This window comes from Bufo bufo, chromosome 1 (genome assembly GCF_905171765.1).
Source record: "Bufo bufo chromosome 1, aBufBuf1.1, whole genome shotgun sequence".
Lineage (NCBI taxonomy): Eukaryota > Metazoa > Chordata > Amphibia > Anura > Bufonidae > Bufo > Bufo bufo.
The window spans coordinates 536,907,227-536,979,315 of NC_053389.1; positions in this window are offsets into that span (position 1 = coordinate 536,907,227).

The following is a 72,089-nucleotide window of genomic DNA, read 5'->3' on the forward strand; positions in this document are numbered from 1 at the left end:
GGCTTCACGTCACCCACCACTGGAACAGGCCACTGTCACACATTTAGGCCCCGGCACCCAGGCAGAGGAGAGAGGTCCCGTAACAGAGAATCTGGCCTTATGTCAGCGCAGAATCTGTATTCATGTCATAGCAGAGAATCAGGCTTCACGTCACCCACCACTGGAACAGGCCACTGTCACACATTTAGGCCCCGGCACCCAGACAGAGGAGAGCGGTCCCGTAACAGAGAATCTGGCCTTATGTCAGCGCAGAATCTGTCTTCATGTCATAGCAGAGAATCAGGCTTCACGTCACCCACCACTGGAACAGGCCACTGTCACACATTTAGGCCCAGGCACCCAGGCAGAGGAGAGAGGTCCCGTAACAGAGAATCTGGCCTTATGTCAACGCAGAATCTGTCTTCATGTCATAGCAGAGAATCAGGCTTCACGTCACCCACCACTGGAACAGGCCACTGTCACACATTTAGGCCCAGGCACCCAGGCAGAGGAGAGAGGTCCCGTAACAGAGAATCTGGCCTTATGTCAGCGCAGAATCTGTCTTCATGTCATAGCAGAGAATCAGGCTTCACGTCACCCACCACTGGAACAGGCCACTGTCACACATTTAGGCCCCGGCACCCAGACAGAGGAGAGCGGTCCCGTAACAGAGAATCTGGCCTTATGTCAGCGCAGAATCTGTCTTCATGTCATAGCAGAGAATCAGGCCTCACGTCAGCCACCACTGGAACAGGCCACTGTCACACATTTAGGCCCAGGCCCCCAGGCAGAGGAGAGAGGTCCCGTAACAGAGAATCTGGCCTTATGTCAGCGCAGAATCTGTATTCATGTCATAGCAGAGAATCAGGCTTCACGTCACCCACCACTGGAACAGGCCACTGTCACACATTTAGGCCCCGGCACCCAGACAGAGGAGAGCGGTCCCGTAACAGAGAATCTGGCCTTATGTCAGCGCAGAATCTGTCTTCATGTTATAGCAGAGAATCAGGCTTCACGTCACCCACCACTGGAACAAGCCACTGTCACACATTTAGGAGGAGAGGTTCATTCAACTTTGGGTTGCCCCGCAATATAATGGTAAAATGAAATTAAAAATAGTATTGAATGAGGAAGTGCCCTGGAGTAGAATAATATATTGTTAAGGGGAGGTAGTTAATATCTAATCTGCACAAGGGATGGACAGGTCCTGTGGGATCCATGCCTGGTTCATTTTTATGAACGTCAGCTTGTCCACATTGGCTGTAGACAGACGGCTGCGTTTGTTTGTAATGACGCCCCCTGCCGTGCTGAATACACGTTCAGACAAAACGCTGGCCGCCGGGCAGGCCAGCACCTCCAAGGCTTAAAAGGCTAGCTCTGGCCACGTGGACAATTTGGAGACCCAGAAGTTGAATGGGGCCGAACCATCAGTCAGTACGTGGAGGGGTGTGCACAGGTACTGTTCCACCATGTTAGTGAAATGTTGCCTCCTGCTAACACGTTCCGTATCAGGTGGTGGTGCAGTTAGCTGTGGCGTGGTGACAAAACTTTTCCACATCTCTGCCATGCTAACCCTGCCCTCAGAGGAGCTGGCCGTGACACAGCTGCGTTGGCGACCTCTTGCTCCTCCTCTGCCTTCGCCTTGGGCTTCCACTGGTTCCCCTGTGACATTTGGGAATGCTCTCAGTAGCGCGTCTACCAACTTGCGCTTGTACTCGCGCATCTTCCTATCACGCTCCAGTGTAGGAAGTAAGGTGGGCACATTGTCTTTGTACCGGGGATCCAGCAGGGTGGCAACCCAGTAGTCCGCACACGTTAAAATGTGGGCAACTCTGCTGTCGTTGCGCAGGCACTGCAGCATGTAGTTGCTCATGTGTGCCAGGCTGCCCAGAGGTAAGGACAAGCTGTCCTCTGTGGGAGGCGTATCGTCATCGTCCTGTGTTTCCCCCCAGCCACGCACCAGTGATGGGCCCGAGCTGCTTTGGGTGCCACCCCGCTGTGAACATGCTTCATCCTCATCCTCCTCCACCTCCTCCTCATCCTCGTCCTCCTCGTCCTCCAGTAGTGGGCCCTGTCTGGCCACATTTGTACCTGGCCTCTGGTGTTGCAAAAAACCTCCCTCTGAGTCACTTTGAAGAGACTGGCCTGAAAGTGCTAAAAATGACCCCTTTTCCTCCTCTTCCTCCTGGGCCACCTCCTCTTCCATCATCGCCCTAAGTGTTTTCTCAAGGAGACATAGAAGTGGTATTGTAACGCTGATAACGGCGTCATCGCCACTGGCCATGTTGGTGGAGTACTCGAAACAGCGCAACAGGGCACACAGGTCTCGCATGGAGGCCCAGTCATTGGTGGTGAAGTGTGTCTGATCCGCAGTGCGACTGACCCGTGCGTGCTGCAGCTGAAACTCCACTATGGCCTGCTGCTGCTCGCACAGTCTGTCCAGCATATGCAAGGTGGAGTTCCACCTGGTGGGCACGTCGCATATGAGGCGGTGAGCAGGAAGGCCGAAGTTACGCTGTAGCGCAGAAAGGCGAGCAGCGGCAGGGTGTGAACGCCGGAAGCGCGAACAGACGGCCCGCACTTTATGCAGCAGCTCTGACATGTTGGGGTAGTTGCGAATGAACTTCTGCACCACCAAATTCAGCACATGCGCCAGGCAAGGGATGTGCGTCAAACCGGCTAGTCCCAGAGCTGCAACGAGATTTCGCCCATTATCGCACACCACCAGGCCGGGCTTGAGGCTCACCGGCAGCAACCACTCGTCGGTCTGTTGTTCTATACCCCGCCACAACTCCTGTGCGGTGTGGGGCCTGTCCCCCAAACATATGAGTTTCAGAATGGCCTGCTGACGTTTACCCCGTGCTGTGCTGAAGTTGGTGGTGAAGGTGTGTGGCTGACTGGATGAGCAGGTGGAAGAAGAGGAGGAGGAAGCTGAGTAGGAGGAGGAGGAGACAGGAGGCAAAGAATGTTGCCCTGCGATCCTTGGCGGCGGAAGGACGTGCGCCAAACAGCTCTCCGCCTGGGGCCCAGCCGCCACTACATTTACCCAGTGTGCAGTTAGGGAGATATAGCGTCCCTGGCCGTGCTTACTGGTCCACGTATCTGTGGTTAGGTGGACCTTGCCACAGATGGCGTTGCGCAGTGCACACTTGATTTTATCGGACACTTGTTTGTGCAGGGAGGGCACGGCTCTCTTGGAGAAGTAGTGGCGGCTGGGAACAACATACTGTGGGACAGCAAGTGACATGAGCTGTTTGAAGCTGTGTGTGTCCACCAGCCTAAATGACAGCATTTCATAGGCCAGTAGTTTAGAAATGCTGGCATTCAGGGCCAGGGATCGAGGGTGGCTAGGTAGGAATTTACGCTTTCTCTCAAATGTTTGTGAGATGGAGAGCTGAACGCTGCCGTGTGACATGGTTGAGATGCTTGGTGACGCAGGTGGTGGTGTTGGTGGTACATCCCATGTTTGCTGGGCGGCAGGTGCCAACGTTCCTCCAGAGGCGGAGGAAGAGGCCGAGGCGGCGGCAGCAGCAGCAGAAGAGGCCGAGGCGGCAGCAGCAGAAGATGTAGCAGGGGGAGCCTGAGTGACTTCCTTGTTTTTAAGGTGTTTACTCCACTGCAGTTCATGCTTTGCATGCAGGTGCCTGGTCATGCAGGTTGTGCTAAGGTTCAGAACGTTAATGCCTCGCTTCAGGCTCTGATGGCACAGCGTGCAAACCACTCGGGTCTTGTCGTCAGCACATTGTTTGAAGAAGTGCCATGCCAGGGAACTCCTTGAAGCTGCCTTTGGGGTGCTCGGTCCCAGATGGCGGCGGTCAGTAGCAGGCGGAGTCTCTTGGCGGTGGGTGTTCTGATTTTGCCCACTGCTCCCTCTTTTGCTACGCTGTTGGCTCGGTCTCACCACTGCCTCTTCCTCCGAACTCTGAAAGTCAGTGGCACGACCTTCATTCCATGTGGGGTCTAGGACCTCATCGTCCCCTGCATCGTCTTCCACCCAGTCTTGACCCCTGACCTCCTGTTCAGTCTGCACACTGCAGAAAGACGCAGCAGTTGGCACTTGTGTTTCGTCATCATCAGAGACGTGCTGAGGTGGTATTCCCATGTCCTCATCATCAGGAAAAATAAGGGGTTGTGCGTTAGTGCATTCTATCTCTTCCACCCCTGGGGCAGGGCTAGGTGGATGCCCTTGGGAAACCCTGGCAGCAGAGTCTTCAAACAGCATAAGAGACTGCTGCATAACTTGAGGCTCAGACAGTTTCCCTGATATGCACGGGGGTGATGTGACAGACCGATGGGCTTGGTTTTCATGCGCCATCTGTGCGCTTTCTGCAGAAGACTGGGTGGGAGATAGTGTGAACGTGCTGGATCCACTGTCGGCCACCCAATTGACTAATGCCTGTACCTGCTCAGGCCTTACCATCCTTAGAACGGCATTGGGCCCCATCAAATATCGCTGTAAATTCTGCTGGCTACTGGGACCTGAGGTAGTTGGTTCACTAGGACGTGTGGCTGTGGCAGAATGGCCACGTCCTCTCCCAGCACCAGAGGGTCCACTAACACCATGTCCACGTCCGCGTCCCTTATTAGATGTTTTCCTCATTGTTCCCGTTCACCACAATTTTGAGAATGGCAAATTTGGGAATGCTTTTTCAACCCAGAACAAAAAGTCTGCTTTTACGGTCACTACAAATAACTTGACCAGCTAAAACTGTGCAGATTTGGTTGAATAGAGATGTGAGACCTGTTTTTTTTTGCGCTGTGTGACAGTTATAGGTTTAATCACAGAATGACACTTCTATCAGCACGCTAGCGTGTGTCTTAGGTTTTTCTGAATGACACTATCAATACCTTCAATGTAAGATTTTCTTTTTGGGATAGATTTCAAGTAGGCCTCAAATACCACAAACTAGTTATTTTGAGAATGGCAAATTTGGGAATGCTTTTTCAACCCAGAACAAAAAGTCTGCTTTTATGGTCACTACAAATAACTTGACCAGCTAAAACTGTGCAGATTTGGTTGAATAGAGATGTGAGACCTGGTTTTTTTTGCGCTGTGTGACAGTTATAGGTTTAATCACAGAATGACACTTCTATCAGCACGCTAGCGTGTGTCTTAGGTTTTTCTGAATGACACTATCAATACCTTCAATGTAAGATTTTCTTTTTGGGATAGATTTCAAGTAGGCCTCAAATACCACAAACTAGTTATTTTGAGAATGGCAAATTTGGGAATGCTTTTTCAACCCAGAACAAAAAGTCTGCTTTTACGGTCACTACAAATAACTTGACCAGCTAAAACTGTGCAGATTTGGTTGAATAGAGATGTGAGACCTGTTTTTTTTTGCGCTGTGTGACAGTTATAGGTTTAATCACAGAATGACACTTCTATCAGCACGCTAGCGTGTGTCTTAGGTTTTTCTGAATGATACTATCAATAACTTCAATGGAAGATTTTCTTTTTGGGATAGATTTCAAGTAGGCCTCAAATACCACAAACTAGTTATTTTGAGAATGGCAAATTTGGGAATGCTTTTTCAACCCAGAACAAAAAGTCTGCTTTTACGGTCACTACAAATAACTTGACCAGCTACAACAGTGCAGATTTGGTTGAATAGAGATGTGAGACCTGTTTTTTTTTGCGCTGTGTGACAGTTATAGGTTTAATCACAGAATCACACTTCTATCAGCACGCTAGCGTGTGTCTTAGGTTTTTCTGAATGACACTATCAATACCTTCAATGTAAGATTTTCTTTTTGGGATAGATTTCAAGTAGGCCTCAAATACCAGAAACTAGTTATTTTGAGAATGGCAAATTTGGGAATGCTTTTTTAACCCAGAAAAAAAAGTGTGCTTTTACGGTCAATACAAATAACTTGACCAGCTAAAACAGTACAGATTTGGTTGAATAGAAATGTCAGGTCTATTTTTTAGGCGCTGGGTGACAGGCTCAACTTGCCCCTGATGTAATATATGGCCAAAAAATAACCACACTGTTGATGGTTAAATGCACTTGGGTGACACAGGCTCAGCCTGCACCAGATGTAGTATATGGCCAAAAAATAATCAGACTGTTGATGGTTAAATGCACTTGGGTGACACAGGCTCAGCCTGCACCAGATGTAGTATATGGCCAAAAAATAATCAGACTGTTGATGGTTAAATGCACTTGGGTGACACAGGCTCAGCCTGCACCAGATGTAATATATGGCCAAAAAATAATCAGACTGTTGATGGTTAAATGCACTTGGGTGACACAGGCTCAGCCTGCAGCTGATGTAGGATATAGCACAAAATAACCACACTATCGATGGTTAAATACACTTGGGTGACACAGGCTCAGCCTGCAGCTGATGTAGTATATGGCCAAAAAATAATCAGACTGTTGATGTTTAAATGCACTTGGGTGACACAGGCTCAGCCTGCAGCTGATGTAGTATATGGCCAAAAAATAACCAGACTGTTGATGGTTAAATGCACTTCGGTGACACAGGCTCAGCCTGCAGCTGATGTAGGATATAGCACAAAATAACCACACTATCGATGGTTAAATACACTTGGTGATAGCTCGTGCTAGCGCACCACAAGTCACAAAATGGCCGCCGATCACCCCAGAAAAAAAGTGATCTAAAAACGCTCTGGGCAGCCTCAAAAAAGTGAGCAAGTCAATAATAGCACTTCAATGATCCACAGCTGCAGATCGATCACAGAATGAAGTCTTTTGGAGGAGTTAATCTGCCTAATCTCGCCCTAACGTCGCAGCTGCAACCTCTCCCTATACTGATCATAGCAGAGTGACGTGCGGCGCTACGTGACTCCAGCTTAAATAGAGGCTGGGTCACATGGTGCACTGGCCAATCACAGCCATGCCAATAGTAGGCATGGCTGTGATGGCCTCTTGGGCCAAGTAGTATGACGCTTGTTGATTGGCTGCTTTGCAGCCTTTCAAAAAGCGCCAAGAAAGCGCCGAACACCGAACCCGAACCCGGACTTTTACGAAAATGTTCGGGTTCGGGTCCGTGTCACGGACACCCCAAAATTCGGTACGAACCCGAACTATACAGTTCGGGTTCGCTCATCCCTACTTGTTAATAGTCGAGGTGATTATTTTTCTGCCATGAGCTATGATGTATTGTTGAGATTTCACACAGTGTGACCTTATCTTGTTTCATAAATTGCTTAGGCAATAGATTGAAACATTGGATAATGATGCTGAATCTACTAGTCTAGCTGACAGATATAATGGCCTTAAAGGGATTCTGTCACCTGGATTTTGCCTATAAAGCTGCGGACATGTGCTGCTAGATCGCCGCTAGCACGTCTGCAATATACATTCCCTTTAGCTGTGAGTGCTTTTATTAGGCAAAAAAACTTTTTTATATATACAATGCTGCCCATAATAATTCATACCCCTGGCAAATTTTGACTTAAAGTTACTTTTATTCAACCAGCAAGTAATTTTTAGACGGAAAATTACATAGGTGTCTCCCAAAAGATAATAAGACGATGTACAAGTAACATAGTAAGGCCTTATGCACACGACAGTTGTTTTTTGCGCCCGCTAAAAAAAAGGATGCGGCATACGTTTTTTTTTGGAGGATCCGTTTTTCCCCACAGATCCCTTTTAATAAATGCCTATCCTTGTCCGCAAATGTGAAAAAAGTAGGACATACACTATTTTTTTTGCTGAAGGGAAACACGGACAACGGACACGAAACACAAACGTATGAACTATCAGCCTTTTTTTGCTGACCCATTGAAATGAATGGGTCCCCATCCTATCCGCAAACTGAACGGAGGCCGAGAAAAACAACTGTCGTGTGCATGAGGCCTAACATAATACATAAGGCCGAAAAAAGACAATTGTCCATCCAGTTTGGCCTGTCATCCTGCAAGTTGTTTCAGAGGAAGGAAAAAAAAAACTGTGAGGTAGAAGCCAATTTTCCCCACTTTAGGGGAATAAAAAATTCCTTCCCGACTCCAATCAGGCAATCAGAATAACTCCCTGGATCAACGACCCCCGTCTAGTAGCTATAGCCTGTAATATTATTACGCTCCAGAAATACATCCAGGCCCCTCTTGAATTCCTTTATTGTACTCACCATCACCACCTCTTCAGGCAGAGAGTTCCATAGTCTCACTGCTCTTACCGTAAAGAATCCTCTTCTATGTTTGTGTACAAACCTTCTTTCCTCCAGACGCAGAGGATGTCCCCTCGTCACAGTCACAGTCCTGGGGATAAATAGATGATGGGATAGATCTCTGTACTGACCCCTGATATATTTATACATATTAATTAGATCTCCCCTCAGTTGTCTTTTTTCTAAAGTGAATAACCCCAATTTTGATAATCTTTCAGGGTACTGTAGTTGCCCCATTCCAGTTATTACTTTAGTTGCCCTCCTCTGGACCCTCTCCAGCTCTGCTATGTCTGCCTTGTTTACAGGAGCCTAGACCTGTACACAGTACTCCAAGTGTGGTCTGACTAGCGATTTGTAAAGTGGTAGGACTATGTTCTTATCACGGGCATCTATGCCCCTTTTGATACAACCCATTATCTTATTGGCCTTGGCAGCAGCTGCCTGACACTGCTTTTTGCAGCTTAGTTTGCTGTTTATTAAAATTCCTAGATCCTTTTCCATGTCAGTGTTACTGAGTGTTTTACCATTTAGTGTGTACGGGTGACTTGCATTATTCCTTCCCATGTGCATAACTTTACATTTGTCAGTGTTAAACCTCATCTGCCACTTATCTGCCCAAGCCTCCAATCTATCCAGATCCCTCTGTAGTAGTATACTGTCCTCTTCAGTGTTAATTACTTTACACAGTTTAGTGTCATCTGCAAAAATGTATACTTTACTATGCAATAGAGTTGAGCGAACCCGAACTGTAAAGTTCGGGTTCGTACCGAACTTTAGGTTTTTCGGCACCCGGACCCGAACCTGAACATTTACGTAAAAGTTCGGGTTCGGTGTTTGGTGATTTCTATTGCGCTTTTTGAAAGGCTGCAAAGCAGCCAATCAACAAACGTCATACTACTTGCCCCAAGAGGCCATCACAGCCATCGCTACTATTGGCATGGCTGTGATTGGCCAACTGCAGCATGTGACCCAGCCTCTATTTAAGCTGGAGTCACGTAGCGCAGCCCGTCACTCTGCTCGAATTAGTGTAGGGATAGGCTGCAGCTGCTGTGAGGGAGAGATCAGGGAGGAATCTTATGAAGAACTGCTTCTTTACTCAGCGATCTACAGCAAATGTGTTTTGTGGTTGCAGTGCACAATTATTTTAAGCCTGCCCTGAGCCAACTACTACTGAAAACTAACTTTTTTTCCTTCAGTTAGTCAATACATAATCGGAAGCCATTTTATGCTACGATAGTGCAACGGAACAGGATATCTGCATGTCTGCAAGTCCAGAAATACAGCTTTGAGACACTGGGGTTAAAAAAAAACCTCTGTTTCATATAGTGCACATCTAGGATTATCGCTGCATAAGTGACTGTTCAATTTAGGCCAGAAATACGGCTTTCTCATACTGGGGCATACTGGGGTGAAAACAAAAAAAAACTGTTTCATATAGTGCACATCTAGGATTATAGGTGCATAAGTGAGTGTCACATTTAGGCCAGAAATACGGCTTTGGCATACTGGGTGAAAAAAAAACTCTGTTTCATATAGTGCACATCTTGGATTATAGGTGCATAAGTGACTGTTAAATTTAGGCCAGAAATACGGCCTTCTCATACTGGGGCATACTGGGGTGAAAAAAAAAAACTCTTTCATATAGTGCACATCTAGGATTATAGGTGCATAAGTGAGTGTCACATTTAGGCCAGAAATACGGCTTTGGCATACTGGGTGAAAAAAAATCTCTGTTTCATATAGTGCACATCTAGGATTATAGGTGCATAAGTGAGTGTTACATTTAGGCCAGAAATACGACTTTGACATACTGGGTGAAAAAAAAACAACTCTGTTTCATATAGTGCACATCTAGGATTATCGCTGCATAAGTGAGTGTCACATTTAGGCCAGAAATACGGCTTTGGCATACTGGGGCATACTGGGTGAAAAAAAAACTCTGTTTCATATAGTGCACATCTAGGATTATAGGTGCATAAGTGAGTGTTACATTTAGGCCAGAAATACGGCTTTGGCATACTGGGTGAAAAAAAACCCCTCTGTTTCATATAGTGCACATCTCTAATTATAGGTGCATAAGTGAGTGTCACATTTAGGCCAGAAATACGGCTTTGGCATACTGGGGCATACTGGGTAAAAAGAAAACTGTTTCATATAGTGCACATCTAGGATTATAGGTGCATAAGTGAGTGTTACATTTAGGCCAGAAATACGGCTTTGGCATACTGGTTAAAAAAAAACCTCTGTTTCAAATAGTGCACATCTGTGATTATAGGTGCTTAAGTGAGTGTCACATTTAGGCCAGAAATACGGCATTGGCATACTGGGGCATTTCTAAACTACTGGCCTTTGAAATGCTGTCATTCAGGCTGGTGGAGACAGAAAGCTTCAAACAGCTCATGTCGCTTGCTGTCCCACAGTACGTCGTTCCCAGCCGCCACTACTTTTCCAGGAGAGCCGTGCCCTCCCTGCACAACCAAGTATCGGATAAAATCAAGTGTGCACTGCGCAACGCCATCTGTGGCAAGGTCCACCTAACCACAGATACGTGGACCAGTAAGCACGGCCAGGGATGCTATATCTCCCTAACTGCACACTGGGTAATTGTAGTGGCGGATGGGCCTGAGGCGGAGAGCTGTTTGGCGCACGTCCTTCCGCCGCCAAGGATCGCTGGGCATTATTCTTTGCCTCCTGTTGCCTCCTCTTCCTACTCGGCTTCCTCCTCCTCTTCTACCACCTCCTCATCCGGTCAGTGACAGACCTTCACTACCAACTTCAGCACAGCTAGGGGTAAACGTCAGCAGGCCATTCTGAAACTGATGTGTGGCGGGGTATAGAACAACAAACCGACGAGTGGTTGCTGCCAGTGAGCCTCAAGCCCGGCCTGTTGGTGTACGATAATGGGCGAAATCTCGTTGCAGCTCTGGGACTAGCCGGTTTGACGCACATCCCTTGCCTGGCGCATGTGCTGAATTTAGTGGTGCAGAAATTCATTCACAACTACCCCGACATGTCAGAGCTGCTGCATAAAGTGCGGGCCGTCTGTGGGCGCTTCCGGCGTTCTCATCCTGCCGCCGCTCGGCTGTCTGCTCTACAGCGTAACTTCGGCCTTCCCGCTCACCGACTCATATGCGACGTGCCCACCAGGTGGAACTCCACCTTGCACATGCTGGAGAGACTGTGCGAGCAGCAGCAGGCCATAGTGGAGTTTCAGCTGCAGCACGCATGGGTGAGTCGCACTGCGGAACAGCACCACTTTACCACCAATGACTGGGCCTCCATGCGAGACCTGTGTGCTCTGTTGCGCTGTTTCGACTACTCCACCAACATGGCCAGTGGCGATGACGCCGTTATCAGCGTTACAATACCACTTCTATGTCTCCTTGAGAAAACACTTAGGGCGATGATGGAAGAGGATGTGGCCCAGGACGAGGAGGAGGAAGAGGGGTCATTTCTAACACTTTCAGGCCAGTCTTTTAGGAGTGGCTCAGAGGGAGTTTTTTTGCAACAGCAGAGGCCAGGTACAAATTTGGCCAGCCAGGGCCCACTACTGGAGGAGGAGGAGGATGAGGAGGATGAAGATGAAGCATGTTCACAGCGGGGTGGCACCCAACGCAGCTCGGGCCCATCACTGGTGCGTGGCTGGGGGGATACGGAGGACGCAGACAATATACGTCTCCCACAGAAGACAGATTGTCCTTAATTCTGTGCAGCCTGGCACACATGAGCGACTACATGCTGCAGTGCCTGCGCAACGACAGCAGAATTGCCCACATTTTAACGTGTGCTGACTACTGGGTGGCCACCCTGCTGGATCCCCGTTACAAAAACAATGTGCCGTCCTTAATTCCCTCACTGGAGCGTGATCGGAAGATGCGTGACTACAGGCGCACGCTGGTAGACGCGCTCCTGAGAGCAATCCCGACTGAGGCCGGGGGACAAGTGGAAGCACAAGGCAAAGGCAGGGGAGGAGGGAGAGGTCGCCAAAGTCAGGGTTAGCATGGCCGACATGTGGAAAAGCTTTGTCACCTCGCCGCAACAACCGGCCCCAACTGCTCATATGGAGCGTGTTAGCAGGAGGCAGCATTTGAACAACATGGTGGAACAGTACCTGTGCACACCCTACACGTACTGACTGATGGTTCTGCCCCATTCAACTTCTGGGTCTTTAAATTGTCCACATGGCCAGAGCTTGCCCTGTATGCCTTGGAGGTGCTGGCCTGCCCTGCAGCCAGTGTACTCTCTGAACATGTATTTAGCACGGCAGGAGGCGTCATTACAGACAGACGCAGCCGCCTGTCCACAGCCAACGTGGACAAGCTCACATTTATTAAAATGAACCAGGTCTGGATCCCACAAGACTTGTCTGTACCTTGTGCAGAATAGACAGTTCTAACAGCCTCAACCATCCATCCTTGTACTCAAGTGCACTTATTCCTTTTTTTTTATGTCCCAATATTTTGGGGGATATCCCTATGTAAAAATGCAAAATAACACACATCTGTGTTGGCTACCTATTCCTCCTTCGCCACCGCTTCCACCTAGACCGCCACGTGAGCCTACACCGCCACATCCACCCATTCACCGCCTCCTCAACCTCTTCCTCCTACATCATTCCTAATTTTTTTTTTTAAGGTCTTTTATGTTTTTTAATAGATTTCCCTATCCACATTTGTTTGCAGAGCATTTGCCATGCTTTTAAGCATATTTTGCAGCCCTCTAGCTCTTTCCAGGGATATTTTAGAGTCATTTTAGTGGCCAAAAGTTCGGGTCCCCATTGACTTCAATGATGTTTGGGTTCAAGTTCGGGTCCCGAAACCGAACTTTTTTTTCAAGTTAGGCCGAACCTGCCGAGCCCGAACACCCAGGTGTCCGCTCAACTCTACTATGCAAGCCTTCTACAAGATCATTAATAAATATATTGAAGAGAATAGGGCCCAATACTGACCCCTGAGGTACCCCACTAGTGACAGTGACCCAATCTGAGTATGTACCGTTAATAACCACCCTCTGTTTTTCGATCATTGAACCAGTTACTTACAGACATACAGACGTCTCTCCCAGTCTGAGCATTCTCATTTTATATACTAACCTTTTATGTGGTACAGTGTCAAATGCTTTGGAGAAGTCCAGATATACGACATCCATTGATCGGCCGCTGTCAAGTCTAGAACTTTCCTCCTCATAGAAACTGATTAAATTAGTTTGGCATGACCGATCCCTCATGAAGCCATGCTGATATGGCGTTATTTGCTTATTTCTGTTGAGATGCTCTAAGATAGCATCTCTTAAAAAAACCTTTAAACAGTTTAACCACAACAGATGTTAAACTTACCAGCCTATAGTTTCCAGGCTCTTTTTTTTTTACCCTTATTGAATATTGGCACCACATTTGCTATGCGCCAATCCTGTGGGACATTCCCTGTCAGTATAGAGTCTGCAAATATCAGAAATAAGGGTCTGGCTATGAAATTATTTAATTCCCTTAGGATACGGGGGTGTAGGCCATCCACATTTGTCGCTGATGTATTTCTTCCTTGGTCAGACAGGACACTTTTAGTGGGGAATTTATTTTTACATTCTGAGTGTCATCTAACAGTTTATTTTCCTCAGTGAATACATTAGAGAAAAAAATATTTAACAGCTTTGCTTTCTCCTCGTCGCTCTCTGCGACTCCCCCCTCATTACTCTTTAAAGGTCCGACACCTTCAGATTTATACTTTTTAACATTTATATAATTGAAGAACATTTTAGGGTTAGTTTTACTCTCTTTGGCAATTAATCTCTCGTTTGTCTCTAGTTTGGCCGCTTTTATTTGTTTTTTACATGTTCTATTTTTTTCCTTATAGTTTTTCAGTGCTTCCGTGCTACCCTCCTGTTTTAGTGATTTATATGCTTTCTTTTTGTCATTTATTGCTTTCTTTTCAGTTCTATTTATCCACATTGGTTTCTTTTTGTTCCCTAACCTTTTATTCCCATACGGTATGTACCTCTCACAATGAGATTTTAGGATGCTTTTAAAGATATCCCATTTTGTGGCTGTATTTTTATTTTTGAGTACTTTGTCCCAGTTAGTTAGGCCTATGGCCTCTCTTAGTTGGCTAAATTTAGCTTTTTTGAAGTTTGGTATATTTATTCCTCCCTATAGAAATGCTCTTTTGAATGATAATTGGAAGGTTATTACTTTATGGTCGCTATTTCCCAGGTGTCCCCTAACCTGCACGTCTGTTGTTCTGTTAGGCCTATTGGTTAATACTAAGTCCAGTATGGCCGTCCCTCTAGTCGGGTCCTGAACCAGTTGGGAGAGGTAATTATCTTTGTTTCTTGCCAAGAACCTGTTTCTTTTATGAGATATACAAGTTTCAGTTTCCCAGTCTATATCTGGGTAGTTGAAGTCCCCCATAATAAACACATGACTCATTATGATTTGCCGCCTTGTCTATCTCGTTTAGTAGTAGATTTTCTGTGGACTCTGGTATATTAGGTGGTTTATAGTAAAACTCCTATTAGTAGTTTATTATTGTTTTTAGCTCCATGTATCTCTACCCACAGTGACTCCACATGTTCATGTCCCTCACTTATATCTTCACGGAGTGTTGACGGAGTGTTGGCTTTAGACAAGACTTTACATAAAGGCAAACCCCTCCCCCTCTCCGGTTTTGACAATCCTTTCTAAACAGACTATAACCTTGTACATTAACTGCCCAGTCATAGCTATCATCCAGCCATGTCTCCGTTATTCCCACTATGTCATAGTTCTCCTCACACATCACTAATTCCAGCTCCCCAGTTTTATTAGTCAGGCTTCTGGCATTAGTATACATACATTTGAGAGGTTTATGTATATTTTTTACCCTACACCTTTTCTTTCTGAACTGTTCTAGTCCCTCCTTCCATTCCTCCCCCAGTCCCACTACTTTGCCCCCGGTCTCTATCTGCACTATCTTCCCCTCCTATAATGTAATTTTCCTCCCCCCAGTCCCTAGTTTAAACACTCATCCAACCTTCTAGCCATCTTTCTCCCCAACACAGCTGCCCCTTCCCCATTGAAGTGCAGCCCGTCCCTACGATAGAGCCTGTAGCCGATAGAGAAGTCGGCCCAGTTCTCCAGGAACCCAAACCCCTCCTTCCTACACCAGTTCTTGAGTCACTTGTTAACCTCCCTAATCTTCCGCCGCCTTTCTTGTGTGGCCCGTGGTACAGGCAGTATTTCGGAAAATACTACCTTTGAGGTCCTTGCCCTAAGCTTTTGACCTAAATCCCTGAAATCATTTTTAAGGACTCTCCACCTACCTCTAACTTTGTCATTGGTTCTGATATGGACCATGACCGCTGGATCTTCTCCAGCACCTCCCAGTAATTTGTTAACCCGATCTGCGATGTGTCGAACTCGGTCTTTGTGACAGATTGCCCTATCTGTTCCCCTAATAATGGAGTCTCCCACTACCAGCACCTGTCTGGCCTGCCGTGCTCTCCAGGTTCCCTGCTTACTGGAGCTGACATTCCCCTGACTGGCAGAGGAAGTGTCCGACTGCAGCAGTGCCGTCCCTGGACTGACATCCCCCTCATCTGCCAAGCGTGCAAACTTGTTGGGGTGTGTCAGATCAGGGCTAGCCTCCCTGGCACTCTTCCCTCTACCCCTCTTTCTAACTGTTACCCAGCTAGCTACCTCACTTTCCTCCTCTCTGTCACCCTCCCCCTCATCTACCGGAAAGAGTGCTTGCTCGGTGAGAAGCAAACTCTTTTGCAAATTGTCAATGCCTCTCAGTGTTGCAACTTGCCCGTTTAGAGACTCGATTTGCGATTCCAAACAGGTAATTTTCTCACATCTTGAACAAAAACATACACCCTCGAACGGCTGTTCCAGGACTGCATACATCATGCAAGATCTGCACTGGACTGCGTTGTCAATTGTGCAACACATACTAAATGAGGATTACAACAGTAAAAAAGTAAAACAGTAAATATGATTTAGAATTAGACCCTGTTTGCTGTAGTTGAAGGACTAGCTAGAATCAAGCCGACAACACACAAGGAAATTATATCCAACCTTAGTTCCCTGCTCTTTGTCTTAAACTCCTTATCTTTAACTCCACTTAATAAGAAGCCCACTTAGTACAAGTGTCATTATTGTGGAAAAAAAAAATTCTCAGCTTTTATTTACATTTGAGCAAAAAATACAAGCTGTTCCGCACTGGAGGACGTGGTCGGAAGCCAAAAGTTACACCTGTGCTGGCCAGAAGGATAGTTAGAGAGGTGAAAAAGAATCCATGGATCACCACCAAGGCCATCCTGGTGAATCTGGGCACTGCTGGTGGCAATGTCTCAAGGCAGACAATCCAACGGACACTGCACAATGCAGAGCAAGGAGGACGCCACTTCTCCAGATAAGGCACACAAAAGCTCGCTTGGCCTTTGCAAAAGCTCATCTGTGTTATGGTCAGATGAAACAAAAATTGAATTGTTTGGTCACAATGATGTTTCCTTCATTTGGCGTAAAAAAGGAGAAGCCCCACCACACAAAAACAAAAGTTTTAGATTTTAGAAAAACAGACTTTTCAAAAATGAAATTAGTCATAAATGAGTCCTTATCAGACTGGAACGGATTACATGGAGTCCAGGAGAAATGGGACTACTTAAAAGGTGCATTATTGAAGGCAACAGAAAATTGCATTAGACTTGTCAGTAAAAGCAAAAAAAGGAGGAGACCACTGTGGTACTCAGCAGAAGTGGCCCAAATCATTAAAAATAAAAAGCTAGCATTTTGTAATTATAAAAAAACCCAGAGCAATGAAGATAAGGAAATCTACAAGATTAGGCAGAGAGAGGCCAAGCAAGTTCTAAGAACTTCTAAAGCGCAGGCAGAAGAAAAACTAGCTCAGTCTATGAAAAAAGGGGATAAGACATTCTTCAGATATATAAATGAAAAAAGGAAATTAAAACAAGGAATAACTAAATTAAAAACAAAGGACGGAAGGTATGTAGAAGAGAATAAAGGGCTAGCCGACTGCCTTAATGAATACTTCTGTTCAGTTTTTACAAAAGAAAAAGGAGAAGGACCTCCACTAGAAAGAATGACTAATAAATCGTTTGATGCATGTATCTTTACAGAGGAAGATGTTCTAAGTTTGCTGTCTAAGGTGAAGACAAATAAGTCACAGGGGCCTGATGAGATACACCCAAAATTATTAAAAGAGCTTAGTGGTGAGCTGGCAAAACCGCTAACAGATTTATTTAACCAATCATTAGTAACAGGAGTCGTCCCGGAAGATTGGAAATTGGCAAATGTCGTGCCCATTCACAAGAAAGGTAGTAGGGAGGAATCGAGCAACTATAGACCAGTGAGTCTGACATCAATAGTAGGCAAATTAATGGAAACCCTATTAAAGGATAGGATTGTGGAACATCTAAAATCCCATGGATTGCAAGATGAAAAACAACATGGGTTTACTTCAGGTAGATCATGTCAAACAAATCTTATAGATTTTTTTGACTGGGTGAATAAAATAATAGACGGTGGAGGTGCAGTAGACATCGCATATCTAGATTTTAGCAAGGCTTTTGACACTGTCCCACATAAAAGACTTATCAATAAACTGCAGTCATTGAGCATGGACTCCCATATTGTTGAGTGGATTAGGCAGTGGCTGAGTGACAGACAACAGAGGGTTGTAGTCAATGGAGAACATTCAAAACAAGGTCATGTTACCAGTGGGGTTCCACAGGGATCTGTACTGGGACCGATTTTGTTTAATATCTTCATAAGTGATATTGCAAAAGGCCTCGCTGGTAAGGTTTGTCTTTTTGCTGATGACACAAAGATATGAAACAGGGTTGATGTTCCTGGAGGGAAACGCCAAATGGAAAAGGATTTAGGAAAACTAGAAGAATGGTCAGAACTCTGGAAACTGAAATTTAATGTGGATAAGTGCAAGATAATGCACCTGGGGCGTAAAAACCCAAGGGCAGAATATAGAATATTTGACACAGTCCTGACCTCAGTATCTGAGGAAAGGGATTTAGGAGTAATTATTTCAGAAGACTTAAAGGTGGGAAGACAATGTAATAGAGCAGCACGAAATGCCAGCAGAATGCTTGGATGTATAGGGAGAGGTATAAGCAGTAGAAAGAGTGAAGTGCTTTTGCCGCTGTACAGAACACTGGTGAGACCTCACTTGGAGTATTGTGCGCAGTACTGGAGGCCATATCTCCAGAAGGATATAGATACTCTAGAGAGAGTTCAGAGAAGAGCTACTAAACTAGTACATGGATTGCAGGATAAAACTTACCAGGAAAGGTTAAAGGACCTTAATATGTATAGCTTGGAAGAAAGAAGAGACAGAGGGGATATGATAGAAACTTTTAAATACATAAAGGGAATCAACTCGGTAAAGGAAGAGAGCATATTTAAAAGAAGAAAAACTACCACAAGAGGACACAGTTTTAAATTAGAGGGGCAAAGGTTTAAAAGTAATATAAGGAAGTATTACTTTACTGAGAGAGTAGTGGATGCATGGAATAGCCTTCCTGCAGAAGTGGTAGCTGCAAATACAGTGAAGGGGTTTAAGCATGCATGGGATAGGCATAAGGCTATCCTTCATATAAGATAGGGCCGGGGGCTATCCATAGTATTCAGTATATTGGGCAGACTAGATGGGCCAAATGGTTCTTATCTGCCGACACATTCTATGTTTCTATGTTTCTAAGCCTTCAACCCAAAGAACACCATCCCCACTGTCAAACATGGTGGTGGGAACCTAATGCTTTGGGGGGGGGGGGGGTTTCAGCCAATGGACCAGGGAACCTAATCACAGTAAATGGCACCATGAAAAAAGAGCAATACATGAGGATTCTCAACGACAACATCAGGCAGTCTGCAGAGAAACTTGGCCTTGGGCACCAGTGGACATTTCGGCATGACAATGACCCAAAACACACAGCAAAAGTGGTGAAAAAATGGTTAGCAGACAACAACATTAACGTTTTGGAGTGGCCCAGCCAGAGTCCAGACTTGAATCAATTGAGAATCTGTGGAGGGAGCTAAAGATCAGGGTGATGGCATGAAGACCCTACAACCTGAAAGATTTGGAGCTCATTGCTAAAGATGAATGGGCAAAAATACCTGTGGAGACATGCAAAAAGCTGGTCTGCAATTATAGGAAGCGTTTGATTGCTGTAATAGCCAATAAAGGCTTTTCTATTGATTATTGAGAAGGGTATAAATAATTTTGGACTGGACACTTTTTGCTCAAATGTAAATAAAAGCTGAGAATTATTTTTTTCCACAATAATGACTTTTGTACATCGTCTTATTATCTTTGGACACCTATGTCATTTCCCGTCCAAAAAATACTTATACTTGCTATATGAATAAAAGTAACTTTAAGTCAAAATTTGCCTGGGGTATGAAAAATTATGGGCAGCACTGTATGTAAATGAGGCAAGTAAGGAACCCAAGGGGCTGTTACTAGCGTTTTTGGAGCTCAGCCACACCCACTGTGAAGGAGCCCAGCACCGCCCCGCATCCACTGGGCGTGGCTGGGCTCCAGAAACGTTAGTAACAGCCCCTTGGGCACCTTACTTGGTTTATTAACATATATATAAAATCGTTTTTTTTGCCTAAATAAAAGCATTTACAGCTATGGGGAATGTATATTGTGGAAGTGCTAGCGGCGATCTAGCAGCGCATGTCCGCAGCTCTATAGGCAAAATCCAGGTGACAGAATCACTTTAAGATAAGGCAAGCAGAATTGCGTTATGGATTCAGTTACCACGGACCATATCGCAATTTTATGACGGAATGCATAACGGGCCTTTAGAGGCATTCCATTATTCATTTTATCATAATAGAAGTCTATGGGCTGCAAAACCGATCAGTTCCGTTTCCGTTATGCAGGGGAGTCCTTTCCTGATCCTGAGTCCTCCCCTGCATAACGGAAACGGGACGGATCAGTTTTGCAGCCCATAGACTTCTATTATGATGGAATGAATAAGAGAATGCCTCTAAAGGCATTCCGTTATGCATTCCGTCATAGAATTGCATTATGGTCCGTGGTAACGGAATTCATAACGCAATTCACCTTTTACCAGTAAATGAAGAGTGAATGAATTTCATAACCTGAAATTCGCTCATCTCTAATATATATATATATATATACAGCACAGACCAAAAGTTTGGACACACCTTCTCATTCAAAGAGTTTTCTTTATTTTCATGACTATGAAGGCATCAAAACTATGAATTAACACATGTGGAATTATATACATAACAAACAAGTGTGAAACAACCGAAAATATGTCATATTCTAGGTTCTTCAAAGTAGCCACCTTTTGCTTTGATTACTGCTTTGCACACTCTTGGCATTCTCTTGATGAGCTTCAAGAGGTAGTCCCCTGAAATGGTCTTCCAACAGTCTTGAAGGAGTACCCAGAGATGCTTAGCACTTGTTGGCCCTTTTGCCTTCACTCTGCGGTCCAGCTCACCCCAAACCATCTCGATTGGGTTCAGGTCCGGTGACTGTGGAGGCCAGGTCATCTGGCGCAGCACCCCATCACTCTCCTTCATGGTCAAATGCCCTTACTTTCAAAGTTTTCCAAATTTTTCGGCTGACTGACTGACCTTCTGGACTGGAACAGTACAATGGAAGTGGCGAAAAAATGGGCAGCACTCCGGTCTTGTGAAAAGTTCAGTGATGTTTATTCACACTCAATCGCAATGCAGCATTTCAGCCCTCTCAATGGAGCCTTTGCCAAGCTAATGAACACAGTGCTCTCAACATATTTATATGGGTGAATCTCATTAGGGTAACATGATTGCTCATTAAAATATATCTTACAAATATCAGTGTAAAACAGGATTATACAAATCATTACAGTGTATCCATATGTATCCATACCATCATGGTGTAGACATAGTGTATACAACAATGTGAACACAACCTAAAATCACATATCAAATCAGCGTAGTGACATAAATACTGCTGATTATTATACAAAGTGCAGCTGTGCTAAGGTGTATGTCAATTGAAAAATTAGTAAAGAAATTAAAAGAGGGACAAACCCACGTCACGAAAATCCATTAGCGATCCAATGTTGGCGTCCCCTGGCGTCTATTGCGCAGGCGCCAGTGTATGCTGATAGAACGCGAGATCCTGTCGAGTCCCGCGCATGCGCACAAGATGCCCAATATTGGCGCTCGTATGCAATGCGCCGGGACTCAGCAGGACTCGCGAGAGCTCTCCATTTCTCGCGCATGCGCCCCGCGCGGTCATAATCAGCACAGCGGCATCAGACCATTGCGCATGTCTGCAGGAACGAAACCAACGTTGTTGTCACTATGTGACCATGGCAACCATATTAGTATGTGATCTTAAGGGTACAGTAACCGCCAGGCAGCGGGTGATGTCTATGGAGAAATGTGCACAAGGGGATTAATCCAGTGCACAAGCACCATTGTAACATATACTCACACAGATCAGACATAGGAGTTTAAACTACTGAGTAATATTCTAGAGAGCCTCCCTGGTTTGGACTTAATTGAGATCTGGGAAACCTAGAGCCCAAGTCAACACCTTTAATCCTTTGGCCATATACTATATCTATTAGCTTACAGGGCCGGACTGGGGATAAAAACCAGCCCCGGAAAAAGTTGCACACCAGCCCCCCAGCTTTGCGTCATTATTTACTTGTTTATAAAAGGGGAAAGCATTCATTTTAAAACTTGTGTGTAAACACAAATATGAACTTTGCCCCACGATAGCTCTTTTGTAGAACCCCCATTGTTTATATTATCACAGTAGACCAGCTTTTCCCTACCAGGATGCCTCCAGCTGTTGCAAAACTACAACTCTCAGCATGCCCAGACAGCGTTTGGCTGTCAGGGCATGCTGGGAAATGTAGTTTTGCAACAGCTGGAGGCATCCTGGTAGGGAGACACTACAGTAGACCATTATCCCATCCAATTGGGTCAGAACTAAGAATAATCAAAGAACTTTACTTTAAAGTAGAGGTGGGACGAATCCAATTTTTTTCAAATCCGAATCCGAAAAAGTTCTCGAATCCTACGAATCCTGTACATAAGAATTGTATGAACGGTGTAAGAAACAAAGTGATCCAAACTCAATATTCTTTTAATATGAAAAAATTAAGAGTCCCTTTTTAACAAAGTATTCGGATTTGGATTCAAACAAAATTGGAAATACAGGGTAATACAGAGCACATACCTCTTACATCCAGTGACGTCTCCTGTGATGTAAATGTTCTCTTTCCTCATCTTCTCCTTTCAGACCTTCAGACCATACCACCATTTTTTAGCTATTTTTCGTCTCTGCAGTTTGACAAACAAAATCTTAGTTTACTACTTTTCCATCATCCTCCCATCTTCTGGACAAATCATCCTACCACCCCCAATACTGTGTCGCTGTGCTCCCCAATACTATACTGCAGAAACAGATAAACCCCCTGATAATACTAGTACCACACAGAGCCCCCCATATAAAATACCCCTTCTTTGTGGTCTCAGTAGATGCCCCCATAGTGCCCCCCAATAATGTGCCAGTAAGTGTCCCCATAGATGCCCCCCATCATGTGCCAGCATCAAGTGCCTCTCTCCTCCCCCCACATGTCCCAGTATCATAGTGCCATCTCGCCCCCACCAAAGTGTCAGTATCATAGTGCCATCTCTCCCCCCAATGTGCCAGTATCATAGTGACATCTCCCCCCCAATGTGCCAGTATCAAGTGCCTCTTCCTTCTCAGCTCCCCATGTGACAGTATCATAGTGACAACCCCCCCATGTGCCAGTATCAAGTGCTAACCCCCCCCAATGTGCCAGTATCAAGTGCCTCCCCCATGTCGAAGTATCATAGTGCCATCTCGCCCCCCCAAAGTGCCAGTATCAAGTGCCTCTCTCCTCCCCCCATGTGCCAGTATCATAGTGCCATCTCCCCCCCAATGTGTCAGTATCAAGTGCCTCTCTCCTTCCCACCCACCCCCCACATGTGCCAGTATCATAGTGCCATCTCCCCCCTCCAAATGTGCCAGTATCAAGTGCCTCTCTCCTCCCCCCCATTTGCCAGTATCATAGTGACATCCCCACCCAATGTGCCAGTATCAAGTGCCTCTCTCCTTTCCACCCACAACCCCATGTGCCAGTATCATAGTGCCTGCCAAACCCCCCCATGTGCCAGTATCAAGTGCCTCTCTCCTCCTCCCCATGTCCCAGTATCATAGTGCCAACCCCCCCAATGTTCCAGTATCATAGTGCCATCTCCCCCCCAATGTGCCAGTATTAATTGCCTCTCTCCTTCCCCCCTACATGTGCCAGTATCATAGTGCCATCTCCCCCTCCCAATGTGCCAGTATCAAGTGCATCTTTCCTCCCCCCATGTGCCAGTATCATAGTGCCATCTCCCCCCCAATGTGCCAGTATCAAGTGCCTCTCTCCTTCCCACCCACACCCCCATGAGCCAGTATCATAGTGCCTTCTCCCCCCCAATGTGCCAGTATTAAGTGCCTCTCTCCTTCTCCCCCCACATGTGCCAGTATCATAGTGCCATCTTTCCCCTCCCAATGTGCCAGTACCAAGTGCCTCACTCCTTCCCACCCCCATGTGCCAGTATCATAGTGCAAACCCCCCATGTGCCAGTATCATAGTGCCAACCCCCCCCTCCCATGTGCCAGTATCAAGTGCCTCCTGCTCCCCCATGTGGCAGTAACAGTCCGGTATTAAAAAAAAACACCTCTACTTACCTCCATGTCAGCAATGCGATGCAGCCTCTTCCTGTGTCCCGCGCTGTATGTCCATATATGGAGTCAGTGCTTGTGTATTTCAGAAAAGTGTCTGCTGGGACTCGAACCCATGACCTTCTGTATCAGAGGCAACGCACTTAACCACACAGCTATAAGAGCTGCATAGCCACTGACTGAAAAAATATGAGACTTCTACTGTAGACTTGTTTATAGCTTTTATAGCTAGTGTACATCCATACACATGACAGCTGCCACAGAGCACTCAGCTTTGCTATATCTCTATATATGATAACTGCCCCAGCACATTCAGCTCTGCTACATATAAACACATGACAGCTGCCCCAGCACACTCAGCACTGCTACATATATACACATGACAGCTGCCCCAACGCACTCAGCTCTGCTATATCTCTATATATGATAGCTGCCCCAGGACACCCAGCTCTGCTACATCTATACACATGACAGCTGCCCCAGCACACTCAGCTCTGCTACATATATACATGTGACAGCTGCCCCAGCCCACTCAGCTCTGCTATATCTCTATATATCTATCTATTGTATAGTAATACTTAGAGCTATATAGCTGTAGCAGGATGAGTGTGCTGGGGCAGCTGTCATATAGAGATATAGCAGAGCTGAGTGTGCTGGGGCAGCTGTCATATAGAGATATAGCAGTGCTGAGTGTGTTGGGGTAGCTGTCTGCTACATATATTCACATGACAGCTGCCCCAGCACACTCAGCTTTGCTATATCTCTATATATCTATCTATTGTATAGTAATACTTAGAGATATATAGATGTAGCAGAGCTGGGTCTGCTGGGGCAGCTGTCATATATAGAGATATAGCAGTGCTGAGTGTGCTGGGGCAGCTGTCATATAGAGATATAGCAGAGCTGAGTGTGCTGGGGCAGCTGTCATATAGAGATATAGCAGTACTGGGTGTGTTGGGGTAGCTGTCATGTGTATGGATGTACACTGGCTACAACAGCGTCTACAGTCGAAGTCTCATATTTTGTCAGTCAGTGGCTATGCAGCTCTTATAGCTGTGTGGGTAAGTGCTTTGCCTCTGATACAGAAGGTCGTGGGTTTGAATCCCAGCAGACACATCTCTCCCTCTCCTGCTACAGCACAGGCAAAGTCCCAGTGTGCAAGTTGTGACACAGGCAGGGTGTCTATACAGTAGGTGAGAGAAGGTGCCGTTGTGACAGTATGTGGTGTTTGTGGCAGCCGCTACACCGGCTAAGGAGCCTCCTCGTTGTCGGCACAGCTGGCTGTGCGGCAGTGAAGGCTACCCGCCTAATGGGAATTTTCCCGGTAGGCCAGTCTGGGAAGTGCCTCTCTCTATAAGCCCTGTTAGCTTATATTCTTCCCATAATGCATCCTGGTGCCATCTCTTCTCCAAGTAAGCAATGCATACGTACCCAGCTATCCACATGATGTAAAACAAAATATAGTTTATCCAGACCATTCTTCAACTGCACCATGTGCCTTTTGTAGGTGCTCCCAGCAGTGCACAGCAGTCATCAAGGGCATCATAGTCCGTGGTTATGCAACTTCTATAGGCAGCAAACAGTGTGTCAGGAACTAGCGGATGTGAACCCACTGTGCCACATGATCAACCTCTTCTACGGACATTGTCTAAGTGAACATCTCATTCTTTACAGTACCCCTGGCGATGGGGATAGAATTTTTGAGGGGAACACCAGGTCGTGACCTCTTGAGGAGGATTCGCACACGAGGCAGCTGGTCCAGGCGAGCCAGAGGTACAATCGTACTCAACAGGCTGACTTGTAACCAGAAGCAACAGTGCAGGACCGAAGGATGAGGCAGAGGCGAAGTCAAACAAGCAATGGGTGAGGGCAAGCGGCACAGATACAGGTCAGGCAATAGGAGTCAGCAACAAGAGAATTGAGGCAAGCAGGTAAGGATCAAACAGGTAGAGGAGTCCAGAAACAAGCACAGATAACAGAAACCTTTACAGGACAGAAGGACCTTGATGCTCAGGCACCTGGAAAAGGGGACTGGACCATTGTTATAGGTGAAGGATGACTGGGATTGGTCAGCACGGTCACATGTGCTAAACCCATAAATCACAGGAAGAGATGCGTGCTGGCTCTTAAGGAAGTGCTACAGAGAACAGGCTGGAAAGCATGCTGTGCCCAGGGCTGGAAGGCAATTGCGGAGTGGATATCAGAAAGGATGGTGCCTGCAAGGACAGATCCCAGGACTGTGGCGGTAAATAGGGAAACACTGGCAGCAGATCACCGCTGAATACGGAGCCAGGGACTGCAGCAGTAAGCAGGAGAACATCGTTGGAGAGCAACTAATGTTACACAGTGTTCATTGTATTTTCTGACACAATTCTATCACAGCTAGCAGGTGTTGGCTACATTTCTTTCCCACATATGATGAAAACAGCACATAAAGTCACTTACTAATATAGTCTTATTGGTTGATGTGTGCTGAGGTCTTGAGTTCTATAGTGCTTTCCCCTTATTTGCTCCAGTCTTCCTCAATTTTCATGTCTCATCTTTCAGATGGCACAACACAGGAGCTGGAAAAGTATTTGTAATGCAAAAATGTAAAAAAATATATTTCACACATACAGTATGTAATGACCTGTATAATAAACCAAACACATTTCTTAAACTGCACAATGAACAAAATAAAAAACAAAACCCCATTTACAATGACAGAATTACTTTATTTCATGACCCTCCCTAAAATATAATAAAAATTCATCAATAATTTTATGTGATGCAAATGGTTCTATTAAAGATATGACTCTTCCTGCAAAAAACTGCCAACATATGGCTAAATCGACAGAAAAATAAAAAAAGTTATATCTCTTGAAATGTGCTACATTAAAACAAATTTTTCCATGAAATGAGCTATCATTGTGCAAAAGTAGTAAAGCTTAAAAAAAAAAATATACATAGTTGCCATCACCATAATAGTACTGACCGATCCAAAGACTAAAGGTAATATGTAATTTATACCACGTATTGAACAGCATAGATTTAAAATGAGGCATAAATAAGGCTTAAAAAAAACTATTAGTAAAAGTTAATATATATTCATTATCAGGCCATTAGAAAGGTACAGTCGAATCCATAAATATTGGGACATCTTCATAATTCTAACATTTTTGGTTCTATACACCACCACAATGTATTTGAAATGAAACAAACAATATGTACTTTAACTGCAGACTGTCAGCTTTAATTTAAGGGTATCTACATCCAAATAAGGTGAACGGTGTAGGAATTACAACAATTTGCACATGTGCCTCCCACTTGTTAAGGGAACAAAAGTAATGGGCCAGAATAATAATCATCAATCAAACTTTCATGTTTTAATCCTTGGTTGCAAATATTTTGCAGTCAATTACAGCTTGAAGTCTAGAACGCATAAACATCACCAGACGCTGGGTTTCATCCCTGGTGATACTCTGCCAGGCCTCTACTGCAACTGTCTTCAGTTCCTGCTTGTTCTTGGGGCATTTTCCTTCAGTTTTGTCTTCAGCAAGTGAAATGCATGCTCAATCGGATTCAGGTCAGGTGATTGACTTGGCCATTGCATAACATTCCACTTCTTTCCCTTAAAAAACTGTGTAATGTTCATCTCTTTCTAGACAAACATTCAGGAAATTGATGGTGTTGAGATGTATTTCAGAGGTAAAGAATAATCCAATATGGTTGGAATTAAGTGTGTCCATAAATTGTTGAAACTCACTGACTGTCCCTGACCAAAGAAGTAAAATATCGTCTATGAACCTGGACCAGAGTGTAATGAATCTGGTCCAGGGTAACATAGATTCAGAGAATACAACTGTGTCCTCCCACCAGCCCTGGAGCAGATTTGCATAAGTTGGTGCACAGGGGCTACCCATCGCGGTGCCCCTGAGCTGGTGGTAGAAGCGATCTTCAAATATGAAAATGGAGAAGTTGAAGGGTAAATTGGTTATGTTGGTACAGGTCCGTCGATCTAGAGTCTAAAAAATATTTGACTGCTGATAAGCCCTTGTTATGAGGAATTGAGGTGTAGAGGGCTTCTACGTCTATTGAGGCGAACCAGCTGTTAGGTTCTATGTTAACACCTTCAACTCTTTGCAGTAGGTCCGTCGTGTCCCGTAAGTATGAAGGGAGTGTGGACACAAAGGGACGTAGAACTTTATCAATGTATACACCGGCATGATGGGTTAGGCTCTCAATCCCCGATACTATGGGGCGTCCTTTTAGGGGACTTGTCCCCTTATGTATTTTTGGGAGCTCATAGAAAGTTGCTATTTTTGGGGTGGTAGATAGCAAATATTAAAATTCTTTCCAGTCTATACATCTATTTTCTAAACCCTCTTGTAAAATCTGAGATAGTTCTGTCTGAAATTTGTCAGTTGGGTCCCCCCTAAGGACTATATAACTCTATATTGTTGTAATGAAAGAACAACAATGTCCCCCCCCCCTTGTCCGATGACTTAATTATGATGTCCCTGTTTGTGCTGAGGTTTCGCAGTGCTGTCATTTCTGCCCGGGTATAGTTTTTTTCAGAGGTAGTATAAACTATTTTTTCTAGATCTTGTGTAACTGACTTTAAGAAGATGTCTATGTTTGCATCATTCAAAGTTTTAGGTGGCATTTTGACACTTATGGACCAATGTATGGACCAATCATGCAGGATCTACTAAAACTATAAAAAAATTTATGATTGAGGTATTAAAAATGTCTAAAAGAGGTGGGGACTTAGATAAATTGCTAAAACAAAAAGAATCCAGGTGGATCTTCAGGTTAAACACTGTCACACTAGCTGGATTAAATGAGTGCATAGACTTTGCGTGTTTCATTTAAGACATCCTATCTATCTTTTAGGATCAATATATCTTCTATATAGCACAACATTTGTTGACTGGGAGGTAAACCCCTCCATACTTGATCCTTATTATGTATTAGCCAGTCACCCTTTAAGAATTTAATCAATTCATCAATTGGTTACATATATACTAACTTATCAGCCTGGGATACCAAATTAGCCACATATTTATATATCTGTATCTGGCTATATTAATTATATTATATTCATGTGTATTTGTCTTCTATTAAATTATAATACACTAAGGTAGCCATACTATTCGATTATTTCCCCCTAGTTAGCTAAAATTGATTTTCGTCCCGCCTCCCCACAATGGCTCGGATAAACAGTCATGTGACCGGCACACTGGTCACGTGGTGGCGTCTGATGTCAGACGCTACCTGGCCTGATATCCATAGTGAATCACCCGGTCACGTGCCGGCGTCTGACCTCACCCGGTCACGTGCCGGCGTCTGACGTCAGACGGTACACGGCACCAACATCACGTGAGTGCCCCACGTCACCCGATACCCGGAAAGAACCTTTAAAAGGTAAAAACGCCGGCAGTACCATGCTGCTTTATCTGCCGGACGCCATTGCGCTTCAGTGTCATCATGATGCCTCCACCGATACTGGCCTCTTAACTTTCGGACATCACCAACGGCCCATCTGTTTAGCCATTAAGGGAACGCAAGTACCGCTATCCATATCAGTATTATCTGTTTGATACCAGTCCGCACTGTATACTGATAACCGACTTTGTATAATTTATGTGGATCTGTAAACTCCGCAGAACTGGCCAATAATTATCATTAGGCATCGGGTGTATCTGTATCTTATTACTCCTGATGCAATTTAGGCATATTCATTCATGGACTGGTGGGAATTAAATAGGCACTGTTTCATTTAACTTGATTGCGGGCCATATACTTGTATATATAATTTGGTATACCCCAGTTTGGCTCTAGCTTGGAGCACGAGACATTGGGGCTATTTTAGGTCACTTCTAAATATCAGTGCCTAGACTATATCTGCATGTCCAATGTCTCCTGCCCTACAAGCTGGCTTGATAATTTTCTAAATTGATTAGCCAGTCAGTTAGCTGGTAGTTAATTAAATTTTTATCATATGTTCCAATGATTTTCTCACCATCATAAAAGAGAGAAAAATAGAAAAATAAATAAACTAATGTGTATATAGTAATATTTGAAGTGCTCAGGTGACTACTTATGGTGATAGGTACTCTATGGTCAAATATGTCCCCTGATGAGCCTGACATCAACCAGGCGAAACGAGTAGGGACGGTATTGGACATCTTTATTAACTAAATTTTCTATTACTTGATACTATTCACTTCATCAATTAGGGTGATTTCTGTCACTACTTCTGGGTATTTATATTTATTTGTTTATTATTTTCTGTACGTAGAATAGCCTAGGTCTCCTGATAGGGCAACCTATTCCATAGGTTATCCTCCCCTTGCTAGGGTCCATCCAGGGATACTAGGAGGTACGAGAAACGGGATCCCCCCTATCGGGGCGGCTATTCCGTATCTAGGCAGGGTCGCTACACTAGGGCCAGAAATAGGGATATTGCCCCCATTAGGCCCCACTAACATTTCCTAACCCTTCTGCAAACACCTTGCAAGGGAACAGCAACCTGACCCTAGATTTTGATTTTCTTTTTCTTATTATCAATTATTTATAATTATAAGGGTGTATTGACTTTTCTTAATATATAAGCATTAAAGGTTATGTTTTAGAATGGTGGTATTTCTGTGAATTCCAATAAATTAGGGGGTGCATTTTCTCCAGTTCCCCCTTGTGAAAGTGAAAAATGTGGGCCTAAATTAAATTTTTCAGGAAAAAAATATTTTTTTCATTTTCATAGCCAATTCCATGAATCCCCTGTGAGAACAAAGTTCTCACTACACATCTTCAAATATTCCTTGTTCTGTCTCAGCATCGGTTGTACCTGCCACAAGCTTCTTGTAGACCCAGTCTGTAAGGATGTGTGCAGCAGGTTGAATGATCACCTTAACAGATAGTTTACTCAATGAATAAAGACTCCAGAGGTGTTTTCCAATGCTTCTTTATGCTTCAAGGTAGCAAGGGTATAAACATAGAGGCTTTTTCATAGGAAAATGTCCAGTGAAGTTACACAGCTCCCACACTCTGCAGTCACTTCATAACAAGTATAGAAAATGGAGTTACAGCAGGAAATGGAGGGTGGGAGCAACCAACTAGCCAGAAACAGCAGGGGTGTAAGGATCATACCAAATGATATAGTAACATAACATGTAATAACAACTGCTAGACAGTAAAATCTGCGTGGCAGCACATTCCTTGAGGGGTGTAGTTTCCAGAATGGGGTCACTTTTTGGGGTTTCCACTCTAGGGGTACCTCAGGGTGTCTTCATATGCGACATAGCTCCCAAAAGGAACCCCTGCAAAATCTGTCCTCCAAAAGCCCTATGGTGCTACTTCCCTTTTGAACTCTGCCATGCATCCATACATAATTTTTTGAGCACATATGGGGTGTTGACGTATTCTGGGGAAAATGGGGAACAAAATCTGGGGTGCATTTTGTCCTGTTTCCCCTTGTGAAAGTGAAAAATGTGGGTGTAAAGCAACTTTTCTGGAAAAAAAATATTTTTCATTTTCACAGCCAAGCGTTTCCTAATTCTGTGAAACGCCTGATGGGTCAAAGTGCTCACTGCACACCTTCAAATATTCCTTGAGGGGTGTAGTTTCCAGAATGGGGTCACTTTTCTGGAGTTTCTACTGTAGGGCCACCTCAGGGTGTCTTCATATGCGACAAAGCTCCCAATTACCATTCTTGCTAAATCCGCTCTCATACGCCATATGGTGCTCCTTTCACTCTGAAGCCTGCTGTGCGCCCATACATCAGTTTTTGAGCACACATGGGGTGTTTCTGTAAACTCCATATTCAGGGTAATAGATTTTGGGTTTTGTTTGGCTGTTAACTCTATAAAATCTATAAAGCTCTATAAAATCTGCTATAAAAAGTGACATTTTCAAATTTCATTCCCATTTTCATTTAATTATCTTGGGGCACCTAAAGGGTTGACAAAGTTTGTAAAATCAGTTTTGAATAGCTTGAGGAGTGTAGTTTCTAAAATGAAGTAATATGGTCCTGAAAAAATTGGGGTTTGGAAATGTTCTTACAAATTTTAAGATTTGCTTCTAAACTTCTAACGTCCCAAAAAAATAAAATGTCATTTTCAAAATTATCCAAACATGAAGTAGACATATGGGGAATGTAAAGTAATAACTATATTTGGAGTTATTACTATCTATTATAAAAGTAGACAAATTGAAATTTGGAAATTTGCTAATTTTTTCAACTTTTTGGTAAATTTGGTATTTTTTTTAAAAATAAAAATGAGTTGTTTTGACTCAATTTTACCACTGTCATGAGGTACAATATGTGACGAGAAATAGTCTCAGAATGGCCTGAATAAGTAAAAGCGTTATAAAGTTATTACCACAAAAAGTGACATTTGTCAGATTTGCAAAAATCTGCCTGGGATTTAAGGTAAAAAGTGGCTTGGTAGTGAAGGGGTTAATATTTGTTTATCTGCCAAACAAAAGTGTGCTTGTCCAGTGGCTGATCTGCAGCACATTTACACAGTGCAGTTATCAGGAACAAGCATTCCTGGGAATGTTCCTTTCCAATAATTGCACTAATTTTCGGCTTGGGTAAAAGGGCCTAAGTTTATGCTCTCTACGGGCTTGTTAGCTGTATCAGGGCTTGTTGTACTTTCCAATGGCTCCATATAATATTGTATATGATGTAGTGGGAAGCTTTAAAAAAAAAATCCACATTGTGTGTAATTGGAAAAAAATGCAATTCCGCCACAGTTCTATGGGTTTTGTTTTTACAATCTTCCCGATGTAGTAAAACTGACCCATTCCCTTCATTCTCTTGGTCAGTAGGATTCCAGCGATACCACATTTGTATAGATTTTCTTTTGCTTTAATACTTAAAAAAAAATTTAACTTGGGAAAATATTAATGTTTTATTTTCATCGTCATATTCTGACCCCATAACTTACAGAGATGCGTGAGGACTAATTTTTTGTGGGACTATACCTTATATAACTGAACTGTGTACGACTTTTGGATCACTTTTTATAAAAAAAAATTGGGGAGGTGAAGTGGCAAAAAAAACACTAAATGGGCCATTTTAAGTTTTTCCATTATGCCATTTGATGTATAGGATAAATATTTTGATACTAGTACCGGAGTTTTGGGAAGCATTGATGCCTATGATGTATTTTAATTGTTTATTTATATTGTGGGAAAAGGGATTGATTAGAATTTTTATATTTCTTGATTTTTATAGATTTACACTTTTTAGATGTTTACACTTTTTGAAAGGTCCCCTAGGAAACTTGAACATGCGGTTATCATTGAAGTCTATAAGCAACTTGCTATGTTCCTATGAAGCACTACAACAGGCAGGGCTCCATAGGAATGTAGCTGTGGCAGGCCTCGAATCCTTCATTGGGACCGAGGCTGCTGGAGGGAATGAATGGCTCGCCTGATTGGCACTAGGGGTGGCTGTTCCAGCCCTGGAAACTTAGCACTGGGTTTTCAACACTCAGATGGTGTGGTCACATTTGACCAAGGCATCTGAGGGGTTAAATGTCAGCAATCTGCGTTATGTAAAACAGAAGACAGCTGTGAAGCTTGCTCCACTATTGGCACCATCTTTAAAGAGATAAGATCCACCACACATGTACGGCGGATGTCATCAAGGGGTTAACTGCTTATAATATTTAACTGACCATGCCAAAAGACACTTAAGCTATGCTTTGTTAGAAATGCAATAAATGAGTTTTCCATTTTCTTTTTTGTCCTAACTAGAAGAAATCACTTAATTTATACACTTTAATATTTACATAAACAGACCCATGGCTCAGATATGCCTAGGTTATATAAACCACTGGCTATCATCAAATGATTAAATACATTTCTTACCTATGAAGTGTTGCTAATATTTTAAGTAAATGTGTATTTTATAATATTTTGTCATCTTCTAGACTAGAGAATTAAGTATTAGTTTATGTCTCATTTTTCATCTGCAAAGAAGGAGGCAAGCACCAAAATATATTTACATTTTTTTAGTATCTACCTTATCTCATAATAGTAATCTGATAAGTGCATTGTATGATTAGTCTGGGCCCTGAGGGATTCAATTAAGAAAAGCTATTTGTGTTTAGACTCAATACTGTGTTTATTATCTTGACAACATCATTATTGTAAAAGTTAAGATAAGGTGATTGTGGAAATAAAATAATCATTACCATGTAGATTGATGCATTGACCTGCTTGTTTCTGTGAAAATGAATAGAGATGATAATTCCTTTTTTGATAACACTAAAGTAGACCCATTCATTATGACTGCATTGATATCTGATTACTTGCACATCTCACTTTTATTTATGAAGTACAGCAGATGAAAAAGTAAAGTAAGCTGGAAGATATAATAAAGTACATATATATATCAGTTATTTATGATAGCAGAAACCATAAAACAATGACAATATGAAATATGCTTAAATTAGTATATCTTTTTTATGTTATGTACGAAGGATGCAGTTGAACTCACTCAATGAAGCAGGGTTGAGTGAGGAAGTTTTCACAATAAACAAAAGAAACATATGACAAATTTAGTCCAGCAACATCTGTTCATTTAAAAAATACCTTCAGTCTAGACATATTAATAAGTAGATCATTGTTTTGGAGTACCTGTGTACTAACCCCTCAGGTGAATATTCAAAGGGTAAAAAATTAGAGAACTAGAGATGAGTAAATTCTTCGAAATAAATTCCATATGAACTATAGCTGTGACAGGCCTCGGCTAAGATGGCAATAGATGTCTGTCTGTGTAGGGGTATTAGTAGTGGCGGTAGGGGGAGCAACAGTTGTGGCAGCAGCAGAAATACAGTATGAAACATGATAGACAGGCTGAAAGAAGCAGTGGAATCACAGGCAATAAATAGCCACTCTCTGTAATGGCAGATATGTTCATTGGCCTCAGGTAGAGGTGTGTGAAAATCCGCAAAAATCCATGCCTGATTCATTTTCGCAAATGAATTTTGTCTGCTTCGGTGTGATGACACGACCTGTTTTGCTAAGTACCATTTCTCACAATTCACTGGGGTGTATAACAGCACCATCCTGGGACAGTTCCAGCCATTGTTCCAATCTGCCTCCCCAGAAGTTCATGCGGTCAGGGCACAGGGTATGTGCCAGAGAAGGCACAGTTCAGGTATAAACGGACCCAGTTGTTCAGAAGGTACATGTCCATTTGCTGATGTTCCTCAGGTTTTGCAAGCCATTTGAAAAAAACTGTTCCATCATGTTCAGCAAACTGTACTGGCTGCTGATACACCTTCTACTACCTGTTGCAGTCGCACTGGGAAAGATAGAAAGAAAGTAGTGACTTAGTGGGTGGAAGAGCAAGGCCCCCGGGCCAGATATGCGGGCAACAGGCTTCTCGCTGGTGAAAGCTGTGGCAAGATGAGCATATTCTGTAATGAAACTATTTTCCTCCATTTTGCTCTAACATGGGTCTAAAAGCATGGCTATCCAGTACTCACCACTTTGCTTGCTGTTAAGAATACACTTACCAGCACATAACAACCAAGCATGCTCAACATTAGGGTGACCATATTTTTGGTTTTCAAAAAGGAAGACACATGGGGCAGGAAGTGCTCATTAGTAATAGTGCCCCCTGGTGGCGCCTCCTTCCCTCCTTGAGAATCCCAGACATTTTTTTGTTAACGAATAAATCCCGCACCAAAAAATTTTTTAGGTCCCAGAAAGAGGACATGCCCTGGAAAAAGTGTATGGTCACCTGAACCAACATGCCCAAAGACCCAGTTCTTTTAGATTCTTGTCCGCACTGCGATGGTTGGTTACGGCCAGTTTCTTCATCGTCATCCTTATCAGTATATCTGCCATAATGACTGTCAGCCTCATCCCTTAGCTGTGCCTGGGAAAACTCCATGTCCCCCACCACCAACTCCTCCTCCAGCCAAAGTATCTCATCTCATTCTCCTCCACCTCTTCCTCCATGGAACTTTGGGGTCCCCAAAAGACACAGGGTGGCAAGCAAGATGTGGAAGCTGTTCTACCATCCCTAGATGCATCATCATGAGCATTTTTTCTAATATAAATATTAGTGGGTGACATTGTTGATGCCACTGTTGCCCCTACTCACAAAATTTTGATGGCAAGAGTACAGGTGAAACTCGAAAAATTAAAATATCATGCAAAGTTCATTTATTTCAGTAATGCAACTTAAAAGGTGAAACTAACATATGAGATAGACTCATTACAGGCAACGCAAGATATTTCAAGCCTTTATTTGTTACAAACCGGATTCCAAAAAAGTTGGGACACTAAACAAATTGTGAATAAAAACTGAATGCAATGATGTGGAGATAGCAAATGTCAATATTTTATTTGTAATAGAACGTAGATGACAGATCAAACGTTTAATCAGAGTAAATGTATCATTTTAAAGGAAAAATACGTTGATTCCAATTTTCACGGTGTCAACAAATCCCAAAAAAGTTGGGACAAGTAACAATAAGAGGCTGGAAAAAGTAAATTTGAGCATAAGGCTACTTTCACACTTGCGTTGTTCTTTTCCGGCATAGAGTTCCGTCCTCGGGGCTCTATACCGGAAAAGAACTGATCAGGTATGTCCCCATGCATTCTGAATGGAGAGTAATCCGTTCAGTTTGCATCAGGATGTCTTCAGTTCAGTCGTTTTGACTGATCAGGCAAAAGAGAAAACCGTAGCATGCTACGGTTTTATCTCCGGCTAAAAAAACTGAAGACTTGCCTGAACGCCGGATCAGGCATTTTTTCCCATAGGAATGTATTAGTGCCGGATCCGGCATTCAGAATACCGGAATGCCGGATCCGTCGTTCCGGTATGCGCATGCGCAGACTGAAAAAAAAGGTGAAAAAATAAATGCCGGATCCGTTTTTGCCGGATGACACCGGAAAGACGGATCCGGCATTTCAATGCATTTTTTCGACTGATCAGGCATTTTTAAGACTGATCAGGATCCTGATCAGTCTTACTAATGCCATCAGTTAGCATACATTTTGCCTGATCCGGCAGGCAGTTCCGGCGACGGAACTGCTTGCCGGATCTCTCTGCCGCAAGTGTGAAAGTAGCCTAACAAAGAGCTGGAAGACCAATTAACACTAATTAGGTCAATTGGCAACATGATTGGGTATAAAAAGAGCTTCTCAGAGTGGCAGTGTCTCTCAGAAGCCAAGATGGGTAGAGGATCACCAATTCCCACAATGTTGCACAGAAAGATAGTGGAGCAATATCAGAAAGGTGTTACCCAGCGAAAAATTGCAAAGACTTTGCATCTATCATCATCAACTGTGCATAACATCATCCGAAGATTCAGAGAATCTGGAACAATCTCTGTGCGTAAGAGTCAAGGCCGTAAAACCATACTGGATGCCCGTGATCTCCGGGCCCTTAATCGACACTGCACCACAAACAGGAATGCTACTGTAAAGGAAATCACAGAATGGGCTCAGGAATACTTCCAGAAACCATTGTCAGTGAACACAATCCACCGTGCCATCCGCCGTTGCCAGCTGAAACTCTACAGTGCAAAGAAGAAGCCATTTCTAAGCAAGATCCACAAGCTCAGGCGTTTTCACTGGGCCAGGGATCATTTAAAATGGAGTGTGGCAAAATGGAAGACTGTTCTGTGGTCAGACGAGTCACGATTCGAAGTTCTTTTTGGAAATCTGGGACGCCATGTCATCCGGACCAAAGAGGACAAGGACAACCCAAGTTGTTATCAATGCTCAGTTCATAAGCCTGCATCTCTGATGGTATGGGGTTGCATGAGTGCGTGTGGCATGGGCAGCTTGCATGTCTGGAAAGGCACCATCAATGCAGAAAAATATATTCAGGTTCTAGAACAACATAACAACATCCAGACGTCATCTCTTTCAGGGAAGACCCTGCATTTTTCAACAAGATAATGCCAGACCACATTCTGCATCAATCACAACATCATGGCTGCGTAGGAGAAGGATCCGGGTACTGAAATGGCCAGTCTGCAGTCCAGATCTTTCACCTATAGAGAACATTTGGCGCATCATAAAGAGGAAGGTGCAACAAAGAAGGCCCAAGACGATTGAACAGTTAGAGGCCTGTATTAGACAAGAATGGGAGAGCATTCCTATTTCTAAACTTGAGAAACTGGTCTCCTCGGTCTCCAGACGTCTGTTGAGTGTTGTAAGAAGAAGGGGAGATGCCACACAGTGGTGAAAATGGCCTTGTCCCAACTTTTTGGGGATTTGTTGACACCATGAAATTCTGATTCAACATATTTTTCCCTTAAAATGGTAAATTTTCTCAGTTTAAACTTTTGTTCCGTGATTTATGTTCTATTCTGAATAAAATATTAGAAGTTGGCACCTCCACATCATTGCATTCAGTTTTTATTCACGATTTGTATAGTGTCCCAACTTTTTTGGAATCCGGTTTGTATAATTTGGTTGATTATGGCTTACAGCTTATGAAACCCCAAAGTCACAATTTTGAGGTACCCTTTGCTCAGGGGATATGGATTAATTAGCTGACTAGAGTTTGACACTTTGAGCCTAGAATATTGAACCTTTTCACAAAATTCAAATTTTAAGCTGCATTAATGCAATTCCTTATAATTTGCATTACTGAAATAAATGGACTTTTGCACGATATGCAAATTTTTTTGAGTTTCACCTGTATGCAACACAGATGAGCTGCCACTGCCTAAACTCAAAATAATACATGCTTCCTGCTTGGTGGTCTTGTGCATGATGTACTGTAATCATTGACCAATTGCAAGGAGGAATTTCAACGAGTTGAAATGTCACAGAGCAAATGACAATACACACTCCAAAGACATACTGATAGGGAACTTAGATTGTAAGCCCCATTGGAGACAGCTTGATGCTGATGTCTGTAAAGCGCAGCGGAATATAGTAGCCCTATATAAGTGCATAACATAAATAAATAATTGTTAGTCAGATAAGAACATTTGAAATGCCCACATTGTCTCCTGGGCATAACCAGTACCTTGTGCAAGCCACAACACTAAGTTTTCCAATACTAAATATCATTTGCATGGTGTGCATTGTTTCCTGGCCACACATTCCATTATGGATGACTGATGATGGAGTGGAAGACAGGCAGAAGCAGAAGAAGAAGAAGTTACTGATAATGTTGATAATAATGACACTGTACTGCTTATCGAAGTGGCCTGGCTGCTAGAAAGAAGCCTGGGAAAGGAAGACTGTTTTGTTCCAATTGCTGTCTAGTTTCATTTTCCCACTGGATCTGGTGATGCCACTTTATGTGCTGCAGTGGAGCCATGGCCTTACATTTGTGTTTGAATGTCCATGACTTATTTTCATCCTGCAGATCTTGCACAAGGCAATGATGTCTGAAGGCACTGTGAAGAAAAATTGCCCTACAGGAGATGCCCACACAGAGCTACCAGCAGCTGAGCTTGGCCTAGGGCTGACACATTTTGAATCTGCATGAGCAGTATCAATGGCATCACCGCATCACGAGGTGACCACTATAAATGCAGATGAGGCCCTGTCAAATTTTTTGGAATGTTTTGGCTGTACATTGGTTTTGCATTTAATTGCTGCTACTACTACCCTCCTTTTCTGATTTCAGCTCCTCCTCCTCACCCTGATTTGGTTCCTAAGACCTGTCTATCACACAGTCATCATTGTAGTCCTCACCCTCCCTGCCACCTTTATCATACTGTGATATGTGATGGGCTATTTGCAACCTCATGATTCCTTCTCTGTATTTGCTCCAAGTGCCACTGTCACCATGGCAACCAGTGACCCTACTGCCTCCACCATGGTCACTACTACCATCATCACAGTTACACGTGAACCCTTCCACCTGGCAGTCCAAACACTGACTGTTCTCACTCAACTCAGCAACTGGAAGACTATCTTAAGTAGAGTTTATTGTATATCTTATCTTTAGACGTATGGTTTTAGGTGGGTTTAGATGTATGGTTTAGGGTGGGTTCACATAAGCGTTAGGAATTCCCGTTATTGCTTTCCGTTATAACATGGTTATAACGGAAAATAATTGAAAATCAACACGATTTTCTTTTCCATCCTGGATAATGGAAACCAGATAAATCTGTTATGTTTGCCCATAGACCTCTATTATAACGGATCAAAATGAAATGCCTCTAAATGTTTCTGTTTTGAATAACGTCTTGCAATTATGTTATTTTTCGTTATAACCGTGTTATAACAGAAAGCAATAACAGGATTCCTAACGCTGATGCGAACTCGCCCTAAGATGTATATATTAGTTTTTGAGCAATAGGAGAGAAACTCATTTAAAAACCAAAATTTCAGAACTCGTCAATTAAAAATCAAGGTCAGATGATTATGAAAACTACACTCTTCTCAACAGTTCAAAGGCCAATTGCTAATGGCAATCCAGAAATAGGAAAACATGTTATGTTCTCAAATCCTTGACAAACCAGTGGATAGCCCTTATGCCACACTATATACTTGTGCCTTGGGGAATATAAAAGAAACACACCACCCTTGTTTGGGGCACAAACAAGGAATGAGTATTTCATTAATGCTCAATAGTGCTTGAGTAGGATAAGGGCAATCCGATGGTGTGACAAAGGTCTGATCACTAAAAATGTTTTCCTACTTGTTATTTTTTAGTCATATTTGAAAATGAGTACACTTAACAGTTCAGCTTGAGCAGAGCTTGGGAAGCAGGATGGGGGAGGGTGCTGCTTTAGATGTCCATATGTCTGGATTGGTAGCAGAAGCTAGAGATATAGGCCTGGGTTTGTTTGAAAGCTGGCATTCTAGGCACAGCATTATCTCCACCACATCAGGAGCTATAACTGTTAGAAATTGAGATGGGAGTGAAAGTGGGGAAACTTGCTTTTACTTTCACTTTCAGCTGTATTCACTGTGATCCTGAGTTCTAACAGCTTTATCTTTCAATATAGTGGAGAGAAGACCAGGCCCATATCTCTAGCTGCTAGCTATCCAGAAATATGAGTAGCTAATGCAGTAGAGGACAGTTGGGCGGCTGACAGTCTACAGGAGGAAAGAAAACATATGAAAAAATGCATACATTTGGCATTATCATATTTGTACTGTCCCACATAATAAAGTTATGTTATTTATACCACGCAGTGAAAGATATAAAGAAATTTCACAAAATGATGTTAACATTGCTGTTTTTTATCTTTCCCCTCTAAAAGTAAAATAATAACAATTATTTAGTACACTATATATACCCCGAAATTTTTCCTAAAAAAACTACAACTCAATCGACAAAATAAAATAAAAATGTTAGAAGAAAAAATTCAAAATTTATGTCTGCTAGAACACCGAGATGGGAAATGTTCTTACTGGTCCTTAAGGTTAAAAACACAATTGTTTCCCCTGAGTTATGTGCCAACAATATTTAATTCAGACACAAAAGTGACATTTTCAGGAGGGTTTTTCCAGTTTTAATGTGACTGTTAGGAGGTTAAAATACGATCCATTTCATACCTTTAATTGCTAAAATTATTGTGGCTTTCATCATTACAAATTTAAGAGAACATGATTGTTTTTTTAACTGTGCTTATTGTATTTTACAGTGCTTTGTTATACTACTGTATATCATATAATGCATGCTGTCATATTAAGTCAGCCAAGCAGCACAATATCCTATTGATGAGCCATTTTCCTAATATGTCACCAGACTTCTATATCACTAAACATAAAAGTAGCTTCAAGTTGCATAATATAACATTTTTGATAAATGTCTAGTTATCTGCAAGAAACTTACCAGCATTCTCTATATTTAAAACAAATTAATTATCTGAAATATGCACCATGATAAATACCCCTTTAATAGAAAACAGTATATAATGGCTATTATCCAAGGCCTCAATTTGTTATGTTTGTCAGTTTCATTTCATAGGCATAAGGAGATCTTTTATTCTGATCACTTGGCTGACCTTGCTGAGTCGTAGATGATGCTGATAAAATGGAGTAGGATCAGAAGCTTATTCAATCAATGATTCATATTATTGACTATATTGTAGCATATCGTTGGCTAAATTTTGCTTAAACCTATTATTTACGTCAATATGAAAATTTCTGTACATAAAGATATGTACAGATTGAACAAGTTAATTGGAACATATTTGGGTTACTCTAGCAAGCAATTTATTGTGTGGTAATAGAGGTATATCCCTTTCAAAGTCAGGAAGAAATAATCTCACCCTAAAAATAATGCAGGAGAGAGTAGGGATACAGGCATATACATTTAACAGCGCTCATATATATACTGTGGGGTTTCACTCTGGTAGACAAGATTAGCGGACGCAGTATAGAGGCAACAACAAGTTCTTCGGATCAAACAGTTCAGTGTTTTATTCACACTTTAAGCAAGTGACAAAACAAGCAGTCATAATCAAGCAAAAAGTCACCTTGTGGTGTTAGTGGTAATTCACACCATGCGGCAATTCTGCCTCAAAGATTCCTTGACCATAGCAGCACCAACCTGATTTCACACCAAACAGGTAGCAAGCCTTCATCCAGACACAAGGCTCCCAGATCCGAACACAGAGACCTTGCTTCGGAGCCCAGTTGCCTATTTAAGGACAGCCAGGGGCTGCTAAAACCCGCACTTAAAATCCCGTCCAGTATTTGACCTCACCTTGCTGTAAATCAGTCCAGCAGCACATGCTGGGAGGAAAATACCTGTTTTCCCAGACCAAACCTCTCACTCTGTCACAATACCCAGAATGACATCATCAATGTAAGACATAACGACCCCCAATGACATCACAAATTTCACTTATGAACCTATCAAATGAAAGTTCAACGTACATCATAACAGTTTATAGAAACACCCCATTTGTGTTCATAAGCTGCTGTCGCATTTGAAGACACACTTGGGTATCCCTACAGTTGAAGCCCCCACAATGTAGCCCCATTTTGGAACTTACACCCCCCAAGGAATTTTTTGAGGGCTGCAGTGAGCATCTTGACCAAACAGACATTTCATAGAATTTGGCAATGAAAATGAAAAATTACATATTGTACAAGAAAATGTTCCTTTAGGCCCAAATTTTAAATTTTCACAAGGGGTAACAGGAGAAAATGCACACCATAAATTTTTATCAATTTTCTACTGAATGCAGAAACACCTCATATGTGGTCATAAACTGCTGTATGGATGAACAGCGGAGATCAGAAGGGAAGGAGCACCATATGGCTTTTGAAGGACAGATTTCACTGGAATCATTTTCAGGTGCCATGTTACATTTGAAGACACCCTGAGGTGCCTCTACAGTGGAAGCCGGCCAAGAAGTGACCTCATTTTGGTAACTAAATCGCCCACTTAATTTTTTAAGTGGTGCAATGATCATCTTGTCCAAACAGGCACTACATAGAATTTGGAAATACTTGGCAGTGAAAATAAAAATGGCATATTTTACAAAACAATTTCACTTTCAGCCAAATTTTTCATTTTCACAAGGGGTAACAGGAGGAAATGCACTCCACAATTTGTTACCCATTTTCTCCTGAATACAGAAACACCCCATATGTGGTTGTAAATTGCTGTTTTGTCACACTGCAAAGTTCAGAAGGGAAGGAGTGCCATATGGCTTTTGAAGGGCAGATTACACTGGAATTATTTTTAGGTGCCTTGCTGGATTTGAAGACACCCTGATGTATACCTACAGTGGAAGTGACCCCCTTTTGGAAACAACCCCCACAGAATTTTTTAAGGGGTAGAACAAGCACCTTGGTCCAACAGACGTTTCATAGAATTTATTAACACAGGCATGAAAATGAAAAATTAGACATTTTACAAGAAAATGTTGCATTAGCTCCAAATTTTTATTTTTACAAGGGATAACTGGATATAATGTAACCCATAGTGTTACCCATTTTCTCCTGAATACGACAACACCCCATATGTGGTTATAAAGTGTTGTATGGTTACACCACAGGGCTCAGAAGACAAAGAGCATCATGTGCATTTGAGGCATAGATTGGTGATTTATTCAGCTCTGGTCAACAACTGCAGAGGCTCCGAGGTGAAATACAAAAAAGACCCCCCAAGAACTGCCCCAATTTTAAAAACCCCATCCCTCAAGTGTGTCGTGACTATTTTTACCCCATAAGCAAAAATAAATTCACAGCAGATGGTGCAAAGTGAAAATTGCAATTTTTACACAGATATGCCATTTCAGTGCCCAATATGTTGTGCCCAATTGTGTGCCAGTGTAAAAAGAAAGCCCTCTTTCTGTTTTTAGAAACACCCTATATGTGTGTGGCCCTAACTTTTTGCCTAGACATACAATCCTTATTCAGAATATAGAAACACTAAAACATGATTTTTCTTTTTTCAAAAATGCTTTTATTGTGTAAAACTAAATTGAGTAAAGAAAAATTGACATATTAGGTATCTCTGCATCCATAACGACCTGCTCTATAAAAATACCACATGATCTACCCCATAAGTTGCATGGCATAAAAATTTAATAAAACTTTTGCCAAAACAAACATTTTTTGGTTACCTTTCCCCAAAAGTATAATATTGAATGATCAAAAAATTATATGTACACAAAAAGGGTACCAATAAAAACGTCAACTCTTCCCGCAAAGCATGAGCCCCACACAAGATGATCAGCAGATGGAAAATGGACACATAAAAACATTTTTTTTTTTTCTCAAAAATGCTGTTTTATGTAAAACAGAAACAAAAAATAATAATTAACTAGCCATATTTGGTATTTTTGCATCTGTATCAATCTGCCCATGATCTAACTTGTCAGGTGAACATTTTAAAAAATAAAAACCATGCCAGAACAGCCATTTTTTGTTATCTTATCTCACAAAAAGCGTAATATATACTCTAGGGGTGTATCAGAGGGTCTTCAAATGTGATATGGCAACTTAAAATTATCCCAGTGAAATCTGTCCTCCAAAAACCATATGGCGCTCCTTTTCTTCTGTGCCCTGCTGTGTGCCCATACAGTGGTTTATGATCACAAATGGGGTGTATATGTAAACGACAGAATCAGGGTAATAATATTGAATTTTGATTGGCTGTTAACCCCTTAAGGACTTAGGACGTACCGGTACGCCATGTTTGCCGAGTCCTTAAGGACCCATGACATACCGGTATGTCCTAACTTTAAAACTACATTGCGGCGCGGCGGGTGTTAATCGGAACAGGATGTCCGCTGAAATCATTCAGCAGGCATCCTGTCACAACGCTGGGGGGGGTCATGTGACCCCCCGCATTGGCGATCGCAGCAAACCGCAGGTCAATTCAGACCTGCGGTTTGCCGCTTTACCTGAGGTTTGCGGCGGCGATCGGCGGTGCCATCGGGTCCCCATGCGGCTGTAGGGGGGACCCGATGGCATGGAAGGCAGCGCGATGCCTTCCATAGGCATCAGAGCTGCCTTCCGGTGACGAGCCTGTGAGATCCAGCCCCCTGGATCTCACAGGCCGGAAGCTGTATGAGTAATACACACAGTAATACTCATACAGCCAATGCATTCCAATACAGAAGTATTAGAATGCATTGTAAAGGGGATTAGACCCCCAAAAGTTCAAGTCCCAAAGTGGGACAAAAAATTAAGTGAAAAAAAGTTTAAAAAAGAAAGTTTTCCCCCCAAAAAATTAAAAGTTTCAAGTAAAAATAAACAAAAACGTAATTTTCCCCAAATAAAGTAAAAAAAAATTGGTAAAAAATAGGAAAAAAAAAAAGTATACATATTAGGTATCGCCATGTCCGTATCGACCGGCTCTATAAACATTTTACATGACCTAACCCGTCAGTTAAAAAAATTAAAAATAAATTTTTGTCACCTTACATCACAAAAAGTACAATAGCAAGCGATCAAAAAGGCTAACCATCACCTCATCCCACAAAAAATTAGCCCCTACGTGAGACAGTCGCCCAGAAAATAAAAAATCGATGGCTCTGAATATGGAGACACTAAAACATGCTTTTTTTTGTTTTAAAAAAGCGGTTATTGTGTAAAACTTACATAAATAAAAAAAGTTGACATATTAGGTATCGCCGCATCCGTATCGACCGGCTCTATAAAAATATCACATGACCTGAGATGAACACCGTAAAAAATAAAAAATAAAAACTGTGCTAAATAAACCATTTTTTGTCACCTTACATCACAAAAAGTGTAATAGCAAGCGATGAAAAAGTCATATGCACCCCAAAATAGTGCCAATAAAACCGTCATCTCAACCCTCAAAAAATGAGACCCTACCTAAGATAATGGCCCAAAAACTGAAAAAACTATGGCTCTCAGAATATGGAGACACTAAAACATGATTATTTTTTTTTGTTTCAAAAATGATATTATTGTGTAAAACGCACATACCTACATAAATAAAAAAAGTATACATATTAGGTATCGTCGCGTCCGTATCGACTGGCTCTATAAAAATATCACATGACCTAACCCCTCAGGTGAATACCGTTGTCACCTTACATCACAAAAAGTGTATTAGCAAGCGATTAAAAAGTCACACGCACCCCAAAATAGTGCCAATAAAACCGTTATCTCATCCCGCAAAAATCATACCCTACCCAAGGTAATCGCCCAAAAACTGAAAAAATTATTGCTCTCAGACTATGGAAACACTAAAACATGATTTTTTTTGCTTCAAAAATGAAATCATTGTGTAAAACTTACATAAATAAAAAAAAAAGTATACATATTAGGTATCGCAGCATCCGTGACAACCTGGTCTATAAAAATATCACATGATATAACCTGTCAGACGAATGTTGTAAATAACAAAAAATAAAAACGGTGCCAAAACAGCTATTTCTTGTTACCTTGCCTCACAAAAAGTGTAATATAGAGCAACCAAAAATCATATGTACCCTAAACTAGTACCAACAATACTAGTAGTTTCTAAAATCGGGTCACTTTTTTGGAGTTTCTACTCTAGGGGTGCATCAGGGGGGGCTTCAAATGGGTCATGGTGTAAAAAAAAACAGTCCAGCAAAACCTGCCTTCCAAAAACCGTATGGCATTCCTTTCCTTCTGCGCCCTGCCGTGTGCCAGTACAGCGGTTTACAACCACATAAGGGGTGTTTCTGTAAACTACAGAATCAGGGCCATAAATATTGAGTTTGTTTTGGCTGTTAACCCTTGCTTTGTAACTGGAAAAAAATTATTAAAATGGAAAATCTGCCAAAAAAGTGAAATTTTGAAATTGTATCTCTATTTTCCATTAATTTTTGTGGAACACCTAAAGGGTTAACAACGTTTGTAAAATCAGTTTTGAATACTTGAGGGGTGTAGTTTCTTAGATGGGGTCACTTTTATGGAGTTTCTACTCTAGGGGTGCATCAGGGGGGCTTCAAACGGGACATGGTGTAAAAAAAAACAATCTAGCAAAACCTGCCTTCCAAAAACCGTATGGCATTCCTTTCCTTCTGCGCCCTGCCGTGTGCCCGTACAGCAGTTTACGACCACATATGGGGTGTTTCTATAAACTACAGAATCAGGGCCATAAATATTGTTTGGTTTGGCTGTTAACCCTTGCTTTGTAACTGGAAAAAAAATATTAAAATGGAAAATCTGCCAAAAATTTGAAATGGCTTTGCCATGCTTTCATAGACATTTTATATTAACCCTTATGGCTGCCGCAACTTGGCTGCAAGTAATTACCTATATTATTATAACACACTTCCTCCTTTGGCTTGTTAAGGAGGTTTGATACCTCCTCATGAATGCGGCTGCTAAGCCATAAGCAGTGGTGTTTGAGGGGGTACAGTTATCGTATGTACCTTTGGTGAGCCGCTGATTCGCAGTGCTATTGTATTACTGCTATCTATCATAATTATTAATTATTTATATGCTGTTTTTTATGATGTCATTGAATAAAAATCTATCATTATTATATATGTGTGTTTCTGTCTTTTGCTAATATACAGTCGTGGCCAAAAGTTTTGAGAATTAGATAAATATTGGAAATTGGAAAAGTTGCTGCTTAAGTTTTTATAATAGCAATTTGCATACACTCCAGAATGTTATGAAGAGTGATCAGATGAATTGCATAGTCCTTCTTTGCCATGAAAATTAACTTAATCCCCAAAAAAACTTTCCAGTGCATTTCATTGCTGTCATTAAAGGACCTGCTGAGATCATTTCAGTAATCGTCTTGTTAACTCAGGAGAGAATGTTGACAAGCACAAGGCTGGAGATCATTATGTCAGGCTGATTGGGTTAAAATGGCAGACTTGACATGTTAAAAGGAGGGTGATGCTTGAAATCATTGTTCTTCCATTGTTAACCATGGTGACCTGCAAAGAAACGCGTGCAGCCTGCTTCACAGGCAAGGATATTGTGGCTACTAAGGTTGCACCTCAATCAACAATTTATAGGATCATCAAGAACTTCAAGGAAAGAGGTTAAATTCTTGTTAAGAAGGCTTCAGGGCATCCAAGAAAGTCCAGAAAGCACCAGGATCGTCTATTAAAGAGGATTCAGCTGCAGGATCGGAGTGCCACCAGTGCAGAGCTTGCTCACGAATGGCAGCAGGCAGGTGTAAGCGCATCTGCACGCACAGTGAGGCAAAGACTTTTGGAAGATGGCCTGGTGTCAAGAAGGCCAGCAAAGAAGCCACTTCTCTCCAAAAAAAACATCAGGGACAGATTGATCTTCTGCAGAAAGTATGGTGAATGGACTGCTGAGGACTGGGGCAAAGTCATATTCTCCGATGAAGCCTCTTTCCGATTGTTTGGGGCATCTGGAAAAAGGCTTGTCCGGAGAAGAAAAGGCGAGCGCTACCATCAGTCCTGCGTCATGCCAACAGTAAAGCATCCTGAGACCATTCATGTGTGGGGTTGCTTCTCATCCAAGGGAGTGGGCTCACTCACAATTTTGCCCAAAAACACAGCCATGAATAAAGAATAGTACCAAAACACCCTCCAACAGCAACTTCTTCCAACAATCCAACAGTTTGGTGAAGAACAATGCATTTTTCTGCACGATGGAGCACCGTGCCATAAGGTAAAAGTGATAACTAGGTGGCTCGGGGATCAAAACATTGACATTTTGGGTCCATGGCCTGGAAACTCCCCAGATCTTAATCCCCTTGAGAGCTTGTGGTCAATCCTCAAGAGGCGGGTGGACAAACAAAAACCCACTAATTCTGACAAACTCCAAGAAGTGATTATGAAAGAATGGGTTGCTATCAGTCAGGAATTGGCCCAGAAGTTGATTGAGAGCATGCCCAGTCGAATTGCAGAGGTCCTGAAAAAGAAGGGCCAACACTGCAAGTACTGACTCTTTGCATAAATGTCATGTAATTGTCGATAAAAGCCTTTGAAACGTATGAAGTGCGTGTAATTATATTTCACTACATCACAGAAACAACTGAAACAAAGATCTAAAAGCAGTTTAGCAGCAAACTTTGTGAAAACTAATCTTTGTGTCATTCTCAAAACTTTTGACCATGACTGTACACTATACAGTGTACTGCAGTGTATTGTAGAGGCATTATACCCACTGGATCTTTAAGAACCAAGTGGGTCTGTGTAAAAAAAAAAAGTGTAAAAAAAGTTAAAAAAATAAAAAAAAAGTTTAAAAAAATCTTCTTCCTATATCCGCACATATAATTGGTAGGTAAAAATGTAAAATAATTCAAAACACTAAACATGTTTGGTATTGCTGCGTCTGTAACGACTTGATTTATAAATGGATCATGGTACTTTTACCACACGGTGAACGTCATAAAAAAAAGAAGCTATTTTACCCACCGTGCTTCCAACAAAATGGTATAAAAAGGAATCAATAGAGTCATATGTACCCCATAATAGTACCAATAAAACCGACATCACATCCCGAAAAAATTAGCCCCTACCTAATACAATCACACAAAAAATAAAAAAATTATGGCTTTTAGAAATCGGAGACATTAAAACATGATTTTTTTGTTTCAAAAATGCTCTTATTGTGTAAAACCAAAATATATTAAAAATACAGACATATTAGGTATTGCCGCATCAGTGTAACAACCTACTCTATAAAAATATCACATGCGCTAACCCATCTGGTGAACGCCGTAAAAAACAAAAGAAATAAAAACTGTGTAAAAAGCCATTTTTAATCACCTTACAACACAAAAAAATGTAATACCAAGCGATCAAAAAGACATACGCACCCCAAAATGGTACAAGTCAAATCGTCATTTCATCCCGCAAAAGATGAGCCCCTACCTAAGACAATCGCCCCAAAATTAAAAAAGATATGGCTTTCAGAAAATGGAAACACTAAAACATGATTTTTTTTTTGTTTTAAAAATGCTTATTGTGTAAAACCAAAATATATATATATAAAAAAAACACAAAGATATATTAGGTATCGCCGCGTCCATAACAATCTGCTCTATAAAAATATTGCATGCGCTAACCCGTCTGGTGAACGCAGTGAAAATTTTTTAATTAAAACCGTGCTAAAAAAAGCGATTTTTTATCACCTTGCAACACAAAAAGTGCAATACCAAGCGATCAAAAAGTCATATGTGCCCAAAAATGGTACCAATCAAACCGCCATCTCATCACACAAATGAGCCCCTACATAAGACAATCGTCCAAAAAATAGAAAATAAAGTATGGCTTTCAGAAAATTGAGACACTAAAATATCACCTTACATCACAAAAAGTGTAAGGCCCCTTTCACAAACGCTAGAATTCAGTGTGGGTGCAATGCGTGAGGTGAACGCATTGCACCCGCACTGAATCCAGACCCATTCACTTCAATGGAGCTGTGCAGATGAGCGGTTATTTTCACGCATCACTTGTGCGTTGCGTGAAAATCGCAGCATGTTCTATATTCTGCATTTTTCATGCAATGCAGGCCTCATAAAAATGAATGGGGCTGCGTGAAAATCGCAAGCATCCGCAAGCAAGTGCTTATGCGGTGCTATTTTCACCCATGGGTGCTAGGAGATGATAGGGATGAGCAACCCCAGACCCCATTAAAGTAAATTCACTGTATTATTTTCTCTTATAACATAGTTATAAGGGAAAATAATAGCATTCTTAATACCGAATGCTTACTAAAATGTTGATTGAGGGGTTAAAAAAATATATATTTTAACTCACCTTATCCACTTGATCGCGCAGCCAGCATCGTCTTCTTTCTTCTTCTTTCAGGACCTGCAAAAGGACCTTTGATGATGTAATCGTGCTCACCACGTGGTGAGCGTGGTGATGAAGCGCAGGTCCTGTTGATTAATGATAGAAGGATCTAGCATCTGGAGAAAATCCGGGACGCCCATGTGAAAGAGGCCTAATACCGAGCGATCAAAACGTCATATGTGCCCCAAAATGGTACCAATCAAACCACCATCCCGCAAAAAATTAGACCCTACCAACCACCCAAAAATAAAAATAAAATATGGCTTTCAGAAAATGGAAACACAAAAACATGATTTTTTTCAATAATTTTTTTATTGTGTAAATCCAAAAAAATATATAAAAATAGACATATTAGGTATCGTCGCGTCATTACGACCTGCTCTATAAAAATATCACATTACCTACGTTGTCAGGTGAACATTGTAAAAAAAAAAAAAAAAAACAGTGCCATAACAGAATTTTTTTTGTTAACTTGCCTCACATAAAGAGTAATATATATATACACAGACACACACAATGCACAACTATCTCTAGCAATAGATTTATATACTGCAGGAATAACACTAATATATAACAATGGTAACAAATATAAATATGGAGCTGCAGGCCAATGGATCCGGCAACAAATCCGGGTCAATATAAAATAATAAAAAAAAATAACTAGGGGTCCATTCACACGTCTGTATAATGGGTCCGCATCCGTTCCGCATTTTTGCGGAAGGGGTGTGACCCATTCATTTTCAATTGGACCGCAAAAGATGCGGACAGCACCACCATCTGTCTGTATCCACACATTCGTTCCGCGGCTCCGCAAAAAAAATAGAGCATATCCTATTCTTGTCCACAGCCATGGCATTTCTATCATAGTGGCGGCCATGTGTGGTCCGCAAAATGATAATTGCACATGGCCGGTGTCCGTGTTTTTCAGATACCATTTTGCGCACTGCAAAACAGTTGCAGACGGTGAATGGACCCTTATGGTCCGTGGTAGCGGAATCCATAACGGAATTCTTAGATAACCTGAACCTTGTACGCCAAACTTAAAACACAAGTTCACTCAACACTAGTAGCAACTAGAGTTGAGCGGACACCTGGATGTTCGGGTTCAACGGGTTCGGCCGAACTTCACAATAAAGTTTGCGTTCGGGACCCGAACTTGACCCAGAACCCGAACCCCATTGAAATCAATGGGGACCCGAACTTTTGAGCAATAAAATGGCTTTAAAAATGTCATGGAAAGGGCTAGAGGGCTGCAAATGCCAGCAAAATGTGGTTAAGAGCATGGCAAGTGCTCTGCAAACAAATGTGGATAGGGAAATGACTTTAAATAACATAAAATACGTAAAAATAAAAAATAATAATCTTGATCTAGGAGGACGAGGTCCATATGGAGTAGGAGGTTAAGGAGGCGGTGGATGTGGCAGTGTAGGTGGAAGCAGCGGAGGAGGAGGTAACCTACACTGCTTTTTGGTTTTAAATTAATTTTTATTTTTTTAAATTATAGTACACCCCAAAACATTGGGAAATATAACCTGTGATAAACCCCTCCAGTCATACTAAACACACGTTCAGACAATACACTGGCTGCAGGGCAGGCCAGCACCTACAAGGCGTAAAGGGCAAGCCAATTTGTAGACACAGAAGTTGCAGGGGGCAGAACCATCAGTCAGTTCAAACATACTGCCCCACCATGTCGCACATCCCCGTGATGTTCACGATCCAATTCGATATCTGCTCTATCAACTTTCGATGTTCTTTTCTGCACCTAATATGTTGATAACGGTTAGTGGCGAATCAGGGTTCCACGTCGGAGAAGGATCGTGAGAAAGAGAGACCACATCCAAGGGAAATCAATGGATGAAATTTAATTGTGATCGAGCGGAAATGTGGGAGAAGCTATTAAAATGGAAGAATTGAAGGAAAGGAGGGGGCGCGTGGCAATAACCCACTCCCGACTCGGGTAGGTAGTGACGATAAATAACAATACAGGACTCTTAAGATGCCCTGTTATTGGAATGATTAATAAAAAATTATAGGGAATGTCACTGGGGTATTTTGGATTTGGAAACGTTAGCCAGCAGAGGCCCTGCTGCCGCTTTGTTGTCGTTGTCTCTAGATAACTTCTGCCTGATCGCACGTCCCTGTGACGTCCACCATCCATTTGGATATCTTCTCTATCAACTTTCGATGTTCTTTTCTGAGCCTACCATGTTGATCACGGTTATTGGCGAATTAGGCAGGGGTCGAGTCGAGGGGGAATGCGTGGGAACGGCGTTCCTGCACTTTTTTCATGGCAGGAACGCCGTTCCCTTTCAGGGCAAAAGGACCAGGAGGAAGCGGTGAAGGCTTTGTACTCACCGCCGCCTTCCTGGTCCTCGGCTGTCGGCTGTGAGGGCTGCGCACAGGAGCCGAGTGAGTCGCTCTGTGACGTCACTCCGTGCGCAGCCTACAGCAGTAGAAGAGGAGCGTCTGCGTCCAGGAGCAGGTGAGGTAAGTGTAAGTGTTTTTTTTTCTCCATATTTTATTTATACTATAGGCTGAAATGAGAGGCACTGACGGGGGGGCTGATGAGAGGCACTGACGGGGGGCTGAGGAGAGGCACTGACGGGGGGCTGATGAGAGGCACTGACTGGGGGCTGATGAGAGGCACTGACGGGGGGCTGATGATAGGCACTGACTGGGGGCTGATGAGAGGCACTGACGGGGGGCTGATGAGAGGCACTGACGGGGGGCTGATGAGAGGCACTGATGGGGGCTGATGAGAGGCACTGACAGGGGGCTGATGAAGAGGCACTGACGGGGGGCTGATGAAGAGGCACTGACGGGGGGCTGATGAAGAGGCACTGACGGGGGGCTGATGGAGAGGCACTGACGGGGGGCTGATGGAGAGGCACTGACGGGGGGCTGATGGAGAGGCACTGACGGGGGGCTGATGGAGAGGCACTGGGGGGCAGATGGAGAGGCACTGGGGGCTGATGGAGAGGCACTGGGGGCTGCTATGAGGCATGGGGCTCTTATCTGAGCTCTGATTGGGGGTCATTCATATTGGGTTCTAATCTGAGGTCTTATTGGGGTATTATTGGGGTCTTATTAACATTGGGGGTCTGATTGGTGGTCTGACCTGAGGTGTAATGAAAAATATTTTTTACTTATTGTGCGGTGCCCACTTCCAGCCCTGAGCCCAGCTGCCTAGAGCACTGATCCGGAGCAGCTTGGAGCAAAAAGGCCTCACAGTCCCACACTCCTCCTGCTCGGCCAAGCCTGTCATCACCCCTGAGGCCAAGCCTGTCAGCACCCCTGAGGCAAAACCAGCTAGCACGCCTGAGGCAAAACCAGCCAGCACCCCTGAGTCTTCAGAACTGTAAGTAAATTATATATAAGGGGAGTTTTTGTTTTGTTTTGATCACAATGTGTACATTTGGCTCAGTCCGCAGCGACACAAATTACAGCATGCTAGATTTTCTGTGCTTTTTTTTTTTACGCTACACGTAGCTTTCAAAAGCCCATTCACATGTATTGTATTTTAAAGGGGTTTTCCCATCTCAGACAATGGGGGCATATCGCTAGGATATGCCCCCATTGTCTGATAGTGCGGGTCCCTATATAAATTTGTTTATTTCATGTTAAATTTGCAGTTGTTTGTGTAAACTGGCACTTTACAATAAATGTTGCACTGAATTTTCTGCGAAATATATATATTTTTTTTTTTGGGGGGGGGGGGGGGGTTGCAGTGGATCTTGGGTGAGTTCCCACACTTTTTTTCCCAGGACTTGACCCCTGGAATTAGGGTTCCACGCCAGAGAGGGAGTGTGAGAAAGGGAGACCTCATCCAAGGGAGGTCAATGGCTGCAATGGGATGAAGCGGAAATGTGGGACAAGTTATTAAAGCAGAAGGATCGAATTAAAGGGCCAATTAAAGATGAATTTTAGAAAATTACGTCCCTGTCACCTATGCAGAGCAGAGGTTTTTCATCGCCAGAAATGAGTTAATGTCACCCACCAGTGGAACAGATTATTCTAAAAAATTTCGGTCCCTGTCACCTATGCAGAGCAGGTGTTTATTAACGGCAAAAATTGTAAAATTTCACCCAAGAATGTAACAGAAAAATTTGTGAAATTTATTAACCTGTCTACTAGGTAGAGTAGGGGTCTATCACAGCCAAAAATTGTTGAATGTAACACGAAAATGTAACAGACAAATGAGTGAAATATTTTTACCTGTCTACTAGGTATAGCAGTGGATATCACACCCAAAAATTGGTGAATTTTACCGGAAAATGCAACAGACAAATTAGTGATTTTTTTTTACCTGTCTACTAGGTATAGCAGTGGTATATCACACCTAAAAATTGGTGAATTTCACCCAAAAATGTAACAGACAAATTAGTGAATTTCTATAACCTGTCTACTAGGTATAGCAGTGGCATATCACACCCAAAAATTGGTGAATTTTACCGGAAAATGTAACAGACAAATTAGTGTTTTTTTTCTACATGTCTTCTATGTATAGCAGTGGTATATCATACCCAAAAATTGGTGAATTTTACCCGAAAATGTGTAGACCTCCACCTCATAAATCACATAAATCAAGTTATTTTTTTTTTATTTGTACGTATTTAATTTTATTTTATGTCATTTCACTAATTTGTCTGTTAAATTTTCGGGTGAAAATTACAGACAAATTAGTGTTTTTTTTTTTTACATGTCTACTAGTTATAGCAGTGGTATATCACACCCAAAAATTTGTGAATTTCACCCGAAAATTTAACAGACAAATTAGTGAAATGACATAAAATTAAATTAAATACGTACAAATAAAAAAAAAAACTTGATTTATGTGATTTATGAGGTGGAGGTCCACATGGAGTAGGAGTTTGAAGAGGCGGTGGACATAGCGGTGTAGGTGGAAGCAGCGGTGGAGGAGGACAAGGTAAACAACACTGTTTTTTGGTTTTAATTTAAAAAACATTTTTTTTTAAATTAGGGTACACTCCAAAAGAGTGTGAAATATCCAAAATACAAGAATGAGCAACTCTTGCACTGTAGTATAACAATGGCTGGTTAAGGCCGGTATACATGTCTATTCTGCACAAGGTACGGGCAAGTCCTGTGGGATCCATGCATGGTTCATTTTAATGAACGTGAGCTTGTCCACATTGGCTGTGGACAGGCATGTTTCTGTTTTGAATAACGTCTTGCAATTATGTTATTTTTCGTTATAACCGTGTTATAACAGAAAGCAATAACAGGATTCCTAACGCTGATGCGAACTCGCCCTAAGATGTATATATTAGTTTTTGAGCAATAGGAGAGAAACTCATTTAAAAACCAAAATTTCAGAACTCGTCAATTAAAAATCAAGGTCAGATGATTATGAAAACTACACTCTTCTCAACAGTTCAAAGGCCAATTGCTAATGGCAATCCAGAAATAGGAAAACATGTTATGTTCTCAAATCCTTGACAAACCAGTGGATAGCCCTTATGCCACACTATATACTTGTGCCTTGGGGAATATAAAAGAAACACACCACCCTTGTTTGGGGCACAAACAAGGAATGAGTATTTCATTAATGCTCAATAGTGCTTGAGTAGGATAAGGGCAATCCGATGGTGTGACAAAGGTCTGATCACTAAAAATGTTTTCCTACTTGTTATTTGGTAGTCATATTTGAAAATGAGTACACTTAACAGTTCAGCTTGAGCAGAGCTTGGGAAGCAGGATGGGGGAGGGTGCTGCTTTAGATGTCCATATGTCTGGATTGGTAGCAGAAGCTAGAGATATAGGCCTGGGTTTGTTTGAAAGCTGGCATTCCAGGCACAGCATTATCTCCACCACATCAGGAGCTATAACTGTTAGAAATTGAGATGGGAGTGAAAGTGGGGAAACTTGCTTTTACTTTCACTTTCAGCTGTATTCACTGTCATCCTGAGTTCTAACAGCTTTATCTTTCAATATAGTGGAGAGAAGACCAGGCCCATATCTCTAGCTGCTAGCTATCCAGAAATATGAGTAGCTAATGCAGTAGAGGACAGTTGGGCGGCTGACAGTCTACAGGAGGAAAGAAAACATATGAAAAAAATGCATACATTTGGCATTATCATATTTGTACTGTCCCACATAATAAAGTTATGTTATTTATACCACGCAGTGAAAGATATAAAGAAATTTCACAAAATTATGTTAACATTGCTGTTTTTTATCTTTCCCCTCTAAAAGTAAAATAATAACAGTTATTTAGTACACTATATATACCCCAAAATTTTTCCTATAAAAAATACAACTCAATTGACAAAATAAAATAAAAATGGTAGAAGAAAAAATTCTAAATTTATGTCTGCTAGAACACCGAGATGGGAAATGTTCTTACTGATCCTTAAGGTTAAAAACACAATTGTTTCCCCTGAGTTATGTGCCAACAATATTTAATTCAGACACAAAAGTGACATTTTCAGGAGGGTTTTTCCAGTTTTAATGTGACTGTTAGGAGGTTAAAATACGATCCATTTCATACCTTTAATTGCTAAAATTATTGTGGCTTTCATCATTACAAATTTAAGAGAACATGACTGTTTTTTTAACTGTGCTTATTGTATTTTACAGTGCTTTGTTATACTACTGTATATCATATAATGCATGATGTCATATTAAGTCAGCCAAGCAGCACAATATCCTATTGATGAGCCATTTTCCTAATATGTCACCAGACTTCTATATCACTAAACATAAAAGTAGCTTCAAGTTGCATAATGTAACATTTTTGATAAATGTCTAGTTATCTGCAAGAAACTTACCAGCATTCTCTATATTTAAAACAAATTAATTATCTGAAATATGCACCATGATAAATACCCCTTTAATAGAAAACAGTATATAATGGCTATTATCCAAGGCCTCAATTTGTTATGTTTGTCAGTTTCATTTTATAGGCATAAGGAGATCTTTTATTCTGATCACTTGGCTGACCTTGCTGAGTCGTAGATGATGCTGATAAAATGGAGTAGGATCAGAAGCTTATTCAATCAATGATTCATATTATTGACTATATTGTAGCATATCGTTGGCTAAATTTTGCTTAAACCTATTATTTACGTCAATATGAAAATTTCTGTACATAAAGATATGTACAGATTGAACAAGTTAATTGGAACATATTTGGGTTACTCTAGCAAGCAATTTATTGTGTGGTAATAGAGGTATATCCCTTTCAAAGTCAGGAAGAAATAATCTCACCCTAAAAATAATGCAGGAGAGAGTAGGGATACAGGCATATACATTTAACAGCGCTCATATATATACTGTGGGGTTTCACTCTGGTAGACAAGATTAGCGGACGCAGTATAGAGGCAACAACAAGTTCTTCGGATCAAACAGTTCAGTGTTTTATTCACACTTTAAGCAAGTGACAAAACAAGCAGTCATAATCAAGCAAAAAGTCACCTTGTGGTGTTAGTGGTAATTCACACCATGCGGCAATTCTGCCTCAAAGATTCCTTGACCATAGCAGCACCAACCTGATTTCACACCAAACAGGTAGCAAGCCTTCATCCAGACACAAGGCTCCCAGATCCCAACACAGAGACCTCGCTTCTGAGCCCAGCTGCCTATTTAAGGACAGCCAGGTGCTGCTAAAACCCACACTTAAAATCCGGTCCAGTATTTGACCTCACCTTGCTGTAAATCAGCCCAGCAGCACATGCTGCGAGGAAAATACCTGTTTTCCCAGACCAAACCTCTCACTGTGTCACAATACCCAGAATGACATCATCAATGTAAGACATAACTACTCCCAATGACATCACAAATTTCACTTATGAACCTATCAAATGAAAGTTCAACGTACATCATAACAGTTTATAGAAACACCCCATTTGTGTTCATAAGCTGCTGTCACATTTGAAGACACACTTGGGTATCCCTACAGTTGAAGCCCCCACAATGTGACCCCATTTTGGAACTTACACCCCCCAAGGAATTTTTTGAGGGGTGCAGTGAGCATCTTGCCCAAACAGACATTTCATAGAATTTGGCAATGAAAATGAAAAATTACATATTGTACAAGAAAATGTTCCTTTAGGCCCAAATTTTAAATTTTCACAAGGGCTAACAGGAGAAAATGCACACCATAAATTTTTATCCATTTTCTACTGAATGCAGAAACACCTCATATGTGGTCATAAACTGCTGTATGGATGAACAGCGGAGATCAGAAGGGAAGGAGCACCATATGGCTTTTGAAGGACAGATTTCACTGGAATCATTTTCAGGTGCCATGTTACATTTGAAGACACCCTGAGGTGCCTCTACAGTGGAAGCCGGCCAAGTAGTGACCTCATTTTGGTAACTAAATCACCCACTTAATTTTTTAATGGGTGCAATGATCATCTTGTCCAAACAGGCACTACATAGAATTTGGAAATACTTGGCAGTGAAAATAAAAATGGCATATTTTACAAAACAATTTCACTTTCAGCCAAATTTTTCATTTTCAGAAGGGGTAACAGGAGAAAATGCACTCCACAATTTGTTACCCATTTTCTCCTGAATACAGAAACACCCCATATGTGGTTGTAAATTGCTGTTTTGTCACACTGCAAAGTTCAGAAGGGAAGGAGTGCCATATGGCTTTTGAAGGGCAGATTACACTGGAATTATTTTTAGGTGCCTTGCTGGATTTGAAGACACCCTGATGTATACCTACAGTGGAAGTGACCCCCTTTTGGAAACAACCCCCACAGAATTTTTTAAGGGGTAGAACAAGCACCTTGGTCCAACAGACGTTTCATAGAATTTATTAACACAGGCATGAAAATGAAAAATTTGACATTTTACAAGAAAATGTTGCATTAGCTCCAAATTTTTATTTTTACAAGGGATAACTGGATATAATGTAACCCATAGTGTTACCCATTTTCTCCTGAATACGACAACACCCCATATGTGGTTATAAAGTGTTGTATGGTTACACCACAGGGCTCAGAAGACAAAGAGCATCATGTGCATTTGAGGCATAGATTGGTGATTTATTCAGCTCTGGTCAACAACTGCAGAGGCTCCGAGGTGAAATACAAAAAAGACCCCCCAAGAACTGCCCCAATTTTAAAAACCCCATCCCTCAAGTGTGTCGTGACTATTTTTACCCCATAGGCAAAAATAAATTCACAGCAGATGGTGCAAAGTGAAAATTGCAATTTTTACACAGATATGCCATTTCAGTGCCCAATATGTTGTGCCCAATTGTGTGCCAGTGTAAAAAGAAAGCCCTCTTTCTGTTTTTAGAAACACCCTATATGTGTGTGGCCCTAACTTTTTGCCTGGACATACAATCCAATTCAGAATATAGAAACACTAAAACATGATTTTTCTTTTTTCAAAAATGCTTTTATTGTGTAAAACTAAATTGAGTAAAGAAAAATTTACATATTAGGTATCTCTGCATCCATAACAACCTGCTCTATAAAAATACTACATGATCTACCCCATAAGTTGCATGGCATAAAAATTTAATAAAACCTTTGCCAAAAAAAACATTTTTTTGGTTACCTTTCCCCAAAAGTATAATATTGAATGATCAAAAAATTATATGTACACAAAAAGGGTACCAATAAAAACGTCAACTCTTCCCGCAAAGCATGAGCCCCACACAAGATGATCAGCAGATGGAAAATGGACACATAAAAACATTTTTTTTTTCTCAAAAATGCTGTTTTATGTAAAACGGAAACAAAAAATAATAATTAACTAGCCATATTTGGTATTTTTGCATCTGTATCAATCTGCCCATGATCTAACTTGTCAGGTGAACATTTTAAAAAATAAAAACCATGCCAGAACAGCCATTTTTTGTTATCTTATCTCACAAAAAGCGTAATATATACTCTAGGGGTGTATCAGAGGGTCTTCAAATGTGATATGGCAACTTAAAATTATCCCAGTGAAATCTGTCCTCCAAAAACCATACGGCGCTCCTTTTCTTCTGTGCCCTGCTGTGTGCCCATACAGTGGTTTATGATCACAAATGGGGTGTTTATGTAAACTACAGAATCAGGGTAATAATATTGAATTTTGATTGGCTGTTAACCCCTTAAGGACTTAGGACGTACCGGTACGCCATGTTTGCCGAGTCCTTAAGGACCCATGACATACCGGTATGTCCTAACTTTAAAACTACATTGCGGCGCGGCGGGTGTTAATCGGAACAGGATGTCCGCTGAAATCATTCAGCAGGCATCCTGTCACAACGCTGGGGGGGGGTCATGTGACCCCCGCATTGGCGATCGCAGCAAACCGCAGGTCAATTCAGACCTGCGGTTTGCCGCTTTACCTGAGGTTTGCGGCGGCGATCGGCGGTGCCATCGGGTCCCCATGCGGCTGTAGGGGGGACCCGATGGCATGGAAGGCAGTGCGATGCCTTCCATAGGCATCAGCGCTGCCTTCCGGTGACGAGCCTGTGAGATCCAGCCCCCTGGATCTCACAGGCTAGAAGCTGTATTAGTAATACACACAGTAATACTCATACAGCCAATGCATTCCAATACAGAAGTATTAGAATGCATTGTAAAGGGGATTAGACCCCCAAAAGTTCAAGTCCCAAAGTGGGACAAAAAATTAAGTGAAAAAAAGTTTAAAAAAGAAAGTTTTCCCCCCAAAAAATTAAAAGTTTCAAGTAAAAATAAACAAAAACGTAATTTTCCCCAAATAAAGTAAAAAAAAATTGGTAAAAAATAGGAAAAAAAAAAAGTATACATATTAGGTATCGCCATGTCCGTATCGACCGGCTCTATAAACATTTTACATGACCTAACCCGTCAGTTAAAAAAATTAAAAATAAATTTTTGTCACCTTACATCACAAAAAGTACAATAGCAAGCGATCAAAAAGGCTAACCATCACCTCATCCCACAAAAAATTAGCCCCTACGTGAGACAGTCGCCCAGAAAATAAAAAATCGATGGCTCTGAATATGGAGACACTAAAACATGCTTTTTTTTGTTTTAAAAAAGCGGTTATTGTGTAAAACTTACATAAATAAAAAAAAGTTGACATATTAGGTATCGCCGCATCCGTATCGACCGGCTCTATAAAAATATCACATGACCTGAGATGAACACCGTAAAAAATAAAAAATAAAAACTGTGCTAAATAAACCATTTTTTGTCACCTTACATCACAAAAAGTGTAATAGCAAGCGATGAAAAAGTCATATGCACCCCAAAATAGTGCCAATAAAACCGTCATCTCAACCCTCAAAAAATGAGACCCTACCTAAGATAATGGCCCAAAAACTGAAAAAACTATGGCTCTCAGAATATGGAGACACTAAAACATGATTATTTTTTTTTGTTTCAAAAATGATATTATTGTGTAAAACGCACATACCTACATAAATAAAAAAAGTATACATATTAGGTATCGTCGCGTCCGTATCGACTGGCTCTATAAAAATATCACATGACCTAACCCCTCAGGTGAATACCGGTGTCACCTTACATCACAAAAAGTGTATTAGCAAGCGATTAAAAAGTCACACGCACCCCAAAATAGTGCCAATAAAACCGTTATCTCATCCCGCAAAAATCATACCCTACCCAAGGTAATCGCCCAAAAACTGAAAAAATTATTGCTCTCAGACTATGGAAACACTAAAACATGATTTTTTTTGCTTCAAAAATTAAATCATTGTGTAAAACTTACATAAATAAAAAAAAAAGTATACATATTAGGTATCGCAGCATCCGTGACAACCTGGTCTATAAAAATATCACATGATATAACCTGTCAGACGAATGTTGTAAATAACAAAAAATAAAAACGGTGCCAAAACAGCTATTTCTTGTTACCTTGCCTCACAAAAAGTGTAATATAGAGCAACCAAAAATCATATGTACCCTAAACTAGTACCAACAATACTAGTAGTTTCTAAAATCGGGTCACTTTTTTGGAGTTTCTACTCTAGGGGTGCATCAGGGGGGGCTTCAAATGGGTCATGGTGTAAAAAAAAACAGTCCAGCAAAACCTGCCTTCCAAAAACCGTATGGCATTCCTTTCCTTCTGCGCCCTGCCGTGTGCCAGTACAGCGGTTTACAACCACATAAGGGGTGTTTCTGTAAACTACAGAATCAGGGCCATAAATATTGAGTTTGTTTTGGCTGTTAACCCTTGCTTTGTAACTGGAAAAAAATTATTAAAATGGAAAATCTGCCAAAAAAGTGAAATTTTGAAATTGTATCTCTATTTTCCATTAATTCTTGTGGAACACCTAAAGGGTTAACAACGTTTGTAAAATCAGTTTTGAATACTTGAGGGGTGTAGTTTCTTAGATGGGGTCACTTTTATGGAGTTTCTACTCTAGGGGTGCATCAGGGGGGCTTCAAACGGGACATGGTGTAAAAAAAAACAATCTAGCAAAACCTGCCTTCCAAAAACCGTATGGCATTCCTTTCCTTCTGCGCCCTGCCGTGTGCCAGTACAGCGGTTTACAACCACATAAGGGGTGTTTCTGTAAACTACAGAATCAGGGCCATAAATATTGAGTTTGTTTTGGCTGTTAACCCTTGCTTTGTAACTGGAAAAAAATTATTAAAATGGAAAATCTGCCAAAAAAGTGAAATTTTGAAATTGTATCTCTATTTTCCATTAATTCTTGTGGAACACCTAAAGGGTTAACAACGTTTGTAAAATCAGTTTTGAATACTTGAGGGGTGTAGTTTCTTAGATGGGGTCACTTTTATGGAGTTTCTACTCTAGGGGTGCATCAGGGGGGCTTCAAACGGGACATGGTGTAAAAAAAAACAATCTAGCAAAACCTGCCTTCCAAAAACCGTATGGCATTCCTTTCCTTCTGCGCCCTGCCGTGTGCCCGTACAGCAGTTTACGACCACATATGGGGTGTTTCTATAAACTACAGAATCAGGGCCATAAATATTGTTTGGTTTGGCTGTTAACCCTTGCTTTGTAACTGGAAAAAAAATATTAAAATGGAAAATCTGCCAAAAATTTGAAATGGCTTTGCCATGCTTTCATAGACATTTTATATTAACCCTTATGGCTGCCGCAACTTGCCTGCAAGTAATTACCTATATTATTATAACACACTTCCTCCTTTGGCTTGTTAAGGAGGTTTGATACCTCCTCATGAATGCGGCTGCTAAGGCATAAGCAGTGGTGTTTGAGGGAGTACAGTTATCGTATGTACCTTTGGTGAGCCGCTGATTCGCAGCGCTATTGTATTACTGCTATCTATCATGATTATTAATTATTTATATGCTGTTTTTTATGATGTCATTGAATAAAAATCTATCATTATTATATATGTGTGTTTCTGTCTTTTGCTAATATACAGTCGTGGCCAAAAGTTTTGAGAATTAGATAAATATTGGAAATTGGAAAAGTTGCTGCTTAAGTTTTTATAATAGCAATTTGCATACACTCCAGAATGTTATGAAGAGTGATCAGATGAATTGCATAGTCCTTCTTTGCCATGAAAATTAACTTAATCCCCAAAAAAACTTTCCAGTGCATTTCATTGCTGTCATTAAAGGACCTGCTGAGATCATTTCAGTAATCGTCTTGTTAACTCAGGAGAGAATGTTGACAAGCACAAGGCTGGAGATCATTATGTCAGGCTGATTGGGTTAAAATGGCAGACTTGACATGTTAAAAGGAGGGTGATGCTTGAAATCATTGTTCTTCCATTGTTAACCAAGGTGACCTGCAAAGAAACGCGTGCAGCCTGCTTCACAGGCAAGGATATTGTGGCTACTAAGGTTGCACCTCAATCAACAATTTATAGGATCATCAAGAACTTCAAGGAAAGAGGTTAAATTCTTGTTAAGAAGGCTTCAGGGCATCCAAGAAAGTCCAGAAAGCGCCAGGATCGTCTCTTAAAGAGGATTCAGCTGCAGGATCGGAGTGCCACCAGTGCAGAGCTTGCTCACGAATGGCAGCAGGCAGGTGTAAGCGCATCTGCACGCACAGTGAGGCAAAGACTTTTGGAAGATGGCCTGGTGTCAAGAAGGCCAGCAAAGAAGCCACTTCTCTCCAAAAAAAACATCAGGGACAGATTGATCTTCTGCAGAAAGTATGGTGAATGGACTGCTGAGGACTGGGGCAAAGTCATATTCTCCGATGAAGCCTCTTTCCGATTGTTTGGGGCATCTGGAAAAAGGCTTGTCCGGAGAAGAAAAGGCGAGCGCTACCATCAGTCCTGCGTCATGCCAACAGTAAAGCATCCTGAGACCATTCATGTGTGGGGTTGCTTCTCATCCAAGGGAGTGGGCTCACTCACAATTTTGCCCAAAAACACAGCCATGAATAAAGAATAGTACCAAAACACCCTCCAACAGCAACTTCTTCCAACAATCCAACAGTTTGGTGAAGAACAATGCATTTTTCTGCACGATGGAGCACCGTGCCATAAGGTAAAAGTGATAACTAGGTGGCTCGGGGATCAAAACATTGACATTTTGGGTCCATGGCCTGGAAACTCCCCAGATCTTAATCCCCTTGAGAGCTTGTGGTCAATCCTCAAGAGGCGGGTGGACAAACAAAAACCCACTAATTCTGACAAACTCCAAGAAGTGATTATGAAAGAATGGGTTGCTATCAGTCAGGAATTGGCCCAGAAGTTGATTGAGAGCATGCCCAGTCGAATTGCAGAGGTCCTGAAAAAGAAGGGCCAACACTGCAAGTACTGACTCTTTGCATAAATGTCATGTAATTGTCGATAAAAGCCTTTGAAACGTATGAAGTGCGTGTAATTATATTTCACTACATCACAGAAACAACTGAAACAAAGATCTAAAAGCAGTTTAGCAGCAAACTTTGTGAAAACTATTCTTTGTGTCATTCTCAAAACTTTTGACCATAACTGTACACTATACAGTGTACTGCAGTGTATTGTAGAGGCATTATACCCACTGGATCTTTAAGAACCAAGTGGGTCTGTGTAAAAAAAAAAAGTGTAAAAAAAGTTAAAAAAATTAAAAAAAAGTTTAAAAAAATCTTCTTCCTATATCCGCACATATAATTGGTAGGTAAAAATGTAAAATAATTCAAAACACTAAACATGTTTGGTATTGCTGCGTCTGTAACGACTTGATTTATAAATGGATCATGGTACTTTTACCACACGGTGAACGTCATAAAAAAAAGAAGCTATTTTACCCACCGTGCTTCCAACAAAATGGTATAAAAAGGAATCAATAGAGTCATATGTACCCCATAATAGTACCAATAAAACCGACATCACATCCCGAAAAAATTAGCCCCTACCTAATACAATCACACAAAAAATAAAAAAATTATGGCTTTTAGAAATCGGAGACATTAAAACATGATTTTTTTGTTTCAAAAATGCTCTTATTGTGTAAAACCAAAATATATTAAAAATACAGACATATTAGGTATTGCCGCATCAGTGTAACAACCTACTCTATAAAAATATCACATGCGCTAACCCATCTGGTGAACGCCGTAAAAAACTAAAGAAATAAAAACTGTGTAAAAAGCCATTTTTAATCACCTTACAACACAAAAAAATGTAATACCAAGCGATCAAAAAGACATACGTACCCCAAAATGGTACAAGTCAAATCGTCATTTCATCCCGCAAAAGATGAGCCCCTACCTAAGACAATCGCCCCAAAATTAAAAAAGATATGGCTTTCAGAAAATGGAAACACTAAAACATGATTTTTTTTTTGTTTTAAAAATGCTTATTGTGTAAAACCAAAATATATATATATAAAAAAAACACAAAGATATATTAGGTATCGCCGCGTCCATAACAATCTGCTCTATAAAAATATTGCATGCGCTAACCCGTCTGGTGAACGCAGTGAAAATTTTTTAATTAAAACCGTGCTAAAAAAAGCAATTTTTTATCACCTTGCAACACAAAAAGTGCAATACCAAGCGATCAAAAAGTCATATGTGCCCAAAAATGGTACCAATCAAACCGCCATCTCATCACACAAATGAGCCCCTACATAAGACAATCGTCCAAAAAATAGAAAATAAAGTATGGCTTTCAGAAAATTGAGACACTAAAATATCACCTTACATCACAAAAAGTGTAAGGCCCCTTTCACACACGCTAGAATTCAGTGTGGGTGCAATGCGTGAGGTGAACGCATTGCACCCGCACTGAATCCAGACCCATTCACTTCAATGGAGCTGTGCAGATGAGCGGTTATTTTCACGCATCACTTGTGCGTTGCGTGAAAATCGCAGCATGTTCTATATTCTGCATTTTTCATGCAATGCAGGCCTCATAAAAATGAATGGGGCTGCGTGAAAATCGCAAGCATCCGCAAGCAAGTGCGGATGCGGTGCTATTTTCACCCATGGTTGCTAGGAGATGATAGGGATGAGCAACCCCAGACCCCCTTAAAGTAAATTCACTGTATTATTTTCTCTTATAACATAGTTATAAGGGAAAATAATAGCATTCTTAATACCGAATGCTTACTAAAATGTTGATTGAGGGGTTAAAAATATATATATTTTAACTCACCTTATCCACTTGATCGCGCAGCCAGCATCGTCTTCTTTCTTCTTCTTTCAGGACCTGCAAAAGGACCTTTGATGATGTAATCGTGCTCACCACGTGGTGAGCGTGGTGATGAAGCGCAGGTCCTGTTGATTAATGATAGAAGGATCTAGCATCTGGAGAAAATCCGGGACGCCCATGTGAAAGAGGCCTAATACCGAGCGATCAAAACGTCATATGTGCCCCAAAATGGTACCAATCAAACCACCATCCCGCAAAAAATTAGACCCTACCAACCACCCAAAAATAAAAATAAAATATGGCTTTCAGAAAATGGAAACACAAAAACATGATTTTTTTCAATAATTTTTTTATTGTGTAAATCCAAAAAAATATATATAAATAGACATATTAGGTATCGTCGCGTCATTACGACCTGCTCTATAAAAATATCACATTACCTACGTTGTCAGGTGAACATTGTAAAAAAAAAAAAAAAAAACAGTGCCATAACAGAATTTTTTTTGTTAACTTGCCTCACATAAAGAGTAATATATATATACACAGGCACACACAATGCACAACTATCTCTAGCAATAGATTTATATACTGCAGGAATAACACTAATATATAACAATGGTAACAAATATAAATATGGAGCTGCAGGCCAATGGATCCGGCAACAAATCCGGGTCAATATAAAATAATAAAAAAAAATAACTAGGGGTCCATTCACACGTCTGTATAATGGGTCCGCATCCGTTCCGCATTTTTGCGGAAGGGGTGTGACCCATTCATTTTCAATTGGACCGCAAAAGATGCGGACAGCACCACCATCTGTCTGTATCCACACATTCGTTCCGCGGCTCCGCAAAAAAAATAGAGCATATCCTATTCTTGTCCACAGCCATGGCATTTCTATCATAGTGGCGGCCATGTGTGGTCCGCAAAATGATAATTGCACATGGCCGGTGTCCGTGTTTTTCAGATACCATTTTGCGCACTGCAAAACAGTTGCAGACGGTGAATGGACCCTTATGGTCCGTGGTAGCGGAATCCATAACGGAATTCTTAGATAACCTGAACCTTGTACGCCAAACTTAAAACACAAGTTCACTCAACACTAGTAGCAACTAGAGTTGAGCGGACACCTGGATGTTCGGGTTCAACGGGTTCGGCCGAACTTCACAATAAAGTTTGCGTTCGGGACCCGAACTTGACCCAGAACCCGAACCCCATTGAAATCAATGGGGACCCGAACTTTTGAGCAATAAAATGGCTTTAAAAATGTCATGGAAAGGGCTAGAGGGCTGCAAATGCCAGCAAAATGTGGTTAAGAGCATGGCAAGTGCTCTGCAAACAAATGTGGATAGGGAAATGACTTTAAATAACATAAAATACGTAAAAATAAAAAATAATAATCTTGATCTAGGAGGACGAGGTCCATATGGAGTAGGAGGTTAAGGAGGCGGTGGATGTGGCAGTGTAGGTGGAAGCAGCGGAGGAGGAGGTAACCTACACTGCTTTTTGGTTTTAAATTAATTTTTATTTTTTTAAATTATAGTACACCCCAAAACATTGGGAAATATAACCTGTGATAAACCCCTCCAGTCATACTAAACACACGTTCAGACAATACACTGGCTGCAGGGCAGGCCAGCACCTACAAGGCGTAAAGGGCAAGCCAATTTGTAGACACAGAAGTTGCAGGGGGCAGAACCATCAGTCAGTTCAAACATACTGCCCCACCATGTCGCACATCCCCGTGATGTTCACGATCCAATTCGATATCTGCTCTATCAACTTTCGATGTTCTTTTCTGCACCTAATATGTTGATAACGGTTAGTGGCGAATCAGGGTTCCACGTCGGAGAAGGATCGTGAGAAAGAGAGACCACATCCAAGGGAAATCAATGGATGAAATTTAATTGTGATCGAGCGGAAATGTGGGAGAAGCTATTAAAATGGAAGAATTGAAGGAAAGGAGGGGGCGCGTGGCAATAACCCACTCCCGACTCGGGTAGGTAGTGACGATAAATAACAATACAGGACTCTTAAGATGCCCTGTTATTGGAATGATTAATAAAAAATTATAGGGAATGTCACTGGGGTATTTTGGATTTGGAAACGTTAGCCAGCAGAGGCCCTGCTGCCGCTTTGTTGTCGTTGTCTCTAGATAACTTCTGCCTGATCGCACGTCCCTGTGACGTCCACCATCCATTTGGATATCTTCTCTATCAACTTTCGATGTTCTTTTCTAAGCCTACCATGTTGATCACGGTTATTGGCGAATTAGGCAGGGGTCGAGTCGAGGGGGAATGCGTGGGAACGGCGTTCCTGCACTTTTTTCATGGCAGGAACGCCGTTCCCTTTCAGGGCAAAAGGACCAGGAGGAAGCGGTGAAGGCTTTGTACTCACCGCCGCCTTCCTGGTCCTCGGCTGTCGGCTGTGAGGGCTGCGCACAGGAGCCGAGTGAGTCGCTCTGTGACGTCACTCCGTGCGCAGCCTACAGCAGTAGAAGAGGAGCGTCTGCGTCCAGGAGCAGGTGAGGTAAGTGTAAGTGTTTTTTTTTCTCCATATTTTATTTATACTATAGGCTGAAATGAGAGGCACTGACGGGGGGGCTGATGAGAGGCACTGACGGGGGGCTGAGGAGAGGCACTGACGGGGGGCTGATGAGAGGCACTGACTGGGGGCTGATGAGAGGCACTGAGGGGGGGCTGATGATAGGCACTGACTGGGGGCTGATGAGAGGCACTGACGGGGGGCTGATGAGAGGCACTGACGGGGGGCTGATGAGAGGCACTGACGGGGGCTGATGAGAGGCACTGACAGGGGGCTGATGAAGAGGCACTGACGGGGGGCTGATGAAGAGGCACTGACGGGGGGCTGATGGAGAGGCACTGACGGGGGGCTGATGGAGAGGCACTGACGGGGGGCTGATGGAGAGGCACTGACGGGGGGCTGATGGAGAGGCACTGGGGGGCAGATGGAGAGGCACTGGGGGCTGATGGAGAGGCACTGGGGGCTGCTATGAGGCATGGGGCTCTTATCTGAGCTCTGATTGGGGGTCATTCATATTGGGTTCTAATCTGAGGTCTTATTGGGGTATTATTGGGGTCTTATTAACATTGGGGGTCTGATTGGTGGTCTGACCTGAGGTGTAATGAAAAATATTTTTTACTTATTGTGCGGTGCCCACTTCCAGCCCTGAGCCCAGCTGCCTAGAGCACTGATCCGGAGCAGCTTGGAGCAAAAAGGCCTCACAGTCCCACACTCCTCCTGCTCGGCCAAGCCTGTCAGCACCCCTGAGGCCAAGCCTGTCAGCACCCCTGAGGCAAAACCAGCTAGCACGCCTGAGGCAAAACCAGCCAGCACCCCTGAGTCTTCAGAACTGTAAGTAAATTATATATAAGGGGAGTTTTTGTTTTGTTTTGATCACAATGTGTACATTTGGCTCAGTCCGCAGCGACACAAATTACAGCATGCTAGATTTTCTGTGCTTTTTTTTTTTACGCTACACGTAGCTTTCAAAAGCCCATTCACATGTATTGTATTTTAAAGGGGTTTTCCCATCTCAGACAATGGGGGCATATCGCTAGGATATGCCCCCATTGTCTGATAGTGCGGGTCCCTATATAAATTTGTTTATTTCATGTTAAATTTGCAGTTGTTTGTGTAAACTGGCACTTTACAATAAATGTTGCACTGAATTTTCTGCGAAATATATATATTTTTTTTTTTGGGGGGGGGGGGGGGGTTGCAGTGGATCTTGGGTGAGTTCCCACACTTTTTTTCCCAGGACTTGACCCCTGGAATTAGGGTTCCACGCCAGAGAGGGAGTGTGAGAAAGGGAGACCTCATCCAAGGGAGGTCAATGGCTGCAATGGGATGAAGCGGAAATGTGGGACAAGTTATTAAAGCAGAAGGATCGAATTAAAGGGCCAATTAAAGATGAATTTTAGAAAATTACGTCCCTGTCACCTATGCAGAGCAGGGGTTTTTCATCGCCAGAAATGAGTTAATGTCACCCACCAGTGGAACAGATTATTCTAAAAAATTTCGGTCCCTGTCACCTATGCAGAGCAGGTGTTTATTAACGGCAAAAATTGTAAAATTTCACCCAAGAATGTAACAGAAAAATTTGTGAAATTTATTAACCTGTCTACTAGGTAGAGTAGGGGTCTATCACAGCCAAAAATTGTTGAATGTAACACGAAAATGTAACAGACAAATGAGTGAAATATTTTTACCTGTCTACTAGGTATAGCAGTGGATATCACACCCAAAAATTGGTGAATTTTACCGGAAAATGCAACAGACAAATTAGTGATTTTTTTTTACCTGTCTACTAGGTATAGCAGTGGTATATCACACCTAAAAATTGGTGAATTTCACCCAAAAATGTAACAGACAAATTAGTGAATTTCTATAACCTGTCTACTAGGAATAGCAGTGGTATATCACAGCCAAAACTTGCTGAATTTCACCCGAAAATGTAACAGACAATTTAGTGTTTTTTTTCTACATGTCTTCTAGGTATAGCAGTGGTATATCATACCCAAAAATTGGTGAATTTTACCCGAAAATGTGTGGACCTCC